Source organism: Lampetra planeri, chromosome 5, assembly GCF_965212315.1.
Source record: "Lampetra planeri chromosome 5, kcLamPlan1.2.h2, whole genome shotgun sequence".
NCBI lineage: Eukaryota > Metazoa > Chordata > Hyperoartia > Petromyzontiformes > Petromyzontidae > Lampetra > Lampetra planeri.
In genome coordinates, this window is record NC_136111.1 from 1 (window position 1) to 72,089 (window position 72,089).

A 72,089-nucleotide genomic window follows, 5' to 3' on the forward strand; every position below is an offset into this window, starting at 1 on the left:
ACCACGTGATACAACTGCAGCGCCCCCGTGTGGCCACCACGTGATACAACTGCAGTGCCACCACACGGGGGCAGTGCCACCGCGTGGTGGCCACCATGCGTGTGGCTGTTGGAGAGTACCCACAACATTGACAGCAACACACCGGTGTGCTGCACTCGTAACGAATTGCCATGTTTTGTTTAAGTGAGAAACCTTTATAATTGGCTGTGTCGGGTGGTGGCGGGTTTAACATTCATCTTTATGCGATATAACCCAAACATTTCTCTATTTACTGTAGTTGTGCATTTGTCCACAAGAGGGCAACACGTGACTTGTATAGCCCTGACCCTAATCTGTAATGCTCATATAACCACCTCAGCCTTATAGCTTTGATTTAATTGAATATCTGGCTTGCATGCCACAATGATTGTTATAAATCAGTTGCTATACTTTATTGAAGGGATTTTGAAATATAAATAAATCCCCCCTCGTGCTATCCTATGCTTACCTATGTTTTTAGTACAATTCTTGGATGTAGAAATTGAAAATGCTTTTGGCCACTAACTTCCCGGTGGAAATATTTTTTTATCAAACCCTCCGGACAATTTGTAGCCTACAAATGGTGCAGTCAGGAAATGTAAAAACTGACGCTGTCTTTTGGTTGCAGTGTTATTGACAAGCAAAATAAAGGCTTTTTAGTAATATTTTGCTTCAGGTTTGACTTTTCCTAAGGGAAATTGTATTGACAAATTGTCAACAATGAACCTTAACAACATTTATTCTGAAATACATTTCGGGAATTTTTTTTTGGAGGGGGGGGGTTAAGATTGACAATCACTGTCAGATTACACAAAATGAACAAAACGATCGTAGGGAAGTATATTTTTTAAAACCCTCGCAAAAAAAAATATTCAACGAGTTTAACATCGTGTTGATGCACGATGTTAAACTTCATCCCTGTTGGGGATGTGTTACAGCCTCCTCCTCGCCTCATTACAATGAAAAACAATCTGAGGATTTTGCGCTTAAAATAGCTTAAATGTTTCGCTTAAAAAAGCAAAGGTCTACGAGTCTAGCTATTACTAACTATAAACACAAGACAGGCCTCGTAACTTTGTGTTGACAAAACATTCCACCGAATGAGCGCTCGTAACTCACCTTGAGGAGCTGGGAATCCACCTTGACGAGCTGGTAATCCACATGGTCGAGCTGGTAATCCACAACACGAGCTGGTAATCCACAACACGAGCTGGTAATCCACATGAACGAGCTGGAAATCCACATGAACGAGCTGGTAATCCACATGGTCGAGCTGGTAATCCACAACACGAGCTGGTAATCCACATGGTCAAGCTGGTAATCCACATGAACGAGCTGGTAATCCACATGAACGAGCTGGTAATCCACAACACGAGCTGGTTATCCACATGGTCGAGCTGGTAATCCACATGAACGAGCTGGTAATCCACAACACGAGCTGGTAATCATCATGAACGAGCTGGTAATCCACATGGTCGAGCTGGTAATCCACACTGTCGAGCTGGTAATCCACATTGTCGAGCTGGTAATCCACAACACAAGCTGGTAATCCTCATGAACGAGCTGGTAATCCACATGGTCGAGCTGGTAATACACATTGTCGAGCTGGTAATCCACAACACAAGCTGGTAATCCTCATGAACGAGCTGGTAATGCACATGAACCAGCTGGTAATGCACATGAACGAGCTGGTAATCCACATGAACGAGCTGGTAATCCACATGGTCGAGCTGGTAATCCACATGAACGAGCTGGTAATCCACATGGTCGAGCTGGTAATCCACAACACAAGCTGGTAATCCTCATGAACGAGCTGGTAATGCACATGAACCAGCTGGTAATGCACATGAACGAGCTGGTAATCCAAATGAACGAGCTGGTAATCCACATGGTCGAGCTGGTAATTCACATGAACGAGCTGGTAATCCACATGGTCGAGCTGGTAATCCACATGAACGAGCTGGTAATGGAGCGTCTATTTAAGCTGGGATGGAGGGGGGAAGAGCGCCTTGACAAACTAATTTGCATATCAAGAGGAATTTAGCATATTTATGGGGAATGCAGATATGTGATTAGTACTACTTTTGAAAAGCGTATGGGGTTTGGCGGGGGGTTTAAAGTCATATTATGCCCGTGCATTATGCAGGATTAGCAGCATCAAAGGGAGGGGATAGGGGTAGCATTAATAAAGGCCTGGGGTGTGTCATTCAGACTCTGTCTTTTCGACAGACCTGTTCTCCACCTGAGGACGGCTGCTTGCGTTGTGGCCAAAACGTCGTGAGAATTATTTTATTATGTTATATATTTTTTATTTTTTTATTTCCATTCTACATGACTTTACCGAAAGAACCAAGAAGATGATTCCCTGTAGTTACGAAAGCTTTAAATCGAAATCTTAACACCAGTTTTGTTACTCTTTGTTTCTTTCGGTAAAGTCACGTATAAAGATCAAATAATAAATTAAATAATAGCATACGACGTTTCGATTGCAACACAAGCAATCATCATCAGGTATAAATGAAATAGCAACAAAAATCGAATCAGAAAACTATAGACAGACATATAAGCAGACAGATATCACCAAGATACAAATTTAAGATCGAACCACTTCTACGGGGAAGTTTCAAGTTTATCTTTTTCTCTCTCTCTGGGTTTTTTGTTTTCTCTCTCTGCCTGTGTATTTAGTGTACTTTTCCTGTCTCCACTCGTTTTTTGTCGTTCTTATGTTCTGCTCTGTCTGTGTGTCTCCGTTCCTCTTGTTTTATGTTTTGTCTCTCTTTGGAATTTTCACACTTAAATTCTAACTTAGCAATCTTTGAAATATTTAATCGACCAGGCTATGCATTAATTGTGTGTTGACCGACTCTCTGTGTTGTATTACATAACATTTCGATATTTTGCTAGGTTATTTAATTTAGTGTGTTCTTTCTCCCTCTTTCCTGATGTTCAAGCTTGCGTAATTGACCACGCGTCGCCGTACTCATTGACATGTTAATTTTTTCTCTAACCCCTCCCTCTCTCCGCCCCCCCCTCTTTCTATTTAAGGCCTCGCCACAGAGACGATCTCCCTCTCTGTGCCTATGTGTTACTCTCTCTATGTATCTTGGTGATATCTGTTTGCTTGTGTTGCAATCGAAACGTCGTATGCTATTATTTAATTTATTAATTTATCTTTATACGTGACTATACCGAAAGAACCAAAGAGTAATTCCTGTAGTCACGAAAGCTCCAAATTTAAGATCGAACCAGTTTTGTTGCCAGAAAAAAAGGGGAAACCCCTATTATCATATTTTGGTACTGGCAAAGGAGATCCCATGATGAATTGTGTTATGTTTTGAATTAGATCATTTTATTTCTTCATTAAAAGCTTATATCTTTTACATCTGGAAGACTTCATTGAAAAGGACATTTTACGTGAATTTTGTCTCGTCGTTAAGTAGAAGGCCTTGCTGGGAGTTCGGTTCGATGTGATCGAGATAAGGCGACATGGAGCTGGCCGTGCGACAAGACCGCCATCTGCATTTCATTCATCTCCATAAATATAAAAGGCAAAGTTGTGATTATGTGTCTGTTCAAAATGTTTAGCGTACTTCCGGACATGCAACAAACTTGAAATTTGCCATGTGGGTACTTTCCAGACTGTACACCGCGTAAATCTATTTAAAAAATACATGTGGAAGCGTCACGCAGTGTGCCTGCTCATGTCACGCACCCTCCCTCCAACCCTCCGCGGGTACAGTGCCATACAAATGTGTTGCAGGTCTAAGGCGTTCTTCGCGCAGCATTGCTGCTTTGTTATTTCAGTCGTTTACTGCCGGACGCACCCTGAACGTTGTGTCTGCAGCAAGCGCGTGTCTGTGTACCTATGGACGTGTGTGTGGGGGAACGGTAGTGTAGTGGTTAATGCGCTGCGCTACGAACCCGGCGAACCGAGTTCGATTCCCGCTCACGGCCACCACCGGTGACGATTTGAACCGGTCCTGGGCCTCCCCTAGGTAGACTGGTGTGGTGTGTAGTAAACATCGCCACTGGGGAGACAAAGGCGGTCGGGCGTGGTGAATCCAAGTCCCGGGTAGTAAAGCTAGTCTAACCTATATAACATTGTTTTTAAACCCAAAGTGTTACACGTGAATGCAGCTGCGCTTATACAATACATCACTAGAAATAACAAAAATGCCGATACATGCAAATCGTGTAACGAATAACATGACTCGGTTTCTTAAAGGTATTTTTCCGCACCGTTTGTTTAAAAAAAATGTTAAACTACATTAAATACAAAGATGTCAGATCTTGTCATCATCATAACAATCGCACGGATAATCAATGCAGCATATTAAGGTGCAGCAATGCATTATGTCAATTAATATTTATGTTTTGGTCTCGTCACTTATTTTCGTTAAAGTACGCATCTTTGTTTTTCTCAAAAGGCAAGGCACATACATGATGTGGGTGCCTTTCGTTTTTTCCTTTAAATTCATTTCCCGACTACTTCGTGCAAATAAAAAAAAATAGCTTTTGTTAATCCATCATATAATAGTGCCATTCGCAATTAGAGCCCCAACATCTATATATCGTACATATATTATGCATATATAAAATAAACTCCTTTAAAAAAATGTTTTTTAAACAACGCTTTTATTCACAACTTAGTTCAACTCACGGTCGAAAAGTACGCCAATGATGCGGCGCCTGCTCCCACATCAACGCTGACTTGAATTGTTTGATGACTTTATAACTGCATCTTGAATGTCCAACTTCTGTGCTTGTGTGGAGCGATGGCGGCCGTAACTCGACCACGCGGCGCGTGCGCGCCTGAGGCACGCGGCGCCGGCTTCTTGTGCGAGCCGATTCCACAGTTTAGGGACCGCGGCGGTTTTTGATATAATTAATAAGCCGTCCATGCAAACATTGCTTGAAAGCAGGCATGCATTGTCTCCGGATCTGAGTACTTGTGCAACATTTGGAATTGATTGGAAAACAGGAAGTATACTAACTTTTGATTACAAGATTTGATCACGACAAACACAAGTGAAGTTAAATAAACTCCTTAAAAAAAGTAAAAAAAAACGGTTTTATTCACAACTTCGTTTAACTCACGCTCGAGAAGTATGTCAACGATGCGGCGCCTGCTCCCACATCAACGCTTACTTGAATAAATTGATCTTCTTGGTTCTTTCGGTAAAGCAATGTAGAAGAGAAATAATAAAATAACAAAAATAAAACACAATAAAATTAAAATTCTCACGACGAAATGTTATAAATTAATCTTCAATGTAAAACGTTTGTTTGCGTGCAGCGAGGGTGCCCGTAACTCGTTGACACGGAGCGTGCGCGCCTGAGGCACGTGGCGCCTGCTTCTTGGGCGACGCGATTCGAAAGTTTAGGGACCGCGGAGTTTTTGACCTACACAAATATATATAAATAATAAGGCGTCCATACAAAATGTAAATTGCTTTAAAGTAGCGAATTAATTTATGAATTGATGCCGATTTTGATACAGGCATGCATTGTCACCGGATCTGAGTCCGTGTGCAACATTTGGAATTGATTGGACAAAACAGGAAGTAGACTAAATGTTGATTACAAGATGTGACCACGACACAGGAATAAAGTTAAGTAAAACCGTTGAAAACCCTCGACTTTGTACTGTAGTTGTGCATTTGTCCACACGAGAGAGATACGTGACTTGTGTAGAACCTATAGCCCTGACCATAATCTGTAATGCTCATATAGCCACCTCAAACCCTATGGCCTTGATTGAATTGAATATCTGGCTTGCATGCCACAATGATTGTTATAATTTCAGTTGCTATACTTCAGTTATTTGAGAAAAGGGATTTTGAAAAAAAAATTTGTCCCCCCCCCTATGCTATCCGATGTTTGCCTGTGTTTTTAGTACAATTCGGGGATGTATAAATTGCAAATGCTTTTTGGGGGCTCATTTCACGCAGGAAGTGTTTTTTAAATCCCTCGGGACAATTTGTAGCCGACATATTTTGAAATCAGGAAATGTTAAAACTGACTCTATGGACCTTTAGATTGTTCAGTAGTCAGTGCCCAAAAATCTTTGATCTGTCAATGAAAGCCTGTGAAAGAGAATGTCATTTTGAGCACAGAGCCCCCCTTTTTGGAAAACCATTCAACTCAGTGGCTCAAATGCAACTGTTTTTGACTCGGGGGGCTTCATTGAGACAAGGGGTGACTCGGTTAACATCAGTTGCAGTATATACAGATCTTCCAGACCATGTGTAAGTATGTTTTTCGTACAATTTTGGGACGCAGAAATTGCAAATGCTTTCGAAATGTTTTTCGTCAAACCCCTGGACAATTTGTAGCCTCCATATTCTGCAAGCAGGAAATGCAACAACTGGCTCTCCATGTCTATTGGTTGCAGTGTTATTAACAAGCAAAATTAAGGGCTTTTTAGCAATGTTTTGCAACAATTAGACTTTTTCCAATGGAAAATTGCATTGAAAAATGGTCAACTTTGCACCTTCATAACCCCTAAAGCTAAACCTACCCCTAATTCAATTGGGTTAGTGCGTTGATTTCTTTCTCGAGAAAAAATATATTTGTATAATCACCCAATTGTATTTTATATATAGCATATCATTCCTCAAGGCATTGGAGGAATGAGCTTTTAATTGTAAAATGACATGTGAAAAATGTGGCAATTTTTTTGCAAAAAAAACGTAGTACGTTTAATTTAACAGTTTTTGTTTCATACATCACGTAGTAAGACTAACGTCAACGGAATAATTCACAGTGGCAAGAATGTAACGACCTTGCCTGGTATACAGGAGGTCGTAGGTTCAGCCCCGTCCTTCACACCTGCTGCATTTTTGTAGTTTGAATGTTCTCCCCACGGTCGTGTGGCTTTTCCCCTCCACATGCGTTTAGTGTATTTGACTGCTATGTCGATTTTTCACGCAGAAAAAATATACATGTTAAATTCCCCAGTTTGTATACAGCATTGTAAATTCAATGGAGGAATTCACTTCTCATTGACCCCTCACCCTAACCGTTTACCATAACCCTGACTAGGCTAACAGGGTATATGGATTATTTTGAGAGTCCCTATTCCATTTCCGTGAGCCCCATAACCACTTTCTTGGTATTCACATTCCCGGATGAGGAATCGGAACTCCGAGATTTAGAATTGAGACTCCTACTTTGGGAATTATGACTTCTTAGGGTTGCAAGTGAGATGCCTCAAATATGCCTTTAAACGCGTCTCAGCGAGATTAGTTGAATCATATATGGCTCGACTCTGTCAAGTAGAGTCTCAGGGCATATACCACTTGCCTGTGTGACTTGTTGGACCAGGGCGGCATTTTGCTTTGAAGTCAATGATTTGAAGCGCACTGTTTGGGAATGCAGTGCATTTCACTATTTAAGCACCGATGTTCACCAAATATTCAACGGTGTAAACGTATGGAACAGCTTGGGATGTCAATGCAGTAGTTTGTTACTTGAAAATCCGTGAAGAAATACAGAATTGCAGTGCGAATCGGCCGCAGAGTTTCGTTTATTTTACCGGCGCCGGACGTGTTACGTGTGCCTTCTGGTGGACAAGTGCAGTACCACAAGCATTCAATTCGTGGTTTCGTCCGCTATGTGGTGGACATGTGCAGTGTAGGCCAACAGTTCGCCAGCAGTTGCCGCTGTCAGGCGTCACCCCGCGCGTTCCCCGCAGTTGTGAGTCGCTGCTGCTGCTGCGGCGTCCTGGCGTTAGTCCCAAGCGGGTTGGCGGCGATGAAGCCGTGAAGACGCCGCACAGTGCCACTGCTAGTCACCGCGCCAGGCACTGCAGTGGTACCACGTGACCACACGGTGGCGCTACAGCACCATGTTGGTTAAGTTATTTAAGCGAGTTTCCATGTTGGTTAGGTTATTTAGCGAGTGTCCATGTTGGTTATTTAGCGAGTGTAGATGTTGGTTAAGTTATTTAGCGCGTGTCCAGGATGGATAGGTTATTTAGCGAGTGTCCATGATGGTGTGTATGTTGAACTTCGTTCACACCGTACATAGCGATCCATGCTCATCGGAGGTGCGGGGGAAGGACAACAAACTAAACACAAAAAGCAATTCTAAAGAAAATGTATTTTCAATCTAGATTTTAAAAATGCGTAGCTCCAGTGACTTCCTAATATCGGAAGGACTGCTGCAGAAGTGCATCTGAAAGCGTGCAATGCAGAGACCGTCTTTATTCGATGACTAGCCAAAAGCTGCTGCGAAGACGACCAGAGTTTGTGTGATGGTTTATGGTCTTTGATAATATCAGCAACCCTAACCCTAATAACCCTGACCCTGACTCTAACCCCTAGCCCTAACCCCTAACCCCAAACCCTAACCTAACCCCAACCCATAACCCTACAACCCTATAACCCTAACCCTATAACCCTAACCATATAACCCTAAACCCTAACCCTATACCCTAACCCTAATAACCCTAACCCTAATAACCCTAACCCTAAACCCTGACCCTAACCCCTGACCCTAGCTCAAACCCTAACCCCTAACCCTATCCCTAACCTAACCTTAACCCCTAACCCTATAATCCTAACCCTATAACCCTAACCCTTAACCCCTAACCCTAACCCCTAACCCCAATAACCCTAACCCTAATAACCCTAAACTCCTGACCCTGACCCATAACCCTAACCCCTAGCCCTAACCCCTAACCCTATCCCTAACCCCTAACCCTAAACTAACCCCAACCCCTAACCCTATAACCCTAACCCTATAACCCTAACCTAACTCCTAACCCTTAACCCTAATAACCCTAACCCTAATAACCCTAACCCCAAACCCTAACCTAACCCCTAACCCTATAACCCCTAACCCTAAACCATAACCCCTAAACCCTAAACCATAACCCTAAACCTTAACCCTAATAACCCTAATAACCCTAACCCTTATCCCTAACCCCTAACCCTAATAGTAGTAGTGTACAATAGTGTAGTGTGTAATAGTGTAGTGTGTAGTAGTGTATAGTAGTGTAGTGTATAGTAGTGTAAGGTATAGTTTGTTATCGTAGGTTAGGGTATAGTCGTGTATAGTGTAGTATATAGCAGTGTAGGGTAAAGTAGTGTAAAGGCGACATGTCATGCGCACACTCGTCGCCAGGTGGCGATGCTTTGCTCTTCTACCGTATGCGTATGTACAGGACACCTTGACAGTCTGTAGCTGTGCCGAGAGTGAACGCAGCGTCTCTATCGCAACACTCTTCACTTTTTTGTACATTTTCTTAAAATTTTGAAAAATGTTCGCCTTCCCCTATGTCTAAGAGGAAATGTGATGCACGTGCAGATAAGTACTTAAGGTTTTTCCAATATGTTGTTTTCACTTCATAAATGTTTGTCAAAGTAATGTTAAGTTACAATAAATGTTTGGGTTATTTTATTTTTGTGGTCAATTTTGGTATTTTTACGGTAACGGGTTTCCAGGAACGGAACGCCAATTTAAAACATTGCGCCTATAGGAAATAATGATTCGACTTACGAAGCCTCGACTTGCGACCATTGTCCAGGAACCAATTCGGTCCTAGGTGCGGGGTTCTCCTGAATAGCCTTAAAAGACTCGGGGCAAGTGCTGTTACCGAGCAACTATGAAGACATGCCCTTTGGATTGCACCCTTTGGGTTGCACTCTCATGCCTTTGGATTGCACCACTCTTCGATTTCACATTGACATGCTAATCTCTCACATTAACATAGCCACTTCCGTGCCCTCGTCCAGGAGGCCCCTCTCCGATCTTACATTTACATGCTAATTTCTCACATTAACATCACTAGCCCCATCCACTTCTTTATGACGCTTGGGCTACACCCATTTCAAACTTTTTAAAAGTCTGCCTCAGCAGCAAATCATGCTTTCCCACCTAATGACGGACGCTTGTGTTGCGCCCGAAACATCGTGATTTATTTTATACCTACGTGACTTACCGAAAGAACCAAAGAGTAAGGATGACTATCACAAGGGGCCACTTTAGCTAGCACCTGTGACAGGTCATAAAAGGCATCGGACTCATCGGCCTTGCCTGCATCCCTCCACTGATGTTCATCTTCGGTGGGGGCAAAAGTAACCACGACCACCACTACTCACCCCTGGTTAATGGTATGGTGAGGCCACAGTAGCCTGAGGCTTTACAGCTTCCAACACATTACTGCCACCCTCCCACGCCCCCTTCATTCTTTTGTTCAGAAGAGCCACTCCCTGTTGTTTGGTAGTCTCCTGCCCCGAGATGATGACAGTCCACCCCTCATGGTGGCAGGAGCCAGAGCCAGTCCACCGGACCTCCTGAATACCAGAGATTCAGGCAGTACCGGTCCAGCTTCCGACAGGGTGGCAGCAGCCTCTCCTCCACAGCGAACATTCGAATATTCCACATAGCCACCCGTAATGGCTTTTGTTGTTTCTGGAGGAACCCCGAGGGTAAGGGTTCAGTCTCCTCACTCCGCCAAATGGGGTTTGGCCAGAAGACATCATAGACGCCTGTCCCCCAGGGCCTCCAGCACAAGCTTAGATTTTTTTATGTGTTTTCATGGTACTTGTGTAGTGGCATAGAATAAGTAATGTAGCAGCATAGCGCTGGCTGCTGGCGGGGAAGGTGATCTGTGGCTTACAGCAGCCCTGACATCAGCAGGCCACGTGACACACCAGAGGGGGATCTCAGGGAAAGGTCACAGAAGGGGCACACCAAAAACCCATTGGTAGGTTCTAGAAAGGAGGCATGGCCGGGGGCAGAGCCACACCACACTGACAGTATAAGGGCCCCTGTTGCGGACCTCAGGGCTGTTGATCGTTAAGTAGGATCCCCGTTGTGCCGCTCAAGTCCATCATCGTCGTCACCATTCTTCTTAGTCGCCGCAGTCGTCGCTTGATATTGCGCCATTATACAGTTGTTGTCTGTATCAGTCAGCGCCATCGGTGTTAGGCGGCTAGTGTTGTGTATCGGCTAGGGTGTGCGTAGCCTAGGCGACTGTAGGATGTGAAGGGAGATTGTGAGTATAATAAAAGTGCCTCCAAGAATTACTGCCTCCGGGTTGAACCACTTGTATTGAAGGTGGAGGGGTTACCAGCCAGAGACCCCATTGGCTGCTATGGTGGCTACAAGCACCAAGAGGGGAAAAGCCAAATGGAATTGGCCATTCCATCCATGGCAATGCTTGCATCCACCACAGCGTTACCGTGCGGCACACCGAGGAGGTAGGGAGTTGTTTTTTGCTACCCACACAAAGATAAAGATCCCCCGTGTAGCCTTAACAGACTGTAGGGGCAAGTGCTGTTAGCGAGCACCTATGAAGGCCGGAACGGTACACAAGGGGGTGTGGCCAGCACCACGCCCGACCGCCTTTGTTTCCCTAGTGGCAATGTTTACACACTGCACCAGGTACTCATTTGAGGCCGAGTCGACCTAGGGGAGGCCCAGGACCAGTTCAGATAATCGTCACTGGTGTTGAACTCGGGTCTCCAGGTTCGTAGTGCGGCGTGCTAACCGCTACACTACCGCTCCCACACACCCATCACTAACTAAAGTGGCCCCTCGGAATAGTTATCTTGTTTGGTGACTGAGTGGGTCATGACATGGGCAATTGGACTCGAGTGATTGAAAGGCATGGGCCACATCAGCTCAATATAATGGTAGGAGACTGTTAGAGATGTCAGCAGCCCATGGACTTGTAATCACCGACACACATCAAACTGCTCAAAAAAACTCAGAACGAAATAGTCTTCAAAAACGTTTATTCCTTGTTTCAATTTTAACAATTCAATGGAGATGGTAGTCACATATGCACCTGTACATGTTATCGCAGATAGTTACTTCAAATAAACCTGTTGCAAATAATAACAATCAAGTGCACACCAAGTATGTTAGCTATGATTTGGGCATTTAGATACAACTCATGTAAGCAATGTATCCTGTTCGGTAATATAGTGAGTGAAGACTGGCCTTTCCCCCCTTGAGATACTGGACGCTCAGTTGTTGCTGTTGAGAGCTTCTGCCATGAACAGCTTTCCCAGGTTCTGCGATGTAAACTCATTGATTTGTTGGCAGTAGGTGTTGATTTGTCCTGAAAGTCAGATCACAATGTGGCATTGAAAGTTATAGCCAAGTAACCACATGGAACAAAACACTGTTTTATAAATATCTTGTCTAATATATTATAAACATTGACTTCAAGCTTTCGTGACTGCAGGAATTCATATTCTTTGGGTCTTTCGGTAAAGCCACGTAGAAAGAAAAAATAATAAAATCATGACGTTTCAATCGCAACACAAGCAAACCATAGAGCTCGTATTTCCGACCATAACCACCTAGCCAGTGAACTGGAGCACGTTCACCAAGCCCTCAAGAAGAATGGATATTCAGACTACACAATCCGTAAAGCTGTCGCCCCAACCGTTGGGAAAGAACCACCCGAGGACCCAATCAAAACCATCACCTTGCCATACATAGCAGGCGTCACCAAAAATATTTCCAAAATCATGAGCATACACAAGATCCAAGTACGGTTCAACACAGTACATAAAATTCGTGATTTGATCCCATTTGTTAAGGATGTGATCCTTGACATGCAATAATATTATTATTATTATGACATGCAATACCCCAGTGTCTACAAACTAAGTTGTGTCTAATCTTAATTTAGGAGCTTTCGTGACTGCAGGAATTATTCTTTGGTTCTTTTCGGTTAAGTCACGTCTAAAAATAAAATAATATAATTTATTATTTTCTTTTTAGACGTCACGTCTAAAAATAAAATAATATAATTTATTATTTTCTTTTTAGACGTGACTTAACCGAAAAGAACCAAAGAATAAGTTGTGTCTACTGGCTATCAGCAAATATTCGTTCATGAAGCCATCCAGATATATAAACACATACACAATTTTAACCAAGAAGATGGGTACAAACTGAGCAATCACTGGAAGGACGTTATTAACCAGTTTAGGTCATAACTGGCTGTGATGTTCCTATCCTACCTACCTATTAGCAGTTATTTTCGACTCTTGAGTTACATTCACGAACACAGCCAACCTTTAGGTGTGTTAGTAAATGGCGGCTTGCCACTACGTCGTCCGGGCCCTTGCCGAGCTTACATTTACAAGCAAATTTCTCTCTTCTACTCGCTCCAACATTGGCATTAGCTGCCCTGCCCAGCTGTCTCTCTCCTACTCGCTCCTCAAATGTATCTCTCCTACTCGCTCCTACATTGGCATTAGCTCCCCCACCCATCTCTAAACCTTTATAAACAGCCTGCCGCAGCAATTTCTCCCTCTCTTTTTCACCTGAAGACGATTGCTGGTGTGTGAATGAAGTGCATTATGTGGGTTTTCAACATGTGTAAATAATTCATTTAGACATATTCCATCTGACAAATTAAAGTGTTGTGCTTGAGAAAAGCAAGGGTACCTACAAGAAACAGATAAATTACCTATTGGAATAACAGGCAATCTCAGGAATTCTATCATGTGGTTTTATTCGAGAAGTTGGGGCTTCCTATGAATTACTATAGCATTAATGTGTGGCAGTTGCCGTTATTACAAGCAGAATTAAATTGTAACAAAAACATCCTTTAGGCCATGCTCAGCAGTGGCGAACTGAGAAACTGGGGTTGAATGGTAATTTCACAAAAATAAAAAAGGATTTGGTTATCGGCTTTAGCTCGTTTAATTTCTCCCCCATTTCCATTTAGCACTTTGCAGCTGGGATTTTTTAAAGTTGAAATAGCCTTCGATTCTTCAACCAAGTTTACTATTATTATTAAACTAGAGAGAACATTTGTTGTGGTCCGTTTGTGTCTCGGACACAAGCACGGATTTTGGCAAAAGTCTAAAAGGTCAGATGGCAACACTGAAACAGGCAGGCACAAAGACACAAAGACACAGCCAAGCAGACAAATACAGAGTGAGAGACACAGATGGACAAAGATAAACACACAGTATGAGCCAATATTAATACGATTTTCCTAATTTTGCTGAATAGGAATCAAATATTTTCCCGCAAATTTCACAGTAAGGTTAAAACTAAAACTAGTTTTATTTTACCAGGTAAGACCCACTGAGCTATATAGAGTGCTTTTTCAAAAGCAACCTGGCCATAAATGATGTGCAAATTTCTAGCAGCCAAATACTCTAAACGCATGTTTCTAAATATGGAGGGGAAAACCAAAGGTCCAGGTTAAAAATCCACATGACCATGGGGAGAACATGCAAACTCCAAATATACAGGCGTCAGGGTCGGGATCGAACTCAGGTGAGGGAGTTAACATAGCCACCGCGGTGCGCCAAGTTAAATGTAGCATTACATAGAAAAGAGCAAGGGTTACAGTAAATCTTGATACTGCAAAATGTTTCATCTTTGTTTTTATAGTTTAGAAAATATGCAAATGTAAACTGATTTCGAATGTTTTTTTGCTAAATGGTTAACCAGAACCAAACCTTCCCAAACCGTTTTCACCTGATTGAACTGTAACTGGTTCAATCGGATTTCAGATGATAGAAACTGTACCCGAAAACCATTCAGTTAAATTTCCTGATGTTCAGGTCACCCCATAAGTTAATTTAACGATTCTAATGCAAAGTGACTAACCAGCGATAAGCAGGGTATCAAGACGGGAAGGAGGTCCTGGCGGCTTGAAGAGCTTGCTGATGTCCTCCTCTGCCAATGGCTGGTCACCACGCGCCTCACGTTGAACGTTTTCCTGCTGGCGCTTCTGTAGATACTTTATTACCAACAGTGCCAAATGCACACCCACACAATAGCACACAAATGTTAACTTGTTGGCAGAATGCTCAATCCATCATGAAATGTCAGAATCAAAATCTTTATTTACACTGTATTTTAATGTCATGGGCCATGGTTTTGTGCGGCTTGACGGGCACCTGCGTCTTCTGCTGCTGTAGCTTTCCAAGAGTGCGCAGGTGCGTGTTGTACTTGACGATGTCAGAGGCCATGTCGTCTATGCGGTCCATTAGCAACTGCAGGTTCTTTTCTAGGTGATTGCTGTATGAACATCAACGATCAAGTTGTCATTGTTGCCAAAGCCATTGAAGCCACCACAATGCTTTCTTTCCTTTCCACCAAATCCCACAGCTGCTGCACAGTAGACCCACGACCTTCAAGATCGGCCCTGACAAGTGTCCCCCTCCATCTGGTCTTAGGTCTTCCTTTTCATTGCCAAACTCGTGGAGACTTGTCTAAAACCTAAGTAACCAACCCTCAGTGGTACTTATTCGATCAATATTAGAGGGGTGATTTGCCAAGTCAACTCACAACCAAAATGTAAACTCACAACCTTCCAATTATGACCCGCTCGCTCTAACACTGAGAAACCACATCGGGTTGTTGTTTAACGACTGTCAATGCACCTTTTCATTTGTATACCTCTAACTTGGGCCACTACCAGTGTGTGAGCAGTGAACAGTGCTCAGGGTACCTGCTCGCCAAGCTGAGGAGCTCCTGTTTATCGGCCACTTTGGACTTTCCCTCCAGCTCCCCCTCCAGCACGTTGGTGAGGTAGGAGTTCTTGATGATGATGGGAACTTCCTCAAACATCTGCTCATACGTCACGCCAGCTTTTTTTATTCTGTGAATGAAACATTCTACGAATCAGCTTGTTCAACATGGAACTTGATCGCAAAATGTTTACAAAAGAGGTTTTCGCCATAAAGTAGACAGCATTACATCCTTCAACTGTTTAATCACAATAAAAAACTATTTCATTTGCTTTCAATCCAGCGACAATATCTAAACTCCACATCAACATGAAAATATATGAAGGAAATGGCTGTTTAAGTCCAGAATACCCTTCCGAGCTGAATTCCTTTTCCTTGTACAGTTCCATGAGCTTGGGTGTCAAGCGATACGCTTTGAGAGACAGACTACCCAGTGCTGTCTTCACAGGATCTGTCGGACAAAAATGGTGCCTATTATGTGCTTTTTCTTATCAATGTTGAGAGCTCTATTTAATAAAGAGTTGCACTTTTTGCGTATTGTTTTATCCTATGTTCTCAATATATCAAGAGCTGCAATGCATGTGTATAACGTCATGAAGCAGCAGTCCTTAAAGAGCCACCCATACACTAGGGCAAGGCAAGATACATTTTAGAACTTAGAAGCAGATTTAAAATGAAAAAAGCCAATGAGCAGGGATCAAATCTTGACTTAAAGCTTTCGTGACTGCAGGAATTCATATTCTTTGGGTCTTTCGGTAAAGTCACGTAAATAGGTTGAAAGAAAATAACAAAAAACTACGATGTTTCCATCACAACACAAGCGATTGTCATCAGGAGGAAAAAAGAGTAAAGCTGCCGAGGCGGACTGTTTAAAAGGTTTAGAATGCGTGTAGCCCAAGGGTTATAAACAAAGTGGGCGGGGCTAGTGATGTTAATGCAATAAATTAGCATGTTAATGTAAGATAGCAGAGTCTCTGCCATGTCGGCACGCGAGGTGGCGGTGTTAGTGTGAGAAATGTAACTTGTTAATGTAAAATCAGAGCCGAAAATACTAACATCGTTGTAACAGCACTCTCGCTGTGTTCTTTCTAGTTCAGCAGTTCCACTGCTGGATTATTCTTTCCGCCTGAGGACGACCGCTTGTGTTGCGATCGAAACGTCATGATATATTATTTTTTATTTTATTTTTCTACCTACGTGACTTTACCGAAAGAACCAAAGAATATAGTTGATTATTTATTGAATAATTTTAAATGTTTGCATGTCATTTAGTGTTTTCTATGTATATAAGCCATTTGACACCATGGACACAATTGAATACAAGATGTTCCATCTCAAATAATAATCCAGGTTAAATATTTCATTTAAACATATTTGAAGAACTCCTTACCAAATATGAGCACAACAGACTCCTCGATGGCATGTTGGTAGCTGAATTGCGAGTCGAGCAGTGCCCGGCTGATAAAGGAACCATAGAAAGTCGATTGGTACCAACCGACGTGCAGATGGTCAATATTGACATGCCGGAGACTGCGCATCATCTCCATCTGATACTGAACTGCAAGGACCAAGGAAAGACACTGGTTATTACTCATCTTGTTGTTCATGTTATGTTCCTGCTACGAGCAAGCAGAGAATCAAGGTGTACAAAATGCATCAACACTCACATTAACAATTTCGATAGGGTTATGAACTGCAGACTACAACGCGCAATAATTATGCATGGGATATTAAAATTCTTAACACCATTTTAGGTCCTAAAAATTGGCCTCGTTTCATACCTAGCCTGGATATTCTCCTACCCCAAAATATAAGCAAAATGTTAATGTTGGTTGAATTGATGTGGAATGGCCCCTATAACTTTATATAAATCATTATAAGGCAATGTTTCAAGAAAACCGATGTGACTTTTGTCAGTATGACAAGTCAATATTTGCAGTTGTTGCCAGTCTTGACATGTTTAAAGGCCCCATTTCCTTCCCTTCATCCAAAAATGTATGGGCTTTATTCTTTTAGACGTGTCCTTCACGAGACCACTTATATTCATAACAGTTTGGTTGATGTAATACATACATCGATATGTTCCTCTTACTGTCTCTCAATGAAATTACAATCATACAACTCGTCGTGCTTTTAAGTTTCTTCTACATTTTTTCTAAAAAATAATGTTTTTTTGTAATCACACGTTTTACCCTCATCAAAATCGGACTCATCCTCTGTGTGCTGCGGGAACGGGAAACAGTTGGTGATCTCCAGGCGGTCATCCACCACCAGGCCGAGCAACACCCCCTGCGCCACGTCCTGTACCGTGCCCTCCTCCTGGCAGTGCTTAATGATCTTCAGCACCACCTGAGGGCCAAGCACACTCCAATGTCTACTCCCACAAATACACAACCACTTATTCCATAACTTCAAAGAAATATGCCATATTTGAGGTGTTTGAAAATACAATTTACATATTTCCACACTATAAAAATTAAAAACATGACTTATTGCAATGTCCTTAAGAATAATACATCGGATTCCCTGCCTTTGGCCAAATTACCACTCCAAGACATCTTACAGTACTTACGCTGTCAGTGTAAAAATGCAAATCCAGGTAATAAAATTCAAAATTATAATAATATACTTATATAAAGTGTTCAGCTTCAAAAAATCTGCATCACATAGAGTCTGCAAATAAGCTATCGGGTTTCCAATAAGCGGAGTGAAAACAGCGTGTTTGAATTAAAATATATTTTTGATAACGTATCGTCTTACAAGTCCACCACTTTTGGCACTATGATGGCGATTTATAGTTTTACAGCATGTTTACGAATGTTTAATTAAGACAGAATTGATCATGTAGCTTATTTCGAATGAATACTTTTTTTATACATAAAAAAACTATACATATTCTGATTACAATGAAGATAAGTTACGTGGAATGACAAATGTTTTGTGTCCCATAGATTTTCCAAAATGTATTCGAATAAAGCCAAGGGCAAAATGTCGTCGCCATCATCCATGCAGTCTCGTGTCTTGTCACTTTGCAAATTAGATGATATCCTGGTCGAATTCTGACCTGGTGAAACACAATCGCCTTTAAACTTGTAAAGACAATCCATATCGTTTCATCACTACATATGTTTTCCTTGGTGAGCTTTCTCTCGGACGAATTCGTTTTTGGCTGCCATCCCGTTAAGTCTGGTCCATCGGCCACAATTGTTCACAGCGATGTTTGTGTTTAAGTAGAACGTGGGATACGTACATGAAGCGACATGTTAATTGGCTCATGGCAATGTATCACATGGCGTGCGTACATTCATCCCTTCAGAAAAATTGAAGTGGAGGCAGCGGCCGCTTGGGGAAGCATTTACATCTGGTTAGGAGCGACCATGGCTGAATACGATGAATGGGATTGACCTCGCTGAGGGCGACGGCTCATTCACCACAATCAACGAGTTTCCACAACGCACGCAGTCGCCGGGCTCGGGCGAAGAAAAATGTAGGAGGATCGGCTGTGGCGGTCGCAGACTCCAGGATTCAGTTTTTTACTCCTCTAAAAAGCCTCGGCACCATACTCGACCAGAATGTCGTTTGATCGCCATGCGTAAAATATCAGGGCTCTGCGACACATTCGACCACTATTGAGTTGTGACATCGCTAACACGGTATCGTGCAGCACAGTATCGACAAGGCTCGATCATTGGGGTGACGTCTGCCAAAAAAAAAAATCACCCAACTGCAGCGTGTACACAATTCTTTGTCACGTGTCGTGGCGGGTACTGGAAGATTTGACCATGTCCGTCCGGCGCTCGCCGAGCTGCATTGGCTTCCGGTAGCGGAACGAATGCATTACAAGGTCGCCCTCATTACACACCCAATGCTTGCACAAATGAACAACGATACCTGGCAAGGTACATAAACCATCACGCCGGTCATCCTCGCAGTGGCTTTTGGATAGCCATCGAACAAAGACGGTCACTTGAATCCCGCGACTTCGGATACACTTTTGAGACCGCCAGGAACGCTCTTCCTTCTGATATTAGGAAGCCACTGAAGCTACGCACTTTTACATACAGATTGAAAACTAATTTCTTTAAAACAGTTTTTTGTGTTTAAGTTTGTTGTCCTTCCCCCGAACCTCCGATGAGCGCTGTAGGCTACGGACGGGGAGAAAGAAGTTTAAACATACATACACCCCCATAGAGAACGGGAGTGGACAAGAGTACACGGGGAGACAGAGGGGAGAGCGGAGAGGCCGCTCGCCTCACCAGGCCGTCGATCTGCACCAACTTCACGGGCGAGCCGAGCGCCGCCGCCGCCGCCGCCACCACCGCTACCTCCTTCCTCGCCGCCATCTTCCGTGGTGAGAGCGTGTTGCCGTAAAGTTGCTAGTAAGGTGTCGTCACTTCCGTGTCGTGAAATACCAGCCGACAGTTTGCGACACTTGTCACGCAGTTGTGTCGCCACGTGCGGTGGGCGGGGCTCCGTTCGTCACGAAAGCTCCAAATTAACGGAGCTGGTCTTTGTCTCTCCACAGCAACGATGAAATACAACCTGGAGTTCAAATCCTCATTGGGAATTACTTGATCAGGAAATAACCAACTCATTGTCATTCTGTGGGCTGTTTATCAAACATTTCAAGCAAACTAAACACGGTCGTCAATAAGTCTAAAAAGGAAATGTATATAATAGACAGATTTTCGGGCAATGGTCCTCAGCACATAGAGCAGAGGTAGGCGTCCAGAGATGTAGGTAACATTTCAAGGAACGTTCCTGAGATCGGCCATGCAATGAAGGCATCTTTGTTACCAAATAGCTGCAATGTAAGTGCTGAGGAGTTTCACGACCAACTTCCCAGATAAAACAATACAGTACGAGAAATCAATGTGACGCTACTGGAATACGTATACTTACAATACCATCATTGTGGAATGTTTGACAAGATTTACTCACTAAATTGATGCTAGTGCGATTTTTGTGTGAGCGTGGGAATGTATGTGTGATGAGTGCGCTGTTTCCTGTGTATAGTATGTATGTTTAACTTCTTTCGCACCGTACATAGTCAACCATTATTGGATGTGCGGGGAAAGGACAGCACAAAAATAAGTTCTAAATAAATTCGTTGTCAATCTAGATTTCACGAATGTATAAACATTCATGAACTGGCTGAAAACATCCTCAAATAAAAAAAACGATGCAGGACCCTCATGAATACGAATTCTACTACTCAATGTGTCTTTCCTGGACAAATAAGTAAATTATTATCAACTCTTGTATAAATACAATCATATAGTAAACTATGGTTTTATGTGCCATATTTTACTTTCTTTCCTGAAAATGAGGTATTTTTAGCATTAGGCTGGAAAAAAAGTGTCACAGAAGCCCAGTATGTTTGGCCAGGACTGTTTGGTGTCTAGGTAACAGGATAGTTCTGTAGTGGTAGCCCACCACAACGGGATAACAACACGTCCAATATTTGCATAACGTGTGCTTTTTCCATGTCAACTTAAAGTTTATATGGATTCATAATGTTCCACCAATCATTCTGCAATGTAGATGAGATTTCTTAAAAGTAGTGTCATATAAAATATCAGCAGAGCATTTGTATATATTTGCTGAAATAAAAACCCAACTTGTATGTTCTCATTCAGACAGAGCTGCTTTAACATGGAGCAGCCTCCCAGACACTAACATATGCCACCGGTCTCAACATATATATTATACATCTTTAATTAAAACACAATTGCACAATGTGCAACCTTTACAGCTAAACTACATTATTTATGAACTAGTGGTGTGCACAATTTTGTGGCGTGTTGATGTTTGAATTTGTAGATACAGTATGTTACTGTTTTACGTATCTTACGCGTTGGCAGTGTACGCATCCCGTTTTAATTAGGTTGCCCTACTGGATGCACATTGATGAACGAATGGAATTAAGTAAAGTATGTGCATTTCTAATACTTTAGTCTTTTTAAGGAAAGAGGATTTCATGTTATGCATACTACAACGTTTACACAATGTGTAGTTTAGGTGCCAAATACATACAGTATCTATATCTTTGGTGTTTCCCCAACTGCTTTGACATAACCCATCACCCACACCAAGCATTGATTCACAAATCCAATGCATTTTCAACCTGAACGTAACGAATACAGTTGTGTTAACGTATCAAAGGATAACTATGCAGCCTCGCCATTTGATTGTAGCTTGCTATGTGACTTAAAGCTGAACATCGAGATAAAAGTAAAACCGATTGACGCAACATCTTTAATCCTCCTGCCTTTCTGCTGCAGCTTTTGTGCCACGGCACGTGCTTTTTTCCCCCAACAGCATTTTCTTTTGAAGCCAAAGCGACACCCCTTGGAAGCAGTTCCAGCGTTGCTAAGACGTTGACGACAGTGTTTGTGTCTTGGAGATGTCCGCGTGCACACGACAAAGCGCAAAGGGGTGCTTGGGGGGCAGGCTTCTTCACAGCGCCGTGATTTCCCGTCACACCACGGCGAGACCACGCATTTGATGCCCTCCCTTCTCCCCCCCAGCCCTACCCCACGCTACCCCAGCACCCTCGCCTATAAATGCTCTGCTCAAACGCGCTCCACAGAAGATCATACGCGACACAGGCTGCAAAGCCGCAGTACGGACAACACAACAACCAAGCAGTCGGCTTTGCTGAAACACGTAGTTACATAAACAATTACTAATTGCTAGATGGAGGCTCTGTCGGCAGAACTCGTGCAGGATCGGTGCGGGCAGCACGGGGGCTGCCCCCCCCCGTGCTCTCCGGCCACCTTTCCCCAGAGGCGAGTCGGCAGAATGGACATCGGCAAGGCTCTGACTCACCTGCGCAATGAGCTGGTGAGCGATGATGCCCTGTGCACGCACCACGCAGCCACATGCTTCGTCAAGCTCTGCACAGACACACACTCTCTAGCTTCATCGTGTATCAACATGTAACTACTGGGTGTTCGCATGTGCATTGGCAGAGGGACACTTGGCTACGCAGGTTAATGACAGACATCATCAAAACGGTTAAGAAAAAATGAATCTTGATTTGGCAGAACGCATGGCTTAGACGGGGCGATGAACTGTGGTCGAGATTAGCGACGGAGTGGCAGCCAATGAACGTAACGCGTCCAAAAGTTGGACAACCGAGGAGACGGAGCGATAAAATCAGTTAATGTGCCGCTACTGTCATTGAATGCATTTCAAGATCGTGAGAGGTGCCGGTGGATTAGGAGGCCTTTACCGGGCAGTGGTTTGACCACGGCTATGATTATATTATTGACCCTTCTATTAGTTATTAGAAGGTAAATACTGTATGTTATCTTGAATTGTTAATGGAATTCAAAGTACAATGTACAGTTTATTTTGTGGAGATCAACGAAAATTAAAATTCAGAATGTTAATTAGGTGTTTTTATTTTCTTTGACTTTAATTTTTGTATTCTTCTTCGATGCGTTTGTCCCACTTGTGTGGGGCGTTCCGCTGTCCTTGCCAACCTTTTCCATGCTGCCCTGTCCTGCGCCATCTCTTTCCACTGCTCGGGCTACCGTGTCCGATCGCACTACATCACCCCCCCCCCACCTCTGCCTTCCTCTTGATCTCTTTTCTTGCACTTGCATAACTTGCACCTTCTGACCCACGTAATTTTCCTGTTCTCTCTCCACATGACCGAACCACACCCACAGCCTTTTCTCTCTCATCATCTCTGTGATTTCGACCACCTTGAGTCTTCCTCTCACTTCATTTCTCACCCTGTCCTTGCTTGTTAAACCGAACATCCACCGCAACATCCTCATCTCTGTGACTGCCATAGCTTGGTCCTTTCTCTTTCTTGTGCCCCAGCACTCGGCCCCATACAACAGCACTGGCCTCACCACCGTCTTGTACACTTTTCTATTCAACCAAACTGGGGGACCCTTTTATCGCACACCAACCACACCAGTCATGTCTCCTTCTAGTGATCCATCAGCACACATCGTTGCACCCAGGTACTTAACTGGTCACTTCCAATATGCAATCATCCTCCTGCATTGTCCACTGAAATTTGCCACCATGTCCTCCGTCTTTTTTGTTATTAGTTCATTAACTTCCCTTGTTTGAAATGCATTTTGTAAAACCTATGTAAAATACGGTACTATAATACAGGAATGTGTCACATGACAGTGTTCAAAAAGCGGCGGTAAGTCTGCACCCTGCACCTCTGCTTAGCACAGTGCGAAACCAGTTCAACAAACATATTGTACATACTTATCAATTTGCTACAACTACTACGACGATTACTCTGAACTTCACTCATTGATTCCTCCACCCATTTTGAGGACTCGGTCTCTACCACACTACGGTAATCATTTAGTCCCAGCCATATTGTGTTCAACCAGCACACTGCAAGTCACAAACACCCACAATATCGCAGGTTACAATACTTATATTTATGCTTCTTCCCTCAAATTGCTCCACTTAGGAATCCCCTCCTGGTGTCTATTTTCCCAAGTTCTTGTATTCTCACTCAATTAAAAAACATGTCGACTCATTGAACAACTTTGATATTGCTGTTTGTTGCTGGCCCCTTGACGTTTTAGGCGTGTACTCAGCAAATTGGGTAAAGAAAATCTCACGTGGTGTGTTTGGAAGCTCATTTTCCTGAAAACCACTGCGGGTGTTTGCGTGGTGACCTCTCTGGCGTGCCCTGTGGCCATGGCGATGAAGCTGTTATGTGTGTTTTGTGGCACTGAACTCACTGACGCAACCCTTTTCAACAAAAAGGATTGGGGCAAAAGTAATGAAAGCATTTATCACAAGCACAATCCAGTGCTTTTGTTGCTAAATGCTAATGAATAGCCACACGTGGATAACGTTTTATGACCTTGTTTGTGTTATCCTTTATAGCCATTTAATCAATCGACAACGTTTTGAATGTAACATTACTTGTATCTTGAACTTCTTTCGCACCGTACGTATCCAATCGTGATAATCGGATGTTATTGAAGCACCAAACCCAAATACTTGCCATTGGTTACAGTTGCGCTGGTGGTGTGGTTTCTAAGCAACAATGACTCGCACATCTATCAATGATAACTGGCAGCACTGGAATCCAAGTTTAGGTCATTGCGACTGGAAACATTTGTCTGGCGAATTCAGCACGTCACCCATAATATAGGTTTTTTTTGGGGGTTAGATAAAAAAAATATATAAATATGTCGTTAAACCCACCACCACCCGACGCAGCCAATTAGTAAGGGTTGTCACGTAAACAGAACATGCCAATTCGTTACTCGTACAGCACACCGGTGTGTTGGAGAGCAAATCCACAACATTTACAATCTGAGTACGTTTCGCCTTTTATATTTATAAAATACATTTATATTTAAGCGATTTATATCTTTATATTTACACGATCTAACCAAACAAAAACCTATATTATGGATATTGGTAAACTCAGCACGTAATTTTTCACAAAATATAAAAGCAGCTATTAATACAAGTTGGCTTAGGCAGGACATGTCGCTAGAAAGGATAATGGGTCAAGAATAATAACACGATGTGACACGAGTTTTGTTCCTGTGTACTAAGTGTTATTTTCTAATTGCGTCTGCCTCAAAAGTATAGAAAATGGCTATTATTCCCCACAAACTTTGCTTTTGTGACCAAGACTTTACGTGAAGGAATGACACAAATGCACACGTTTTATCATTGAAAATGGGTACATTTCAAAATATCACTGTCCAGGTCACAAAAGCAAAGTTTGTGGGGAATAATAGCCATTTTGTGTACTTTTGAGGCATAAGCAATTAGGAAATAACACTTACTACCCAGGAACAATTTTTTTTGTTACACAGTGTAATGGAGTGACAGTCAAGGAGTGTAACGTGTCCAAGATGACGAAGGAAATGGAGCAACAAATGCAGTTCAAGTGTTAGATGGATTGTTGCATCGCAGGCTTGTGAGAGGTGGCAGTGGCTTTGGGAGACCTCCATCCAGCAGTAGACTGACCATGGGTGATGATGAATGTTTAAAAAAAACATTATGTTGTTGCACAAGTTCAGTCTTCCAGAAAAAAACTAAATCTTTACCAGGGATCAAATTAAATAATTGTACCATTGTGCTTCCCATACTCTACTACTGTACTTAAATCCTGCTCACTGTAGTTATAAAAAAAATCCATTCTCAATGTAAAAAAACAGCTTACGTAGAGAAATCTTAATTCACATGTTGTAACACGGAGGCTTTCGCGATGAATATCTATAATAGAGGCTTTTTTTTGGGGAATAGATCGCATAAATGTGTAGTTCAACCCGCCATCACCCGACACAGCCAACTAGTAAGGATTGTCACGTAAACAGAACATGCCAATTCGTCACTGGTACAGTACAACGGTGTGTTGATGACGCTAGTTGTAATTACTGGCGAAACGTCGTACTCAGTTTGTAAATGTTGTGGCTTGGCTCTCCAACACACCGGTGTGCTGTACTAGTGACGAATTGGCATGTTCTGTTTAGTGACAATCCTTACTAGTTGTCTGTGTCGGGTGGTGGAGAGTTTAAGGACACATTTATATATTTACGCGATCTAACCCAAAAAAAAACCTCTTATGGATCACGTTGTACTCATCAGGAATACATTTTCAATTTAAGATTAATAAAAATATAAAAAGCAAGGAATACACAGTCAAACGGCATTGCAAGCATTTGGATACACACTACTATGTAACAAGTGACCACCCATATTTATTGCAACAATCTCTTTGTACATATGTAGTGACATAGAATTGGTCACTAAGTAGCATAGCGCTAGCTGCTGGCAGCGAAGGGGATCTGCAGCTTGAAGCGGCCCTGACAGCAGGCCACGTGATAGACCCGAGAGGGATCTCGAGGAAAGGTTACGGAAGGGACATGTCGGGAACCCACTAGTAGGTTCTAGAATGGGGCGTGGCCAGGGCGGAGCGAGGCCACGCTGACAGTACAATGGCCCCTGTAGGGGACCTCAGGGCTGTTGATCGTAAGTGGGACCCCAAGCAGGAGCTCGGGGCTGTCGTTTGAAGTGGAATCCCTATCGTCGTTGCTGCTGAAGATTGCCGCCATCGCCGCTGTCTCGTGCCTTCGTCGCTGTCGTCTCCACTTGATAATTGCGCTGCTAGACGTAGTTGGCTGTCTCGGTTCAGCGTCGTCAGTGTCAGACGGCTAGCGTTGTGTGGAGGCTAGTAACCAGTGTAGAGTTGCGTATAAGCGAGCGAAAGAGAGAGTGTAACAGTGTAGGGTATGTATTGTATAAAGTGTACAAAGCGTGCTCAGTGTTTAATTAAATAATTGTCTCCAAGTCAGTCACTACACATATTTAGCATGCTATATTGAAATTGTATAAGATCTTCAGCATACCAATAGCTGACACCATCTCTGGCCACAGCTGCATCACTACCCAGTGACCATGCTCCTGCTGCTTGCTTGTGTAATGAGCGACTTCCGCGACACGTCGTGTAGAGGGTACTTCTTTTATTTCTCACACGGGCACAACACAGGCAGCGACGCAGTCCGGACCCAAGAATCCACACCCGAACCCCGAGCCCCGATCCGCCCGCGCTTATCTCCCCAGGTCCGGAGCATCTCGGCCAACCCCGCCTTTTACCTTTGCGCCAGATACCTCTCCCTTTCCGATTGGATGTTATCTTAGCGGTGCCCGTACCTGTGCTTCCCTTTCCCAGCCAGCAGGTATCATCATGTCATTATACCTGTAAAATAATGTTTACCTAACATGCAATGGCCATCACAACAAGCAGCCCTTGTGGGCATGGGGATAGTTGTTGGATGCTTGTGTAAATCCACGCATGATTTTGTGATTTTTAGTTATTCTTGTCCTCTGTGGGGATACCATCATTTTAAAAGGCCAAAATAAACTTCAAATTTAATTATGAAACATTGCTGCAACTTTGCAACTATATATCAAATTAATAAAGCACTTCAACAGGCTCTTACTAAAGTCGCAACCAAACCCAATTGGTTTTAATAATTTAAGACAGTTCAGGGCAACCAAACACATGCAGCTTAGGTGTATATTTTATTTATTATATTTATTTACTTAAGAAATTTTCTAATTTTGTGATCTGGTGTGTAATTTTTCAAATTTGTCACGGGATCTTTAACATCGACTGTGAGGCATCCGGTGCATCGTATTGAATGGTCATTATGCCCACAGCATTACCGAGGACAGCCTGCATTTAGAATCATGAAATAATGGGCACTTTTAGATACCGTCATTCATCTAAACTGCACCTCATAACACTGCGCAATCCGCAAACATGTAGATGCCGATATAGTAAGATGTCTGCAGCCAATTAATGAGTGGAAGGACACAGGAGCACCCGGATAAAACTTACGTGCATAGGGGCAACTCATATGAGCTAGGGCACCAGCACACGACACTCATGGGAAAGGGAGTTTCAAATCATTTGTGATCCACCAACCCTCCCCTCCACTGCTGGAGTACAGGCGTGCACCGCCACCACCACCTGGCGAAACATAACAAGCAGCAAATGTGCAACCACCGAGCCACCACTGAGCCACGTCACTCCACCACGTATCTAAACGAGTTGTCTTTTGGAATGCATTTTCCTGTAAACAGAGGTCCATGCGATCCAACGTGGTGCATTTACTCGCATTGTAGGTGGAGTTGCGTCTGCAGGACAAGGCGCTTCTGCAACAGCTGCGGGAGCTGCACCTGGGCCTACAGGAGCTGCGTCTTGGTGAGGACAACGGCAGCGAAAGTGGTGGCAGCCAGAGCGACATCTCCTACGCCTCATCTTTTGGGGACGGCGAACCCATCCCATGGCCTGGCTTCCCACGTGCACGCAGCCGCCGCAACTCCATGCCCTGATTTTAATGCCAAGCCCTGTACAAAACGCACTCTCGCGTGGCAAACTCGTGACAAATCACTGAGGTCAAGCTAGCTGCTAAATAGTAATTAAGCATGTGACAAAACCCAATAAAATTGATCATGACATTTACACCATTAGTGTAATTTTTAAACATGTTAACATCAGTCATGATAACGAGACATTTCATAGAGATGTTATCAGTTGTATCTCTTAACATGCAAAAAGTAGCCTATCTGAAGGAAATACTTTGAAGAGCAAATACCTTTGGCATGACAGAATATATCCACATGGTCCAAAGTGGGGAAAAATGCAAATATTAAGATGTTTCCGCAACTGCTATGTGAAAGTGAAGACGGCTAATTTAATTTCACAAATGTATGGATAATTGTTCTTTGGTTTCTGCTCCATAATCAACTTGACTTTGGCTTTGCCAAACTCCAACTTTTTATACTTTTGTAAGCACAAATGCATTTCCCAATATATTTGTTAAATTGGATTTTAACATGTTATGTTCCATTGACCAGTATGGACAGAATAGGCTAAACATGAACATTCCTGAACGATTCAATTGCAGATTTGGTTCAATCAGAAGCACTGATGTTTGGAAGTTTCTTATATGGCAATGGAGTTGTCTCACGATGACCTGACCTGCAATTTGCGCATTGGCTGACATGACCATTTATGAAACATAAGACAATGTGTGGTAATATTTTGACACAAATACCAAACACGCTTGGGTTAAGTTTAGGACTTACAAATTGGATGCTGTACAGTGAATACACCTAAAATATAAACATCCACAATGAGACAACCCTATCCAATGACATGGCCAGGCTATGATTATCACTTGAAAAAACATACCGATAAACATATTTCTTTTAGAAAAGGGAAATGTAAACCACAGCTCATTTGGCAAATATTTGACTTTTTTTTTTATCTACCAACAGATTGCCACTGTCAAAAGTTTTACTCCAAAATTAGTAAAAAGAGAAGAAAATTATACACTGGAGCATGTTATGCATATGTTAACTTAGAGGCCACGTTTTTGTCTCTGTGTTGAAAAGTCTCATGATAAATGAAGTGATTTACTTGAAAATTAAGTGAACTTATTCCAGCACGCTTTCATCAATTTGAAAATAATTTATGGAAATGGCATAAAGGAAACCAGAACTGGAGTAAAATATTTAATGAATGAATAATTTCTCACATATACCAGTTGGAGAAAAAAAAAAGGAAAGTTTAATGATCCAGTAATGGCAAAATGTGACAATGGGTCTGTTGACCTGTTTATACCATGACAACATACATTAATGTATAGCACTTTAAGATTTAACACTTTGTTTTTGTAATTTGTATAGTATTGTACTGGCTATATGACTTTATATTAAGTTATTGATATTGAATCTTGAATCATATACAGAGTATGACTACAAGTTATAGAACTACCAACACTAACTTTTAAGGTGCTTAGTTTAGTTCTATGAAACGTCAGTGAAGTCGTTCCTTGTTGAGTGTCAAATGCATTTACATGTACTGTATTTAAATGTTGTAATGTAACGCAATACAAAGGTAGGCATATGGAACAAGTGTGACTGCAAAGAACATGGACTGGACAGAAATAGCATGAGACCATATATCTTTACTATTTTACGTTGGGATAAGTACTTACACCAATAGCAAAGAAATATCAAGCAATGAAAAATATGAACAAAAGTACAATTTGATTTAACAAATTCCACATTTAAACAAGACTGCACATCTTTTTCTAGCATTAAGTGCTTTTCAGTTGCATGAAGTTTGTAAGATCAGATTGATCTAAAAGAGCACTGCAGTGTATTGCGTTTGCAGGTAATTCCAGATGTACAAGTTGTGCTACATAAACATATCATCATAGTTGGGGGGAGGCAGGTGGTCTGGATCCGGCCTGAAAATAAAAATACAAAATATTACACATTTATTATATGTTTCCCCATTCACAGCTACAACGGCTGTTATCATGTAATTTGTAAACACGAAAGTTCCTATTTAAAAAGATAATATATATCCAGAGGTGAAATGGGGGCAGCCATGGACCAAATGTAGTTAATTACAAACAGTAAGTTCGTAAAAGCTACGTGCCCCTGCTGTTCAAATGTTTACTTTAGTCCATCTGCTAGCACTTAGCAGTGACCTAAGGCTGGGGACATTGTGTTTTTTTAGAAACAGACCACTGCATTTTCCACATCACACGTGCAGATCGTGGTTTAGAAATATCGCCTCGCAAAACACCACCCATTTGGATGACAATTATACACACTGTACATATTATTAGGGTAAGGTTGACAAAGATTGAGCAAAATACATAGCTGCACTTAAGAGCCACACTTACAGTTGCCCCATGCTCGCTACACATATAAAAGCAGCCAATGTGTTATTAGAACAAATAACATAGTGACCAAACTGGAGAAATACTATATTGGTCTGCAATTAATATAACTAAATACGATCGTAACAAGGAAGAGACTAGGGGGTGTTTACAATAAAATATACTAAATTAGATTTAGCTGATGTCACTGTTTTAACCTGATCCTAGCATCCTTCGGTAAAATGTTTACTCAAGCAGTTATGGACACAAATGTCGACACACATGCACTGTGCAAGATTAAAGTAACATATGCAAAATAACATGAGTCTTTATTTGTTCTGTTTTGGATGTACACATATAAATGTTAATTAGTTTCACATGAATTGCATATTAAATACATGACTACTTCACAAACTTGATATGCCTCTGATCAAATCACCTGTTATGTACCCAATCTTGTTAGGGCTTAAAAGTTAAACAGGGTTGACCCTGGATCGTGCTTGAATGGGCAACCAGTATGTATAAACATGTGCTGTAGGCTGCCGTGGGTTAGCATAATTTACAGTGGACAGTGCAGAAAAATCTATTGTTGTACTGTGCTATGCTCCAAAATCTATGTTCACCGTCTTCACCAACCTTCAGATCAGCAGTGAAGTATAGACAAATAACTCCTACAACCTGCACAGCATGCGGAGGCCCTCATGCAGCAGTGGATTGACTATATGTACAAATCCTTCTGTACATTAATGAACAATCCCATAACATGATGTAAGAATGGGCATTCTCATGCAGCCTATGTCATGTCATCTATAAAACAATTAACATTGTTTTTACATTTACTATTTATTACGCACCTCACATTGGAATATTGGGAAATGTCAAGTGGCTGCTTGCATGAGTACTTGATGGATGATTTGATGAGACGTGAGCCAGCTAAAGTATGTATTGGCATGTGACATGATAACAATCTAAGTCTACGAAACCATGATTCTGCCGATACTATGATGTGGATTAGAATATTTGAGTCTGAGGAAGCAGACGAGCAAAAGATGCAGACTGCAAGTAGAAGTAGGTAGAGGGAAATCTTTGGATGCTCGAGGAGTCCCAAAATAAGAAAAGAAGACAATAAAATGATAGGCACAAGGAAACACAACAGATGCAAGAAATGAGACAAATGGTTTGGACATGTCTCGAGAATGCATCCTGACAGAATACCAAACATGGTGATGTATATCAGAATATACAGAGATTGAACAATATAAACAGACAGAATGTCTTGGTTTGATAAAGGGAAAGGAAATATAGAACAGAGGGCATTGTCAAGAATAAAGTTGTGAAATTGGCAGACAATAGAGTGCAATAGAGTTACTTCGTACAGAACAATGTCACAATTGAGCAGATGGACAGGACCTGAAGAAAACTCACCCGCCGTGGGTGCCATAGGGCCCGATGGGGTCAAACCGAGCGCCGGGAGGCACAGAGCCCAGGGGTAGCTGACCAGGAAACCGAGGTCTGGGACCACGGTGCCTGGGGTCCATCAACATTCCACCTTGGCCACGTCTGCATTAAAAAGCACAGGGCAAGTTTACAATAAAGTGCAAGCAAAAATGTTCCACCACTTATGTTCCGACAAAACAAAAACATAATACAGTAGAACCTCTGGTCACGAACGCTTCTGACCACGACCAAATCGGGTTCCGACCAAAAAATCCACAACATTTTTTTAATCTGGTCACGAACACAAACTCGGGTGGCGATCAAACACGGCCGCGGCCGATTTCCCCTTCCGCGCCATTTTTTTTTGTAAGCGCCAAATTTCCTGTTGTTTACAAACAACAGGAACCCACGTGTGGCCGCTTGCTCAGTCTGTCTCGCTTAGTAATCGGTCTCGGTCAGACGTGCACTCATTCGCTGTGAACTCTGTGCAGTATTTAGAGCGAAAGCGCTGAGTACGTAAATCGCTAACATAAGAACCCGTTAATCTCTTCTCGCATCATTCATACGATGATGCGGTGAAGTAAACATTCATTCGATATTATGGTGAATGTTTCCAAAAACAATACTGTACCCAAATATTACCGTTAACTTACTTTCAATAGAAACACGAATTGCTCATACGAATATTCTCTCTCTCTCTCTCTCAGAATCGACCCACTGATGTAGCAGACGAAGCAATCATCTTGTTGAACGATTCTAAACCTTGAGGCGGCAATGTTAGTTTTATCTGTTGTTCAAGGTTCTCAGTGTTATTGAATGTTTTTACATTTAGTTTACTATTACACTGCGAATTCCATGGCATAATTAACTATTTTTGTGCTAAAAAATCTTTATAAAACAATATTTATATACAGTTCGTAGGAGTTTGGAATGGATTAATCGTATTTACATACAATCCAATGGGGAAATTAGGTTCGAGTCACGACCAAATCGGGTTGCGACCAAAGTTATGGAACGAATTATGGTCGTGACCAGAGGTTCTACTGTAATGTGTCACCCAATGACATTTTCTAATTTGTTTATAATTCATTTAGTTTTTGCTCTTAGTTGTTCTCCACCTTTAAACATTTTTTTTTATGTTCAACGCGTAAGCTTTCACAACCAATATCCATAATACAGGGTTTTTTTTGGGTTAGATCACGTACATTTTTTTGTATATATAAAGCCAAGCATGTCTTCTGTTACCTACTGGAATAGTGTACGTATGTTGAACTTCTTTTGCACCATATGTAGCCAACCGTGCTAATCAGAGGTGCGAATGAACTAGTCATCGAATCAGAAAATCAGTAATCAAAACAAAACACACTTTCTGGCTAAGGATCTTACCCAAATGGATCCAGGTCAGCTCCACCTACTGAAAATGGGTTCACAGGATCTGACCTGCAAAAAGCACACAATTAGTAGATAGCTATTTTTTCATGGGAAAAGATTACCATTGGTCAACAAGCTATGTGTTACACATAGACATGACATTAACTTGCTAATCTCCCTGCCTAATCTCTCCCATCAACAGAGTGCTAATCTCCCATTAACACTGCTGTGGTTCACATATGCGACGATTCTCTTATGCGGCGACGGAAGTTCATTTCATGCTAATCTCTCTCCCTAATCTAACCCATTAACACAACTGACGTGCTTGCGTCCAAGGATGAAATTCCTTTCCAGCTCAGACTCCGCTTGCTTGCCCATCGCCATATAAATAACCTCTTGTTGTAACGGCTCTCTCGCTGGTTCAGCAGTTCCACTGCTGGATTATTTTTTCCGCCTGAGGACGACCGCTTGTGTTGCGATCGAAACGTTGTGATGTTATTTTTTTTCCATTTTATTTTTCTACCTACGTGACTTTACCGAAAGAACCAAAGAGTATTGTGTCACGGTAATAAGCACTGACCAGTCAGGTTGTTTTGGTGGCCGGAAGCCATGTGGAAGGTTCTTTGGAGGTCCGTAATCTCTGAGGGGGTCAATGCGACTGCCCTCCTGCTGTGAACCTGAGGCTTTGGCCTGTTGCGGCCTCTGCTCCCTTCCTCCCAGTGGCTCCACAAGTTCTCTGGCCACCAAGTTGCGGAGACCATCTTGATTTTTGAAAACTCTGAATGGTATAAAAAAAAACAGCAAGTTTTTTAAGTTTCAAGCACATTGTTTAACCAAGTAAGAACCCAAGAGACAATGGATAGTCTCATTTGCAAGTGACTTGGGTCACCAAAATAACAAAAGCAATAACATAAAACAAAGGTACAACAATTTTTTTAAGGAATTCAGAGAAAAACCCACCAAATAGAAATTAGAGCAAAACTACCCAATTACAAAAGAGAAACTGCACAAACATGAATCAATTTAAGTTGCATATATTTCCTGTGATGAAAGTTGGTTCAGACAAATTACTTTAAAACTGTCCATGGAAAATGAAGTTACACATATAAACATGGATTTAGGGAGTTTGCATACACATGTAAACAGGCAAGGACAGGTGTCAATACAATGCAAAGGGGTAACTGCCCCTTTACCAGATTTCAGTTTCATTTATTAGGTATAGCTCTGTGAGCCATTCGGCTCTTGAATCGGGTGCAACCGCAACAAACAAAAAACAAAAACATGAACAAAAAAACATCTTAAAGTGACTATGTGACTATGTGCAAACAGAAAAGACAACAAAATATTGCAGAAAAAGCACCATACACCAACGCTGTGTGCAAAAATCCCAGCAGGATGCAAGTCAAACAACAACAACCACAAGACAACTTAGATAAAGGCCATCAGTCTAACTCCGTACTACAACATGGCCAAAAAAATTATTTTTTTCTAAATCACCAAAATAAAGCCATAAAAGCAATGAAACAGTGATCATAAGAACTGTGACCAAATTTTCACAATAAACGACGTGAACAACATGTACCACCAAACCCTGCAGCCATAGCTGGCTGCATGAGTCACTCCACAACAGCAGGAACATAAGTTGGAGTATCAACATTTTTCAATGCACCTTTAAGATCAGTGCACTAAATCAAAACACAGATCATACTTTGCAGCGATCATCCGGAGTGAAACATTTTATTTTAGGCCACTGAATCGCAGTGGCAGCTATGGTGGTGGACCACCAGGCTAACTACACTAATCACACTGGGAGTAGCTACCCCGGCTTGGGTCCAGGTCCACATGTTGGTTACTCTTCTCGGACGTAGAACGTAGATCTTCAGGATAACAACAGCACCGCTGAACCCCGGTCCCACTGGGGACCCGGTTTATATTCTCACTGGTCGTGGCTGGCCCCACCCTTGGCCACGACCACCTTCTCGAATCCTTTAGCAGGATCTCGCCCGACAAGTGACCACCCCTAGCCCCCGCTTGGGGCCCCTGTGGAGACTTTACCCGCCACGTGCCTTCTGGGGTCAAACAGAGTGTCATGGCACCCTCACACCCCCTCCTATAGGGGACAGCACTGCACGCCGAGTGTGGTGCCACTCAGCGCTCTCTATCAGCACGCACCGAGCCCCTCTAGGGCTGGTACTACACCCACATGTACGGGGTGTCCGCGATGGCAATGCATCGCACGCCGTGCCTCTCTAGGGCCGGCACCACACAGTGACATTCGCGATGTCACTACACATGTACCAATCCAGTAAAAACACTGAGTAATTTTGTAAAAAAAATCAAGGAAAACAAATCCATCGAAGAAACTGCTTCAAATTGGACGATGTTTAAACATTACATATCGGTCATTATACAACTCTTTTTAACTCTTATTTCAGGCACGAAATGCAGAACCGTTTGTTACCTTTCAAAATCTTGGAGATTGTCCTCATCAATGTACTCAGTCAGCTTCAATGTTAAATCAACTACCTGTTCAGTTTTTGTATCCTGCAAAAAGACAACAAAATCTAAATCTACTCCATACAGAGAAGACCAATTGTATTGTAAAGAACTTTAAAAACATGTCAGGCTTGACAAAGACCACGCAATCCTTTAAAATGACTGTTTACTTGTTGCCAATTACCGCTTGCTAAAAATGTCTAGAGTATTGCAGAATGTCAGGATACGTTTAGACAATAATTTTTTTGGTTTTTCGCTGAAACAGATACATTGCTTACATTTTAGTTTTTAGTAAAAACATTGCATTATAAATTACTCGATGAATAGAGCTGTACAAATGGGATGAGAAGTACTTGCCATTAAATTGATAATAGCTTCGCTCTCAATGGGGATGACCTTTAAAAGTAATGAGCGGTCTTTGGACGCATATCTCAGTGTGTAAACGTCTTTGACGTCATTCCATCCTTGTGGAAGCAATTCACTGTTCTTGTCACTTTCACCAGCCTGCAAAATGAAATCATGGAAATGTACTCGCCACAAGCCGGAACATTTATCATCTTGTTGTGCAACCAGAATATTCAACGCGGTATTATGAAGAACATATCAACCAGCCTCAGGAGCACTGTGATATGTGCATATATCCTATAATTCAGTCTGTCAAAACTGCTGAATCAGAAAAGAAAAACATTCAAGCGACACAAATGAGTAATGAGCATTGCAAATGATAACAGAGAATAGTGTTTTTGAATCAAGACCAATACGTCATCATGGCCAAAGCCGTCGATTGCCACTGCACCTTGCCAATGCCTTTTTATCCTTGGCCCTCATAGCATCCCACTATCTGCTTTTAGGTCTTCCCTTGGTCACCACTCGTTGAATAGCAGTGAAATAGTCTTAAGTAAAAAAACACATGAGTGTGGCTATTGCCACCCAACATTGGTCTCAAACTGTATGTCATTGCATCCAGGTGCACTGGTGCAAAGTTACATACTTACAGGCTGTCACTACTTAAGAGTACCAGAAGAGGGAGCCCTGAGCACTGTGTTTTACCTAAAACAAACGAGGAATACATATTCTTGGTTCTTTCGGTAAAGTCGCAGTCACCGCCATACACATACCAGTGGATGACATTATTGCTCAGGTCGATGTAGCTCTTAAGGGTTTGGGACACATCACTGCAGACGTGACAAGATCTGAAATCACTGCAACATCAGTAAGTCAGCAACATCAGTAAGGAGGAGCGTTTTGAGTTGTCTCAATTAAAAAAAGAGGGAAGATATCGTCATCCTCTCTGCCGTAAAGGGCAATGCCATGGTCATCATTGTTTAAAAAAACGTGTACAATAACAAAATTCAGGACCTACTTAATGATGGTAGCTATACACTAAAATTAAAAGAGATCCCACCAACTGTCTCGTTACACAAACGAACAGTATCATCACTGATTCAGCTTCATTAATTGAACAGACCAAACTGTTTTCCTTAAAACCCTCTGCTGCTAGACCACCCAGACTATATGGCCGACCAAAAATCAACAAAGAAGGTACACCCCTTCATCCTATCGTCTACACCATTGGCTCACCCACCTACAAACTCGCCTGATATCTGAGACCTTGCAGCCATTCACTGGTAAGACCACCTCTTCTGTTCTTAACTTAGCTCATCTGGTATCGTCAATTAAAGACATCTCACTGAGTTTTGATGTAGTTTCTTTGTTCACCAAAGTTCCTGTGCCCGAAACCATTGCAATAATTGGAGATTTGGTCCAACAAGGATTGAATGCTAATGTACCAGCCCTGGTGAGACACTGCCTCACCAATACATACTTCACCTGGGGTGGAACATTCTACAAACAAACTGAAGGTACCCCAAATGGATCCTCCCTTATCTCCAGTTGTGGCCAACATTTTCATGGAAAAATTTGAGACAGACGCCATCCAGGCATCCACTCTACGCCCGTCCTTGTGGAAGAGGTACGTAGATGACACGTTTGTCATATGGCCACATGGCCGACCGGCTTTGAAACAATTGCTCAACCACATCAATTCCATACACCCAGCAATCAAATTCACCATGGAGGTAGAAAAGGATGGCATGCTACCTTTCTTGGATGTCTTAATCAAAAAGAGACCAGATGGCTCAATGAGCCATTCTGCCTACAGGAAAGTAAACCCATGCTGGCGCCTACCTAAAACCTGATTCCCACCACCATCCATCCCAGAAGAATTCCCTCATCAAAACGTTACACCCAACAGCTCAATGTATCTCCGACCATGAACACCTAACCAGTGAACTCAAACACGTACACCAAGCTCTCAAGGCGAATGAATATTGACTACACAATCCGCAAAGCCATCACCCCACCCATGAGGAAGGAGCCACCTGAAGATCCAATCAAAACCATCACCTTGCCTTACATAGCAGGGATAACCAAAAATATTTCCAAAATCTTGATCTGATCCCATCTGTGAAGGACAAGATCCCTGACATGCAATATTCCGGCGTCTACAAACTAAGCTGTGTCTGTGGCAGCAGTCACATTGGGGAAACTAAACGACATGTATCAGACCGTGTTCGTGAACATAAGGCAGATCTGAAAAACGGCAGGACCAACACTTCTGCCGTGGCTGATTATTACTTTACTTTAATGCAGCTGGCTCACATGAAATTTATTTATATAAGATGACGGCACTTTGCAAGCCGACTGGCTATCAACAAAGATTCGTTCACGAAGCCATCCATATACAGACACAATTTAAACCGAGACGAGGGTTTTAAACTCAGCAATCATTGGAAATATATCATCAACCACTTTGGGTCATGACTTGATTTGTGTTTTCTTGTCAACCTATACCGTCAGCAGTGTGGTTGTGTGTAGCGAGGTGCAATGCCCCCCCCCCCCCTATCTCTACCCCATCTCTCCCCCCAATGTCTAACACTCTTGGACTGCGCCCTCGCCTTCACCGCCCCCTCCTCCCCCCCATTGTCTAACTCACTCGCTTTGCTTGTACTTCTGGTGCTTTGCTCCGACATTGGCGCTGGCTGCCCCGCCCATGCTGTTTACGCCGCACAGCTTTGCTCACCCTGAAAGCCCTTGGCAGCAGTTGCCTTTGGAGGCGTGCCCCCTCTTTTCTCTCCGCGTGATGAAGACCGCTTGTGTTGCGTTAGAAACGTCGTGGGGTTTTGGCTTGTATTATTTTTTCATTTAAATTTTACTTTTGTTTTTATTTTCTATCTACGTGACTTTACCGAAAGAACCAAGAATATTAATTCCTGCAGTCACGCAAGTTTTAAGTCAAAAAGAGGAATACACAACTTCCGGTCCCCAAAAGACATCACTGGAGCTGTTGTTAATTGCGATTACGCTGGTCATGAGTGCGGAGCTGTTACTGATGGGGGTGATAATGACAAGAGGAAAGGGGTTGGTGGGGAGGCGGTTTTCACCTGTTCGCCGAGCCCCCTGCACTTGTACCCAGCTGTGACCAGCTCCCAGTGCAGCAAGCAAAGCAGCGCGTCCGAGGGAGACGCCACGCCTCTTGCCGCGCCCTCGAACAGCAGCTCGAGCCCCGCCATCGAGGAATCCTGCGCCTCAAGTTGTCTTCGCAAGGCCACAGAAGAGTTTACAGGTCATTCAAACACGTCAGCCTGCTCAAATGAGCAACGGGCGGTGCTCAACTTGAACCCGAGTCAGGTGCTCTCACAGTTCCACCGAAGAACGCCGCTGTTGTATACAAGTAGATATGTTGGTGTCGCAGGCCATCCAATACGATATAACAACAGGTTTTACCTTTTCTGGCAATAAAACAGGTGTTAAGATGTTGAAACACCAAACAGAATCCTTTTTCAAGGAATTCTGTTTGCATTAACCACGCGTGCTTGTGGTGAACATGCAAAAAAACATGCTCTGCATATATTATCAGAGCTTGTTTTTATTTGCTTTGTGCGTTTCAGATTTAAAATATATAAATCACATTCCTAATACGTAGTCCATGAGCTCAAGCAGAATTCGCTACCACTAGAGGCGGACATATTGAGTAATACGAGCTTGTGTGTGGATAGTAAAAGTGGAGTATGCGGTAAAATACTTGATAAATAAGGTTTTTTCATAATTCCATTTTATGGTTAAAGGGGGCCCCAACAAGTGCATTTTTTTGGTCAGGGGCCAATGGATTATGGTTGGGGCCCATGGTTTATGATTTTGAAATAATTGCATCGCTCCAAAAATATGCAAGGCCCAAACTGTAGGCGACATGAGATCTCTTCCGCAATGCATCATCACTCCCCAGCGCGACTGCACATCCGTGACAGCGGTCAGACGCCCCAACGCATATACAATCCCCACATCGTATCACCACAGCACGGGCCAAGTCGCCTCGAGTCGGCAACGACGCCGCCACATTCACATGACGGTGGCAAGGACTTAGAAAACGGCCACTTCTGTGTTGACCGACTTCCCGAAAATCGGTACTCATATTTGCCCCGTTTCCAACAAAGTCGTGCCCTAATAACATAAAGACGATAGCGCGCTTAGCAATAACCAGAACGTAGCGGTAGCGATAGTTTAGTTTGAGTTAATTACAACCCGGAGCCGAACCTCGTTGCGACTGCGTGAAGCCGCCGGGCAGACGAGTCGTGATGACGTCACTAAGTCGCTTGCTGGTGACGACATCCGCCAAATTTTGAAGACGTCATAGCGCCATGATCGGGGCGTTTCCACGGCAACGGGCGCGCGACAGTCGCTGGAGCGCCGCGCTCGCTGATGACGTCATCGCTTTACAGCAAATGTATGCGATGGCGTCACTCGTCAACATGGCGGCTTCCACGACGAGCACGTGTGGCCGGTTCCTGCTGTTGCTGGCGCAGGAGCACGTGGAGTTCAGGCTGCCCGTGAGCCCCGCTCGCCCCAGTGACACCTCACGCTCCCGCGGTCTCTCCCAGCACGCACCTCAGCCCATGGAGGCTCTGTTACTAGACTGAACCATAGTGGACACATGTGCTTGGCCGTGCAGGTGAAAGGTTGACTCAAATTTCAATAAAGTTAAAGACATTTTCTGGTCAAATGAGGATTTAGGCGATATTAATCTGTTTGCAGCCCTGGGTCAGTGGTTTAAACTCCACATTTCTATGCCGGGTGCAAGTATTTCAAGAGGACAGTCACTGCTGACTTGCCGATAAATTGGTACCCGTTGTATCGGAGGGATGAAGGGCTGAGTCAATCCTCAAACCAGGATTTGAACTCGCAACCTTTACGCTTGCGAGCCGCTTGCGCTATCGCTGAGCCACCTGACTGGTTAATATTGAGTATGGACAGGTGTATTGGTTCAACAGCAGCGACAGCACCCACGCATTATATGCCTATCCTGATAGACATGCCAGGTCCCGTGTTAGAAAGTCATGTTTCTCGTACCGAGCCTTGAGGGAGGCCACTTCATAACATCTTGCGGCTGTGTATATCAACAAGGTGTACTCGGAAAGTACGATTACTGAGCATCGTGTCGATTCGGTGTACTGTACAATAGAACACCATCTGATGATTTTGGCCATCTTCCGCAGCAGGCCATGATGCCAAAACGGTGACGTAGGCAGCAGAAAGGTAAAAAAATCATTGCTGTACCAGTTTTCTGTTGACATTGAAAACCAGCTTCTGTGAGGGTTGTGAACGCAACGATCCGTTTGCAGCAGCTACGGTCAGTTCGAAATCTGGATTGTTCGGGAGGTAGTTGGGGGCCGACTGTCAATTATGGCAGGCATTGCTTGGCACGTTCCATAAGATTGGAGGTGGAGGGCCAGAGGGATATTGGCCTGTAGCTGGAGGGCGAATCTTGTGGCTTTTCGGGTTTCAGAATGGCGGTGACTATGTCTTGCTTACATTTTTGTGTGTCAAGCTGAATGTATCATCATGGCCAAAGCCATTGATGCCACCACGCGACACCAACGCTTCTTTTCTCTGTAATATTCCGCAACTGCTGCACAGAAGGCATGCGACCTCCCAGATATGCCAACACTTTGTTTGGAATTTGTTTTGAAAATATATTTTTTACATTTTGTGTGTGCTTTACACAAATTAATGTCTGTAGATTGCAGCAACAGCATATGACATTAATATATTGCAAGGATCAGAACTCGTAGTCCGTTTGCTTAAAACAAGTGCGATTTTCATTGTTTACATAAACAAATAAGTCGCTAAATGCCGAGCGTTTCTGTATGAACACAACATCGTGACAGCAGTGCGTGGTCATTCCCACAGGAGCTGAGGGCGCTGTTCTCAGTGTGCGGAAAGCACTTGGAATGCAACACAGGTGGAAGTTCTGACAAAGTAAGAACTTTAAGATAAAATATTCATGTTTGTGTGCATGGACAACTTCTTGTCGGGGTATGCAAAATGAGAACTCAATTTCTGTGAACCGATCAGTTGTCTGTAAACTCTGAGATGTCCATTAGCTGGTTTAAACTGTCCTCAACGTTGGCACAGTGCATGCAAACCTCAAAAAGTCAATGGGATTTCCTGCTCAAATGAGAATTCAGGCGGTGCTCATCTCCAGTTGACAGCCCTGAACCAGTGGTGGAAATTCCTCATCCCTATGGTAAGGGTGAACATATCCAGAGGAAAACAACCATTAACTTTCCACACAATGATACTATTTTGTCAACCCCAGGTGGATGATGGGCTGAGCTACCCCCCAACCAATATTTGATGAGATTTTAGGTTTTATGATTTTTAAAAATAGTAATATATGTTATTGGTTCTTTCGGTAAAGTCACGTAGAAGGGAAATAATAAAATAATATACATGTATTTATATTATTTTATTTATAAAACATTGTTTTATATTTATATTATTTTATTATTTCCCTCCTACGTGACTTTACCGAAAGAACCAAGAATATGAATCCCTGCAGTCACGAAAGCTTTTAATCAAAAGTAATGTATGTTGTTTGTGATTAATAAGTATGCTATTGTTTTAATGTTAGGTTAGAAACACTTAGTGCTCTAAAATTGCCTGGGTGAAGAGTGGGCTAAGTTTTGCCGAATCTTGGCCAACTGGCTGAAATACTTAATACAGTGGAACCTCGGTATACGTCTTCTTGGTTCTTTCGGTAAAGTCATGTAGAAGGGAAATAATAAAATAATAAAAATAAAACATAATAAAATAATTCTCACGACGTTTCGGCCACAACGCAAGCAGCCATCCTCAGGTGAAGAACCGGTCTGTCGGTAAGACAGCGTCTGAATGACTCGGTATACGTTGTTAATTCGTTCCAGAAGGTAGGACTTATACCGAAAATGACGTATACCAAACGAATTTTTCCCATAAGAAATAAAGGGAAAGGAAATAATCCGTTCCAGAGTATAAGAAATTATATTTTATATGGCATATTATACATTAATGGGGTTGTATAAAATAATTTAGACACTACTTATGACTAAAATGCATACATAAATTTAAATAAATGCATACATAAATTGAAATGAATTGAAAAAAATGTTTACATCACAAAAAACACGTGAAAATTCACCGAGAGTTATATCAAGGGTTGTGCACTGAACGAGATCTACTGTACAGGCAGACTGAGGAGCCGTGCTTTGTTTCAGTCGTGAACGGGGTATACGCGGGTATGCGGTGACTCATCCATTCAAGTTCTAGCATGCGCGTCGTATCCTAAGCAAGATGTCGTATCCCAAGACATTTTTTTCTCGTTAAAACATGACATACCAAATTCGACGTATTCCAAAGCGGTCGTATACCGAGGTATGACTGTATATTAAATATTTAAACTTGCTCGCACGACCGCTGTCACGCTCCCACAGAGCCACCTATCTGTGAGGTGGACATGTATAATCCTGGTGTGAACAGTCGTCGTGTCGCATATTGCACACACATCGACTTATCAAATAAAAATGTTACATTTCTGATTTTACTCTTATGCTCTGAATGCTTTTACTAGGGCCCATTTTTGGTTGTTTTGGGAACATCGGAGGAAACAATTCGAAAAGTCATGGAAAGGACCGTATGCGCCAAGTAAGCACTGCAACATGAATAACTGTCTTTCCCTTTCGGCGTAAAGTTCTCACCAGCAATATGGTAATATACTGGTTTGTATTTCCCTATAGGTCTGCTATAGAGCTGTGGGGAATGGGGAAGACCCATCAGGAGCTGCTGGCTTCCCTCAAACCACAATCTGAGCACATCGTGAGAACATTTATTATTTACTTTTTACTTTCAATGTTCACTTGTAAAGCATTCTCAATCACAGCCTTCATCTTCAACTAGGTGAGAGCTCATTGAGATGATAAATCTCTCTTCCAAGGGAGACCAGGATTGAAAGAGCAGGCCACCCTGGTGGATTATGTGCATGTTTTAAACATACAACACTACGCACCGTCTGCTTTACAGAGGACGTTAAAAATCTTGGTGCATCCTTCGAATAAGAGTAGGCCATTGTTTGCTGGCGTCATAATTCCCATTTGAAATGCACTCTCAAATTACTTAATTGGGAAACATAGAGCACAGCACATGTTGCTCTCTCCTGTGAAAACTTAGCAGAACCCTCCTCAAATAGTCCTTGACACTCGGTGAGGCTCTTCTAGGTAAACAAGTGTAAAATATGAAACTGTTGGGTGAAGGAATAAGGACATGTTCATAAGTTTAGTGTTAACCCCCCTCACATAACGATTTTCTTTTTGCATCTCAGGTTGCAGAGGATTACATCTGTTACGAACAAGTCAAATTTACCGATTGGCCGGTCCTTAGCAAAGGTGGTGAATAAAAACTTAAACAAATGCAAGTTCCTTTGTATTGATTTATAAAGGAGAGCACAATGATGATCAATGTGACTTATTTAGAACAAAGCACAAGGGTGAATGGAAGATTTGGTGTAGAAAATTGACAGAACCCTAATCATGGTTCTGTCAATGTTTCGCAAAAAGGAAAATGGTGGCTGTTATTATTTGTAATACATAATATTACTACTATAAAAGTCATTATCTTTCTCTAGTTTCACATTAATACTTTGTTAGAATTGCCTATTTTATACATTTGTCTACTAACCTATATTTATAAAAGGGAAATTTGTGATTGTGTGTCTGTTCAAAATGTTTAGCGTACTTCCCGACATGCAACAAACTTGAAATTTGCCATGTGGGTACTTTCCAGACTGTACACCATGCACACATTATAAAAATAGACTTTTGTGTTTTTGGGGGGGCGGGGCGCAATAATGCATATATTTTTAACAGCAAGTGAGCTGTGACGTCACATCTGTCATGTGACCCGCGCGTGCGGAAGCGTAACGGAGTGTGCCTACTGATCGCGGGTAAAGTGAAATACAAATGTGTTGCAGGTCTAAGGCGTTCTTCGTGCCGGCCTTCATAGGTGCTCGCTAACAGCACTTGCCCCCTACAGTCTCACAGGCTGCACGGGGGATCTTTGTCTTTATCCTGTGTGTGTGGGGGGGGGCAGCGACTGCGTAGCGATTCGCGCGCTGCGCTACGAACCCGATGACCCGAGTTTGATTCCTGCTCATGGCCACCACCGGTGACGATTATTTTAACCGCTCCTGGGCCTCCCCTAGGTCGACTCAGCCTCAAACGAATAACTGCTGTGGTGTGTGAACATCGCCACTGGGGAGACAAAGGTGGCCGGGCATAGTTAATCCAAGCCCCAGGCGAAGCCAGGTAGTAAAGCTAGTTATTGTATATAATGAAAACACATTTCTCCAGGGTAGCAAAGGCATGCACCGAGATGATTTTTTGCCATTTGTAATCCTTGATTTCACTGCTCAAAGTGCAATATCATTATCAGTCTGTACCAGGCTATGAATATGGGATGACCCGGCTTTTCTAACAGAGGCAGCTGTGCCACCCAGAATCTTCATTCAAGATCACAATACACACTTTTAACAAGACTCTCCAGTACAACGAGCGTCTGCAGAGGATTGAGGTAAGGATTTGACTGTGGTGTGCTCATACAAGAGGGTGCTGGTTGCATTGTTAATCGAGTGGTCTTGGGTATGGTGACAGCTTGTCTTTATGAGACTTTGCCAACATCCACTTTTGCCACCAATGCTTTCAATGTTAAAAAACATTTGCATGGTTGTGTGTTTGTGGCAGGCATAGCAATGTGTCCATACTTTTACAGCCAAATTAAAGGTTGTGTGTACAGTGGCCTTTAACAAAGCATATTTTTTGTTATTTTGTCTGTTTCAGTCATTGGATGTCCTTCCGTTTAATGGGCGAGTGGACTTAAAAAACCCAGATCACAATTTTTTCCTCCTGGAAGATTATGGGCTGGACCCTAACAACGTTCCCACAGACCCTCTCTGCCTCTACTTCGGCAGATGGGTAGGTGTTGGCTGACCAACTTACACTGTGTATATTTATAGTATGCATTGTATTTGATCAAATGTACACAATTCTGTGAATTTAGGCTCCAATGATTAAAAAAACGTTTTATCTTGCTATACATCAATTAAAGCAAACAGTAATGATTCAGTGTAGTGCCTTATATAGTTATATCTTTAGCAATAATGTGTCAAGTGACACTTATATGGGCATCACATATAACCAAAACATATGCTGTGCACATTTAGTCCATGGGTCAGACAGGTTAATAGGTGAATTGGTACCATTATGAGGTAACAGATGGAATTGACACTTGTGTTTTTGTGTCCCCAAGACATGAATAAAAATGCATGACGGACTTTTCGAAGGGTAGTTGTAACCTGTTATAGACTATACAGAAGAACTCCTCTTAGCCGTGACCCTATTATCCACAACTCCTAATATCCACAAAAAACTCACAATTTCCCGCAGCCCTATTCTAACAATTGCCACCATCCACACATTTCTCCGAGCGCTAACTGCGGAACCTCAAAGTACAGACTGGTTAGATAATACAAACAAACAAATAAAGAGGTAGATTAATATACAAAAGCGAAAACAGACACAACAGACTCTACACAATTACATTTTATAATAAAAAAACACATGTAAGTGGTAGTCAAGAATAATTAGCACTGTAAAGCTACTGGTCATAAAGTACACGATATGTAAACATCTACAAGCATGTAGTAAGTCACTACACTCAATAAAGTGTGCTATATTGCTTTATAAATCCTGGTACCAATCCCATATCTAAGCACTGCTTCATGGACTCAATATCTGAGAGATGTGCGGAATATATGTATGTTAAACTTCTTTCGCACCATACGTAGCCAACCGTGCTCATCGAATGTGCGGGGAAGGACAATACACTAAACACAAAAAGCCACATTAAAATTCAAACAAATGAATGTGGCACTGAAAAATATAGGCTTATTATTCAGTGGTGGTTAATATGATATGGTGCCATCTTTTAAACAGCTGGTGGATGGACAGCGTGACTTACTGCGGAGCTACAGTGTGAAGACGCGTCACTTCATTGGCAACACCAGCATGGACGCCGGCCTGGCCTTCATCATGGCTAACCACGCAAGAGTGCAACCAGGGCACCTTGTGTGCGACCCATTCGTTGGCACTGGTACGATATTAGTAGTCTACCCATAGGGAGCAGATGTATTCAGCTTACATTTGCCCAGTATGTATGTTGAACTCCTTCCGCACTATAGGTAGCCAACCATGCTCATTGGAGGTGCGGGGGAAGGACAACAAACTAAACACATAAACCATTTCTCAACAAATTAGTTTTCAATTTAGATTTAAAGGTGCATAGTTCCAGTGGCTCCCAAATGTCAGAAGGAAGAGCGTTCCAGACGGCCGCAGAAGCGCACCTGAAAGTGTGTGATGCAGTGACCGTCTTTGTTCAATGACTAGTCAAAAGCCACTGTGAGGATGACTGTAGTTCGCTTGATTGTTTATGCTCCAGTGTTCTTATGATACAGTGAGTGGAAGTAACCAGATATTGGAACGTTAATGTTGCTAAAATATATAATTGGCCTTAAATAGATTTGTGAGAGTTTGGGTGACTGCATCGATTTCTATTGAATGGGAAGTTTTTTATAAACTAAAGACGAGGCACAATTTCAAGTGAAATGCATTTGTGGTGGGCTCAAACTGAGTCACAGACGTACTCTTTGGAGGCAATACACTTATTTAATACCAACACTGGTTAAACACTATACAACCTATGGTGGTGACCACCAGGCTAACTACACTAATCACACAGTAACTGGCTACCACGGACAGGACCACAGCTTGGGTCCAGGCTCACGTGTTGGAGACTCTTCTTGGACGTAGAACGTAGGTTTCGTCAGGATAACAACAGCAGCCGGTCCCTCTGGGGGCCCGGCTTATATCTTGTGTGGCGGGGCTCGCTCCGCCCTTCGCCCTGACCACTTTCTCGAATCGTCGAGCAGCATCTTTACCCAGACACGTGATCACCCCTAGCCCCCTTTTGGGGGCTCCCGTGTAGACACCACCGGTCTACACCGGTCACGTGTCCTCCAGGGTCAAGCAGAGTGTCATGGCCCCTTGTAACCCTATTCCATGGCCGGCACTCACGCACTCTATCCTGTAGGGGCTAGCACTGCACGCCGAGTGTGGTGCCATCCATCACTGTCAGTGCTCACCGAGCCTCACTAGGGCCGGTACTGCATCCACATTCAAGTGGTGGCCGCGATGTATTGATCAAATATGCAGGTTTTCTGAGAATTATACTTATGGTTCACCAAATTTTCCAAGTACATAAAACTTTTCAAGAAAGAAACTAAGCCTACATTGTAACCATGATTTAAGAATCAATACTTTTACAGAGGTACTCGCCAATCAGTTGTAGAGCATTCTAAGTTGATTGTGGAGAAGCAGTGGAGCCGTTTAGAGTACAATACACAGTAGTACAGTCCTGTATGTATAGACTTCTGCGACCACCACCGCTTGGCAGTATCCTGAAGCTCCCATTAACAACAGATCTATGGTAAGCACATGCATGGCAAGATGCCAGTTGGCTCTCAGATGTTTTCCAGATACGTGAAGGAAGATTCGTATTGCCATCTGATAGATGCCAGTTAATAGAGCATTCCGTATGGTGAAGTGCCGGATAACAGAGCTTTTGCTTTATGTATGTAGTCAATAGTAGAGAAACCTTTAATAAACCCTGCCCATGCTCACGGTTGATTGGCCTCTAAGTTTGTCATGATTTGTTTCCAATGATCTTTGCCAACTATTTATATAAGAGAACGAGTGTGTAGTTTTCAATTCAGTCACTGGTACATGTGGAAAGTTATATAGTTGTACCTTACTCAGCGTTTCACAATGCTGAGTATGGCACTGCTATATAACTTGACCAGGTTACTATTGTTTTTATGATTGTTGCTCGGTATTTTACAATACACGTGCATAAAGTATGTTTTTATAAAAGGTTTGCAAAGAAGTAGGGAACAGGTGCATGCTTGAAATTACAGAGACAAACAGTAACACGTATTAGAGAACACATAAGTTAGAGACATTGCCTTAAGACAAGTAATAGGACATGTCGAAAGAAGGGTTGATCGTCGGTGGTTGAGTCTTCTGATGGAGTGGCAACCAAAGGAAAGAACATCCCCAAGAGTCCCATCAAATGCAGAGATGGAGTGATGAAATCAGATCTTGCGCAGGTTTGTTGTTGCATTGCAGATCAATAGCTGCATTGTAGGAACATGAGAGATGGAAATGGCTTGGGGGAGCCTCTTGACCAATGGATTTATCATGGCTGATGATGAATGTAAAATTTTTATTCCAGCTCCATGCAAATATGCATTAAAATAGAAGAGTGATTTCCTAAGCCCTGTAAGCTTATTTCCACGTGTAAATAACTGTCAGAATGATGTCGAGTGCATAACATAGCAGATGTTTTGTCCTGTGTGAGTTCTATTAGCCCTGATGGAAACATAGGCATTGTGCATAATTGAAAAAGAGTATTTTCTATTTTGCAACCACATGCTGTGCTGGCTTTTTACTCCAAAATAATTTACAGCATTGTTTTTTGCCATGTGTCTTAAATCTTGCCTGTGTGCAGGGAGCCTGCTGGTAGCTTGTGCTCGGTTTGGCGCATTTGTCATGGGCAGCGACATTGACTACAACACAATCCATGGACTGGGTATGACCTTCACATCAAACCTCACTTAAGCAGATAGCACACAGTACAGGATTCAATGGATGCTTTACAATGTAAGATGTATAAATAATGTTCAAGTGGAATGTTCCGATTTCACCAGGAACATGTTAACCTGGGCAGAACCTCCATTTCCTGATCAAACACAGCGGGATGAAACTATTCGTTTGGCAGAGAGCTGGTGAAGAAAGAGGGGGCTACGTAGCTGCTGCACCAGCTACGTACATTCACAGCAGCCAAGCATCGTCCACCTTCAAGCGACAGCTCAGGACTCAACTGTTCAGGCTAGCTTATGAGGAACGTTGAGTTCCATTGTCTTATTTTCGAAATATGCACAAATGAATTGTGTATTACTGGTAGTGCATTCTGCACTGACATCTCTAAATTCTGCAACCTAGTATCTAAGTTTGCCCTGCCCATATTTGTTGGCAATTCACCAGCACACATTAATTCATATTAGAAGGGAAAGTGGCCAGGAAAAAAAACAGTATAGGGTTACCAACCAACCTAAAGTATAGGCTCCACTACATTACAACTCATTTACCTAGGAAAGCCTCACCAAGTCTCAAGACTTTTTTATGAGGGTTCTGCCAAGTGTTTTTTTGCAGTCGGTAGCGATGATTGCTATGCATTTCCCAAATAAGTAATTTACAAGTGAGTTTTTAATTTGGACCAAGATGCCGGCATACAAGGGCCCACTTTTCTTCTATTGGCGTCTCGGGATGTTAACGCCCACTATGAAGCAGATGGCGCTTAGTATTGTATGGTTAATACGCCTGCAGTTTTACCCACTGATACTGCGGGTGTGTCAGCCGTATAAATATACACCATCTTCACAGTGGACATTTAAGATCCTGTGATGTAAATTGCAAGTGTAGGCCATGGTGTGCCAGTGTCATGGTCCAAATTTTGAAATATTACCCACCAATTACTCAATTGAGATTACACGTAGCATTCATCGCATCGACTGCAAAAACACGTCAAGATCCTCCTGAAAGAGTCATGAGACTCGGTGAGGCTTTCCCGGGTAAAGAAGTGTCATGATAACTACTCCCTACTCCAATTCGAACCATTACTTTTTGCAACAAGTGTCAAACGTGCTACTGCTCGGCCACACTGCGACATATTGTCTTAATGGAAACAGGAGATGCCTTAATATCCAACAAATTTCTAGCACAGAGCAGCTCAAACAAGAAGTGGCTTGTTTTAATTATGCATTTTGCAAACTCTAATCTGCCTAAGAAGTATAATTTTAATATGATAATGTAGGAATCTGTGCAGCAAAAGCCATGTGTGCATGTTATTGCTTTAGACTATGCCCGATGCTTTCCTTTATAGGAAAGGCAAGCCGAAAAAACCAGAAGTGGCGTGGGCCTGACGAGAACATCCGTGCAAACCTGCGACAGTATGGCCTGGAGCAGCTGTACGCAGACGTGCTGGTGTCAGACGCTTCGCGTCCCATCTGGAGGCCACACCAACTCTTTGATGCCATCCTCACTGACCGTATAAGCAGTTTCCATGACATCTCTTACAACAGATTGCTTTAGTACTCATGTTTTATATAGGGGCAATACACTGTCATGTTTTGTGCCTAGTTCCATGAATGCGTTACTCACGTGTAGTGTCCGGCCAGGTGTATTGAGTGCCTCCGTGGTAGAGTGAGTAGCTCGCAATCAGAAAGTTGCAGCTTAAAATACTGGTTGGGAGTTGACTTGGCCCATCTTCCATACAGTGTCAATACAATAAGTTCCACTTGCAATTATAAAGACTTTATATAATTACACACAGTATGTGAGCAAAAAATAGGCAAATAATTGCGTTACATTTTTTGTATGTATATGTATGTTGAACGTTTTTCGGACCATATGTAGCTTGTAAGTAAATTAACATTTATTTTTACCAACAGCGCCATATGGAATCCGAGAGTCCACGAGAAAAATTGGATCGTATGGTGAAAATGGCAAAGTCCCTGATGACGTGTAAGTAATTTAATATTGGATTATTTGCCTAAAATGAAATAACTTCAAATTGGTAATGGCAATGGTTGTTCTGAAGAAATTATTGCAATATATTTTTAATAAAGCCACTGCCAAAGTGGAGAAATAGCTGCTGGTTTTGCTTTGTTTTTGTTTCAGCGCAGATAACCACATGCCCGAGAGCAGGGAATACCATCTGAGTGATATCTTTGTGGATCTGCTCAACTTTGCAGCGGAGTACCTGGTGAATGGGGGGCGGCTTGTTTACTGGTTGCCCGTCTTCAGACCTGAGTGAGTTGAACTATGCAGCCGAGTACACTGCCCTTTTAACCGGTTAATTAACATGAAATGCTTCAACATTGAAGTTCAAGAGTTACTCATATTTCAAGAGTGATAGCCCCACCAGATCATGTGGAACTGTCTCGTCATCCCAGCTACACGGAGGAGATTGTGCCCCGGCATCCGTGCTTGAAGCTCGTGAGCAACTGTGAGCAGATGCTCAACAGCCAGAGTGGCCGCCGCCTCCTCACCATGCAGAAGATCAAGGACTTTGAGGTGAGCATTGCCAACATCAGCACATTTGCAGTCAGGATGGCCAAGTGGTGCTGTGGCTTGGTGCTCGACTCGCAATCAATGAGTAAAAAAAACAGATGGAGGTCGACTCGGCTATTTATATTAGAAATCAGCCATCGATGCCTGATCGAGTGACTGACATATTAGAATAATGTGAATATTCATTCACAGTATGAACATTAAAGTGCATTTATAGTATTGTGTAAACATGTTTTCATTACATTGTCGGGGCTAACTTTTGTCACCGGAAATTTGTTTTATTGAAGATTCACTTATATTTGTACAGTTTTCAATTTCTGCTGTAATGTGGTTGGTTTTTTCCTGCTTTCTAATTATTTAAGCACTGTACTTTGTTTTTATGTTACTGATTTTTTCACTTTTGAGTTTCAATAACACTGTTCTTATGAGTTTGTATGCAATTTTAATATATGTTGAGTAATTTTTCCTATAATATTGGCATTCGTAAAAGACACCACGAGTCACATTGAGACACCAGTGAGGGCGTTCCAAAAAGCCAGCGTGGTTGAGAATGACAACATTTTTTTCCCCCCAGGAGGTTGATCGTTATGCACATATGCAAGATGTGCGACAAAACCCTTATAAGGGGCACAACGCGTTCCGCGACAAGTACTTCAGCGGGCTCACAAAGGAGAGGGCCCGGGAGTGTGAGTGAGGACAGCACAGAATACTACATCGACACTCAAAATGATTTACATAATGTATTGCTGATGTTACAATGTACTTTGTGGTGCTTTGAAAAGACAGGGTAAAGGTAATCATTTGTTGAAAGCCACAAAAGGTAGGGCAGATGTAAAATATTGTCAGGAGTAGATATTACTATTGCTATATTGTATAAAAATATACATAATGAAGCCATTAAAATGCTGGTGAGTCTGCTTTTAAAATGTCTTCTCAAATTGAATAAATTAATAGACTAAAGTTTAATAGTATAAATATTGTGTTGTGTATCATTTTCAATAGATTTTTACTAAAGAAATCGGAAAATAAAAATAGATATATTTCAGTTGTAAAGTCTGATTTTAAATATCGACACTGTGTAGATACCATGTTGTATTTCTCAGTCAGTTATTTTATGGAAGTGACAAAAAGTATTTGATTTAATAGGTGTGGCAGTTGTGGAAAAGGGATCAAGGGAAGTATGCTTTTTCCATGAGGGCATTTTGCATGCCACAATATTGCAACTGTAGCTGGGACATACAATATTCAGTCTAGACTCTCGGCAATTTCTCCACATGTAAACATTTTAATGTTAGGCAGGATGACAATGATGTTCCCCTAGCCACTCCGGCCAGCAGAAAGAGTAATACATTTGTGTTACAATGTATGAGATTTCCTTGAAGCTTTGTTTTTGTGACCTTGTACTTTAACGGTATGTAGCTAGTGATAAGATTCGTTTTATATGTATGAAGCCTTAGCCAGGAGCCTTAAACATTTTGTAATTTACCATTGTGGCCCACTACTTGGCATTTCTATTATTTTTGAAAGACTGCTACTGTCTACTAGCTTATCCAGTTTTAGACTGCAGGGCATATTCTAGATTTTATCATAGATTTCAACATAGGGTATTCACTTAAATACTCTTTTCCAAGGACACGTGTAGCATGAACTTATTACGTCTTATACAGATGTATCTGGCTTCATACAGTGACGGGCTAATGGGAAGTATCTCTGCAATTCTAACATTAATTCCATGGCAGTTTCTGGCAACGTTATAATATTTAGTTTGTAATCGCCCAAGATTGATGGTGTGTTTAGGGAATTTGTTAAGTGATTTGAAAACGATGTAGGTATGTGTTAAAGTCTGAAAATATTTAATTGGTAACTATGATGCATACATTAAACACGTACGTGGGCTATGGAAACAAATGTTTTCAATAATTTAGATTGAGCCAAGGCAGACCGCAAAGTTCCTGCAATTGTAATTTGTCTGTTTTTTAAATGCTCTCGATTTTCTAAACGGCTGTGTAATCTATTAAACACAGATGCATGCAATTCCCACCAAATATGGTGATCCTCCACTTATGTGTTTTTGTTGTAATTTTTTTACTTCCAAAACAATTTACTGTACACAGTTGCACCTTTGTTTTATTTTCAAGATGTTAGTTTGTGTAAGTTTGATTAGAGACACTGCACAATATTTTGATGAATAAAAATGTGTTTGAAATGGTGGTACATTATTGAGTGTGCATTCCTGTTATATGAAAAAGAAGCCATGAGGAATGTGAACAATGCTTAGGTCCAGTAAGTGCCCACTCGTTTGAGAGTAAAGAAACGGAGCAGAAGGGCCCCATTGGCCTGAGGAAAATACACTCCCGTGATCGCCTTGCACCCATGTTTTCCAGCAAGGTGATAATTATGGGAATATCAGAATGAGGGACGGGGTTCTAAAAAAATATGTTCTTTGTGACAGATTATAACATGGTGCATGTGTAGTGGTGATATGTGCTGGCAGGGAGGATCGTGAGACAGCGCGTGGTGGGTGGCTACATCACGGTCCGCAGGCGGGTGCCCACATCGCGGTCCGCATAGGGCCCCGCCCCCTGGAGTGCAGGGCTATGTAAGGCGATGCGCGGAGGCACTCGGGGAGTTGGTAACCGGCGAAGACAGAAAACGGAGGAAGAGATAGGCCCTGGGACCCCTAGCCCCGCTGCCCTTGTAAGGGCCGGGGCTCTGTGAGGCTCGGAGGCGAGGCCTTGGGATTCACGGCCCGACGCCCTTGTAAGGGCCGGGCTGTGTAACTCAGTGGTCGAGACCCGTGGCCTGGCAAGGCGGGTCTGATAGCTCCCCGTGGGGAGAGCGTAGCCGGAGAGCCTGAGTGCAAGGCAGAGTTAGGCACGCGTACCCTACGGGAGAGACTGAGTGCGTGGCCGAGCCGGGTGCGCGTAGGGGTCTGATAGCTCCCCGTGGGGAGAGCGTAGCCGGAAAGCCTGAGTGCAAGGCAGAGTTAGGCACGCGTACCCTACGGGAGAGACTGAGTGCGTGGCCGAGCCAGGCACGCGTAGCATAGGCGTTATCTCGGTTGTGCCTGTCACTGTGCAACCATTGTGAATAAATAAATGCTGCCCCGTCAACTCGTCTCCCGCCATTATTGAAGATATTACACATGTATTAATGCAACCTTCAGCTGTTTATATTTTCCAGTAAATGATACCAATGGGTCTTGGCATGTTTATTGCAGCAAGAGAGCCGAGATGCATATATCGAGTTCAGATATATTTGTTGATTCCCATCATGTTTTATTTTTTTAATTCATTTTGTTCTGGTTCACAATATTGGGGATGCTCAAAAGGCATAATAAGCGATCTCTCGTATTCGCACACGACTATAACATGGGATTTGAGGGATGTTTTCTAAGTCTGATCTTTGGTCAAGGTATAAAACCTTGCTCAGTCACGTCTTAAAGCATGTTTTAGTGGAAAGGAATTGGTCCAATATTAGCACAATTACAATGAACTCTGAAGTAAAAGAAAATGAACTATAATAAAACCCCAACATCTATATTCAAGGTCTGAAAAACATTTCTCTGAGCTATCAAAAAACCACGGTGAATGAGGTTGGGATTTCAGGTTACAGAGATCTGGTAATATTAAAATAGGAACCCCAAGGTCACTCATTAATAATTCAGTTTTGCATTACAGTCTGTGTTTCTTCCAGATGACGTGTGTCGAATTGAGTCGTCATTCCAGTGTTTAGCGCAAACCAGGTTTCACAATAATTTAAGTAATTTCATGAAAAATATGTGCACATATATATGGTGATGAGAATATAACTGCAAGTTCGTTGTTTTAAAGGCTTGCATCTTACATTTCCATGACTGCATGAATTGCCGTAACATTGTTCTGTGTTGACAGGAATATTCTTTGCGGGCATTGTACATTTTTGACAACTCCACTCTACCTGTGAGTTGCATCCATTGTTATGTCCAGTAGGGGGAGGTATAGACAAGTTCCCTCCATCCCTAAATCGGGAAATGATGTCAAAGGGAATGCTCCCATCATTGAATTTGCAACTTTAAGCATAAGATGACAACGTGGCATTTATGATTTCACTTGTTTGAATTGGAAATACTGTATATTGAATCAGGCAGGCACTTGTGAGAAATTGCAATTAACATGCATTATATGCTCTTTCGGAGGCTTTTAGCAGCACACCAATGTGCCTGGAAAATAACGTCGATCAGTGCACATTACCATGATAACATACGGATCAAAAATATGGGCACTGACAAGTAAAATGGAACACCAGCTGAAAATTTCACAAATGGGCATGGGGAGATGCAAGCTTGGAATTACCCGCAGATAAAATGGAACACATGGATCAGGATACAGAATACACTTAGAGGCATTACTTGTTCAAGAAAGTAAGTTGGCTGGGACAGGACACATCGCTAGGAGGGCTGATGAGAGCGGTGAAGTAATGGCAGCCAAAGGAGCGAATGTACCCAATAGGATAACCACCTCGGAAGCGGAGCAAACAGAGCAGCATCTGTAGAGGAGTGAGATGGATTGTGGCATTGTAGGACCATGAGTGATGACGATCGGGTGGGGAGGTCTTCCTTCATGCAGCAGTGGATAGACAATGGCTAATAATTCCATGAAGGCATCACAAACATACAACAATCAGCTTTCCTTGAATTCTATATAAGGTATATTACATTCAGACCAGTGAAATAAATACACATATCTTTTGATTTATAGCTTTTGTGACTGCAGGAATTCATACTCTTTGGGTCTTTCGGTAAAGCCACGTAGATAGAAAACATAATAAAAATAATAACAATATCACGTTTCCATGGCAACTCAAGCAATCGTCATCAGGTGAAAAAAGAGGGAGAAAGCTGCTGAGGCAGGCTGTTTATAAAGGTTTAGAGATGGGCGCGGCAGCTAATGTTAATGTAGGAGAGGTCTCCGTAATCATATGCATTGTCTTTGAAACTGATTGGTCCACACATTTACAAGCATCTCTAAACCTTTATAAACAGCTCTTTTATTGGGGTAGACCTACTGCAGGCTACGGAGACCTTTCCTACATTAACATTTGCTGCTCCACCCATCTCTAAACCTTTATAAACAGCTCTTTGATTGGTGTCGACCTACTACTGCAGGCTACGGAGACCTCTCCGCCATTAACATTAGCTGCCGCGCCCATCTCTAAACCTTTATAAACAGCCTGCCTCAGCAGCTTTACCCCTCTGTTTTCACCTGATGACGATTGCTTGTGTTGGGATCGAAACGTCATTATTATTTTTTCTATCTACATGGCTTTACCGAAAAACCCAAATAATACACAATATATCGTTATAACTAGCTTTACAAGTCTATTAACCTTCAGATGAATTCACAGATTAACATTAACTTTGAAACGTCATTTGAAATGCACTTGTACATTATTAACTTGTATTAAATGTGTTTAGGATATATTTAATTTAACAGTCTTAAACTCTTGTATATGTAGTGCTGAACTTTACGCGGACAACTTCTTATTTTTCTGTTGTCACTTTATTTGATCAAACTCAGCACATTTCGCCACCTCTCCAGCGCGTTCTCCGCTCGCTCGCCGCGCTCCACCGGCCTCACTCACTCCGTTCCTCCCTCTCTCTCTCCGTCTCTCTCTCTCTCCCGACTCTCCTCTCTGCTTCTCGGCTTTGAGCTTCGCCGTCTCCGTCTCTACTGCTACCCTATACTTCTTCTACTCTACTGCTACCCTACACTTCTTCTCATCTCTTCTTTCTCTGCTCCAACCGTCTCGGTCCAGCTCCCAGCACAACTCCCCGTCTCACTCTGACACTCCCGTATTTATCCCCGTCCCTATTAATTTCCAATTAATTAACCGGCGTCCCCCCAACGCCCCGCGCCCCCCCCCCCGCCGCCACCTGCTCCCATTCCCAGACTTAAGAGGCGCCACCTTGCCCCTGACAACAACAAACAGCCAATCACTGCCCTGCATCCTATAATTGCCTAACGAGCCGTCTCCGTCTGACCGTTGGCCCCCAGCAACACCAGCTTGTCCCGATACGACCCAACTGTCCACAACCCACTCGTGTTTACAATTACCCCACTTGGTGCGCGTTAAACCACTACATATATTTACCAGTGAATCCATACTTTTCACAAAGTTTATATATTTGTTATGTAGCTTTTCACGGGAATGCATAAATTGTTTGAAGACTTGACTTAAAGCTTTCGTGACTGCAGGGATTCATATTCTTTGGATCTTTCGGTAAAGTCATGTAGATAGGTATAAATAAATAATAAACTGCGACGTTTTGATCGCAACACAAGCGACTGTCACTTGATGACTGTCACCTGATGACGGGCGCTTGTGTTGTGATCGAAACGTCGTAGTTAAAAAAAAATGAACCTATCTACGTGACTTTACCGAAAGACCCAAAGAATATGTTTGAAGACGGTATAATTAGTGCTATAATTTCCTGCTGAGCAGCAAATGTGCACTTATTCATATATAACCACAACTATATATACTTATATATATCTTGCCCCCAAATACCCTCCCATCGCCGTTGCCACCCCTGCGCCTTTAACTGTCAAAAGGCTCAGAAATGGAACCTGTTGAAAGGAGGAAGGCAGCAATGTTCATCTTCACAAGTGTTGACATTGTTGTCATGCAGTGTATGAAGCTCTCTCTGGCCTCCAGACCAGGCCATCATCATATGAGTGGCAAGTGTCTGGGGTGGTCCCCTCACAACATTTGAGCATTAAAGAGGGACTTGCAGGTCCAGGTATTAAATACATCAAGTGGCTGCAAACATTGCTCAGTGAAGTCACCCAGCTATGACCGCCTGAGCTGTCATCAAACCCAGCTGAATGTACGATCAAGTCAGAAATACATTCTGGCTCCTGTGCTTTCGTTATTGAATGTACATGCACAATCAGACCTATATTGTCATTGATATATGTATTTAGCAGAATACTGCTCTTAATGTTATATTTGATGCTGCACAAAAATGCTTTTTTTTTTATCAGAAAGGGAATCTGCTGTAATGCCATTCACACATTGGCATAGGCACGCACATGCAACGACTTTGAGTCACGGTTCTTGTTTGACCATGCTTGTAATTACATGTTTTATAAAATCTCTTGATATTTTTTTTTCTAATTCTGGCCATAATCCACACAATTGCATCTGACAAAATCATTAGGAACACTTTGACTATCATCCTCCCAGCAAAATGAGCAATGATAGTGTGCCAGTCACAATTATTAATGTTGTGCTTGTTTACCCGGGAAAGTCTCACAATTGACCTTTGAAAAACCAACAAAGGCATAAGCCAATGCTTGATAGCTATTGGAAACCTAGTGCAAGGTAAGGAGCAACTTGAAATGTGTTTTGAATTTCATAAGCGTCCCCACTAATGCAGGGCACGAGCTATTTGCCAACAAAACTGGATAGCTCACTGGCACCTGTTCAGCCCTTCACACGCTATATAACTAATGTAGCAACAACTAGCATACTGTGGCGATCAGCTAGATTTTTTTAGGTGCTATCATTCACTAAATCACAACTTTAAAATGTGATGTCAACCAAATGACACGAAGGTCAAGAAGTAAAAACCGATATGAACCGTGATAAAAATAATAATGTGAGAAGTATCTACATTGGATTCCCTAAATGTGTTTATCAGACACAATACATGTGGTCAGAATGCAAACAATCAGTTTCAAAGACAATGCATATATTATCAGAGTATGTTTTTTGTTTGCATTCTGACCACAAGTGTTGTTAATGCAGACATAACTCCTTGTAAAAGGTTTCAGTTTGGTGTTTTAACATCTTAACACCTGTTATATTGCCAGAAAAAAGGGGAAAACCTATTCTCATATTTTGGTACTGGCAAAGGAGGTCCTATGATGTGTGTATGTATATTCAAAATTTAAGCAAATTACACAGACACAATTGCAAGAATATGGGAGTACATACAGGAATTGTACATGTAAATGCCACTTGATAATGCTAGGACCTCATATCATGGGAACTTTATTCAGTTAATACAATACTGTGCGATTTGATCTGTGGTTTACCATTACACAACTTTATGAAATTTCATCAGAAAAAATTACGGGTAATTATCATAGCCTTACGTAAATACTCAGTTTTGTGTAATGAAAGTATAACTTATTGTTTTTGTACAGCAGTCATGATTTTGATCCTTCACCATGCCATTTTGTAAAATGTTACGTTGTTAGAAATTTCTGAAATAATGATCGCACACCCATGCGTTGTGGACTGGCAGTCATATCCCAGCATATACCCAATGGTTTAGGGAAATGATCGAGAGTTGAGTTGGAATAGGTAAGGGTTAAGATCGTGGGCTGGAGGGTATAAGGCTTGTTTTGTTTTATATCAAACTGATTTTCTACACACCGACACCCCCTGGTCTATAAAACTAAAACAAATCCTAGCGAGAGTCCTACTGGAAGGAATAAACATGTTGGCAGGCTTTGTGGCACAGTGGCTCAGCCAACACTAGACACTCACGCAAGATGATGTCAACCAGTCGGTCTCCCTTAGAGGCTTACTATACATAGGTCTACCATAAAGAGTCAAACGACTTATTGTGAAAATGTTTTATTATACACTAGGCATTATTTGCATTAGCAAATATTACATTTAATTCATTTTAAAATCAACCTTTTTGTATCTGATGGCATCATTTGGCCACAACTGTAGTGCTTCACAATGCATCATGGTATGGTTCCGATCTGCAGCTTTGGTGTTACCTTTGGAGTTTGATGGGTTTGGTTGGGCATATAATGAATCACCGTGATGCCCAAAGCCAATGTAGCTCAAATGGAGGTGACAGTGCACTGCCTGAGAGACCAAGGTTTATGTAAAGCTCTTCTGGAATGTGGTGGCTGCCTTAATACAGCACTGTAGCCCTGGAGAAAGCAAAAGGCCAGCTGCCAATTTGATTACAATGACTGGTGGCAGCAGAAGATGTGGGTAAGGCTATAACTCTTAATAGAGACAACATAGGGTATTATGGTCGTGTCATTATACACGATGTTGCAGGCCAGCATGTTTACCCATGCCGACATTTTAAAGATGACTTTAAACTAAACATAGCATACCTGTGTTCGGAAGATAACACAGTAGGATGTTGTTGCAGGAGTTAGTGTAATAAACCAGAGAGTACTCCCCTAGCTACATACCTACCCAGCTAGCCTGTCAGCTACAAAGCCGGCCACCCAGCCAGCACTGCCACACAGGCACCTAACACTACCCGTATAACATGCCACTCTTTGTCCCAGCTACATACCCTATGTATGTAACACATCACCAGATCGCTACCATCACATCCAGCCAACCTGCCTGCCATTGGGCTACCTATCCAACCCCCACCCATCCACCCAACCGGTCGATCACCCACCTCGTTCCCCACCCAGCCATACACTATTGACCTGCTTTCCAGATTCAATGATAAGTTACGTTCGATTTTTACAAATTAAATGTAGTGCTCTTACACGAAATACTAACCTTTAATTTATGTAGAAATGGCCACAAATGTCCAATGCCATAAAACTTATATACATCTTATATACAATAACCAATTAAAAGATCGAATTATTTAACGTATTTTTTTTACTTTTACATGAATAAAATGACAACTTATTAATATTATTGGTAAAAGTAAATACATGTGCATATAATTTAGGAGCTTTCGTGACTGCAGGAATTATTCTTTGGTTCTTTTCGGTTAAGTCACGTCTAAAAATAAAATAAAATAATAAATTAAAATAACATATTACGACGTTTCGATTGCAACACAAGCAATCATCATCAGGTATAAAAGAAATAGCAACAAAAAATCTAACTAGAAAACTATAGACAGACATACAAGCAGACATCACAACGGCACACAGCGAGATGACACACATCGTGTGCCTGTCTCCAATTTTCAATTTTGCGTGCCCGTTCCACATTGTCATCTTACTTGCAACAGGAGTACGTGGCCGTACACTCATTGATATGCTAATTCTCTCTGCCCCCTCCCTCTCTCCGTCCCCGCCCCCCTCTCTATATTTAAGGGACCGTCACAGAAACGACCCCTCTCTTTGTGCCGATGTGTGTCATCTCGCTGTGTGCCGTTGTGATGTCTGTCTGCTTGTATGTCTGTCTATAGTTTTCTAGTTAGATTTTTTGTTGCTATTTCTTTTATACCTGATGATGATTGCTTGTGTTGCAATCGAAACGTCGTAATGTTATTTTAATTTATTATTTTATTTTATTTTTAGACGTGACTTAACCGAAAAGAACCAAAGAATACATGTGCATATAGTTTTAAATATGTTGATAAGAAATGTGTAACAACGCATACAAAAAAACTACAAACATTCTAACCAATGATATTACGATATTACCATCTTCCTAGGCTCATCTAATTCATACATGTTCATCACATTTTTACACAGAAATAATATACCACAATCATGAAATGATGCCTTAATCATGAGGACTTACTTATTATTCCTTAAAATATATGACGGCATAAAGGACATGTACACTTCAGGATATAAAGGGCATTACAATAAATGTTAAGAGTCCTAAAACTAAACCATCTTCCAGATTTTCCTATAATTTAAACGAATATCATCACACAATCCTTCATGGTGGCATAAAACCTGGAACATGTATGCAACGCCTCACATTTCCCAGAAGCACGTTTAATTGTACACAGCAGCACAGTTTTAACGCACCACAGCCACACCATGATTTAGGCAATGGAATAACACTACAAAGACACATTATATCCATTGCCAAGGTATTTATTTTAACAAGGCCAGACAGGCGAAAGGATAAGCCGACAAGTCAAAAATATGATACATACCATTATATATCTAAGACAATGCTAAGTTTATATTTGTGGAAGCCAACCAATCAGCAGTCAGACGATTGCATTTCTATTTATGATCATAATGCCATATAAAATACAACATTTTCCACAAGTATGGTTGGCACTTGCCTAATCTATCTACAGCGTGCAAAATAACACTCTGGAAGTGGTTAAGGAAATGACTTCGTCAGCGGCAAACATGTTAATAATTCATGTTAACAATGTTAACATGTTAATAATTCCTTCAGTATTTATTCCTGTACAGCCACAAGGGAGGACGAATAACGCGATTAGCTTTCGTGCTATACACCACGGTAGAATCTTAAAAATATATATGTTATACAGTGAGGGAAAAAAGTATTTGATCCCCTGCTGATTTTGTACGTTTGCCCACTGACAAAGAAATGATTAGTCTATAATTTAATGGTAGGTTTATTTGAACAGTGAAAGACAGAATAAAAACAAAAAAATCCAAAAAAATGCATGTCAAAATTTTTATTAATTGATTTGCATTTTAATGAGGGAAATAAGTATTTGACCCCTCTACTAAACATGACTTAGTACTTGGTGGCAAAACCCTTGTTGGCAATCACAGAGGTCAGACGTTTCTTGTAGTTGGCCACCAGGTTTGCACACATCTCAGGAGGGATTTTGTCCCACTCTTTGCAGATCTTCTCCAAGTCATTAAGGTTTTGAGGTTGACGTTTGGCAACTCGAACCTTTAGCTCCCTCCACAGATTTTCTATGGGATTAAGGTCTGGATACTGGCTAGGCCACTCCAGGACCTTAATGTGCTTCTTCTTGAGCCACTCCTTTGTTGCCTTGGCCGTGTGTTTTGGGTCATTGTCATGCTGGAATACTCATCCACGACCCATTTTCAATGCCCTGGCTGAGGGAAGGAGGTTCTCACCCAAGATTTGACGGTACATGGCCCCGTCCATCGTCCCTTTGATGCGGTGAAGTTGTCCTGTCCCCTTAGCAGAAAAACACCTCCAAAGCATAATGTTTCTACCTCCATGTTCGACGGTGGGGATGGGTTTCTTGGGGTCATAGGCAGCATTCCTCCTCCTCCAAACACGGCGAGTTGAGTTGATGCCAAAGAGCTCCATTTTGGTCTCATCTGACCACAACACTTTCACCCAGTTGTCCTCTGAATCATTTAGATGTTCATTGGCAAACTTCAGACGGGCATGTATATGTGCTTTCTTGAGCAGGGGGACCTTGCGGGTGCTGCAGGATTTCAGTCCTTCACGGCGTAGTGTGTTACCAACTGTTTTCTTGGTGACTATGGTCCCAGCTGCCTTGAGATCATTGACAAGATCCTCCCGTGTAGTTCTGGGCTGATTCCTCACCCTTCTCATGATCATTGCAACTCCACGAGGTGAGATCTTGCATGGAGCCTCAGGCCGAGGGAGATTGACAGTTCTTTTGTGTTTCTTTCATTTGCGAATAATCGCACCAACTGTTGTCACCTTCTCACCAAGCTGCTTGGCGATGGTCTTGTAGCCCATTCCAGCCTTGTGTAGGTCTACAATCTTGCCCCTGACATCCTTGGAGAGCTCTTTGGTCTTGGCCATGGTGGAGAGTTTGGAATCGGATTGATTCCTTCTGTGAACAGGTGTCTTTTATACAGGTAACAAGCTGAGATTAGGAGCACTCCCTTTAAGAGTGTGCTCCTAATCTCAGCTCGTTACCTGTATAAAAGACACCTGGGAGCTAGAAATCTTTCTGATTGAGAGGGGGTCAATACTTATTTTCCTCATTAAAATGCAAACAAATTTACAACATTTTTGACATGCGTTTTTCTGGATGTTTTTGTTGTTATTCTCTCACTGTTCAAATAAACCTACCATTAAAATTTTAGACTGATCATTTCTTTGTCAGTGGGCAAACGTACAAAATCAGTAGGGGATCAAATACTTTTTTTCCTCACTGTATCATTCCCTTTGATAAAACATGTTGTAGTTTATAGCTTACCAAGCACATGGCTGGACAAATTTAGTGATTGGAAGAGACGATTCGACACGTTATACCTTAGTCACTTTCCTTGTGAATCTAAGAGGCAAAAATTCCCTCATCAAAACTCTACACCATAGGGCTCGTTGCATTTCCGACCATCACCACCTAGCCAGTGAACTGGAGCACGTACACCAAGCCCTCAAGATGAATGGATATTCGGATCGCACAATCCGTAAAGCTGTCACTCCAACCGTTGGGAGAGAACCACCTGAGGACCCAATCAAAACCATCACCTTGCCATACATAGTAGGTGTCACCAAAAAGATTTCCAAAATCATGAGCAAACACAAGATCCAGGTCCGATTCAATATAGTACATAAAATTTGTGATCTGATCCCATCTGTGAAGGATGTGATCCCTGACATGCAATACCCCGGTGCCTACAAACTAAGCTGTGCCTGCGGCAGTAGTTACATTGGGAAAACTAAGCGACATGTCTCAGACCGTGTTCACGAACACAAGGCGGATCTGAAACACAGTAGGACCAACACCTCTGCCGTGGCTGATCATTGTTTTAACGCTGTGGGCACACATGAAATGTATTTATCCAAGACGAAGGTACTCTGCAAAACCACTGGCTACCAACAAAGATCTGTTCATGAAGCCATCCATGCAGTACCGGCCCTAGCGGGGTCCGGCTGACATGACTTGTCAGGGATGGATGCCACTGCACTCCACGTGCAGTGCTAGCCCCCAGAGGTTCGGGGGCGAGAGTGTCGGGCACGGTGCGGGGTTCACAAGGGGCCATGGCACTCTGAGTGAACCCGCGGCACACGTGACCAGAGGTATCGACTGGGGGGGGCCCCCAAAGAGGGGGCAGGGTCGCTGCAATCTACAAGCTGGAAGCTCTACAAGGCAGCCACGTGGTTGCGGACCTGAGTGAGGGCTCGATCCTTCGTAGCAGTAACTCCTCTATCTAGAGTAGTTAGCTGTGTGGTCACCACCCTAGGCTGTATCTAGTGAAGGGGCAGTTACACCTTTGTGTTACGTGTTACAAATAAATGTGTTGCTTCTAAAAGGAACAACGTCTGCGATTCAGTTGGACTCACTACACATGTGTAATGCGAGCGTAAGCGAGGTTTCGCCGCTCAGCTCTGGGCCAATCGGATGGCCCGGAGTATTGGGGGCGGGGCCCAGTAAGGTGGGCGTATGGGGAGGTCCGCCGCCCACCTCCGGTCCAATCGGATGCCCGGATGATCAGGGGCGGAGCCTAGGGGCGGAGCCGGGAGGGGCGCTAAGTGAAGGGCGTAATCTGGAAGGTTCGGAAAGGGCGTGGTGGAAGGTGGAGACGGGATGACGTGAGAGGGGAATATAAGGGGGATCCCGAAGAGGCTCGTGGCAGTTGGCATCGACTCGAAGTGGGACCACGTCGAGCCGTGGAAGGTCTCCAGCGCCAGCGGTGTGCGGGAGTGCAATTGACGGAAAGAGCGCGCGGGGCGCGCCAGTGGAACAGCCGGTCCACAGTCGGGACCGGCGGAGTGTGAGCTGCATAACAAGAATAAGACGGAGACCAAGCTGTGTGTCGTCAAAGTCTTTTATTACACATGTATAAGGAACACTTGAAACGTATGGTCCTTCCCATAATTTCCAAGTATCTATAATGGTGGCTTATTCTGGAGCTACCTGAAGTTGGCTCCGAAACATTTTAGTTAATTCCCTAATCACCCCTTCACCATAAGCCTAATGTACTTACACTGCTTTACATCATTTTGAGCTGCAATTACACTTTGATTCTTAAATAAATTGTAAAAAAAAGTTTTGTTTTTTAAAAAATCCACAGGCCATCTCTGATGTCTCATGTATAAACCTAAATTGTTACATTTCTGTTAAAAACATGTCGCTATATAAAAAATGGTGTCGTTCCCAGCTTTTTGCACCACATTATTTTCTTAACAGCCGCTATGAAGTAACTAACGTGTATGTCCTCTAAGCCGTGTTGCTTTCTCTGGGCTTTTGTTCCATTTTGTCAATGCCCATGGTTCTGATCCATATGGTATAGCAAGTAGTATTTTCTTCAGGCATGTTGGTATGTTGCCTTTAATTATGAAATTCACTTTTCCAGATGTAGGCCGTAAGGTGAACAAGGAAAAAGTGGCAAGAAAATGATTTTCGTTCCCACACCTGGGAACTACTTTATAAATTTATTTTTTCATAGACAAAACCATTTTCGACTTTATGTTAAAAGTTCTCCGCAAAATACCCTGCAGTTTTTTTTCAAAATCCATAAATGTATATAATTGTGAATTGGGAAAAACGAAAATCTTATGCTGCTGGTTTTGTTTGTAACTTTATTTATATACATTTTAGCAACACCAAATATCTCTCAAACTGACACTTATACATGTACCTAAACACTTGAGACAGGTTTTGGTGCATTATATACTCAAGTGTGAATGTAGCCCATGAAATATGGCAAATTTGTAGAAAATATGCTTCAACTTCACGGATTGGCACAAAGCAAAATTAAACATAAACATTTTAAATTGAGCAAAACTGTGATGTTTTGTACATCAAAATTTTCAGTAGGTACTGTGTAATCACAGAAAGATACAAATATAAGCACACTTTGGCCCAAGTTGGCTGAAATGACTCGAAATGCTACACTGTCCCCTTGTTTTGGAATGCTGCCAACAAAAATTACAATTCTACCACAGATTCTTTACAGCTCAAAATCACCCTAAATTATAACACAGCGCATATTTCCTCATCGGTATCATCCCTATCACTATCAGAGCCATCATCCCATGTAGGTCTTCTGTTTCCTGTGAAACATTTGCACAATTTTGGCACCGACATAAATCAGTACAAGACAGTCTTGCAGACATACAGGAACATCTTCCAGTCTCACATTTGCTATGCTTGCAACTGCAGTGGACTGCCTGCAACACACTTTCAGGGGCAGGATTTCTAGTCATCCAGGTCACTGTTAACTCACCATCCTCGAGGTGCCATCCATTGCCAACGGGTGAAGGGGCACACATTATACCTTTTCAGAGAATGTCTCATTATGGCTGCTTGGTAGTTTGCCCTTTTGAAGTGTTGGTACAGGGCGTCACTTGTAAGGGGCATGGATAGTTCTGGAAAAGCTGACGATGCCATACAGAATGCTTTGTATCTTGCATCGTTCACATTTTCGGCAGATGACTGGCCATACAGGTGGCACACATATGTGCAAAGTAGCTCAAAGGTAGACTGTTCTAGGTTAAAACTGCTACCCAGATTTGTAAAAGCAGTCAGATATTCCTCTTTCTCACAAGCAACAGAAAATGCCTTTCTTTTGCCTTTGCCATAAAAGGCACTTGTAGAGTCACAACCTGAGAAGGTATGGATCCCAATAAGTGCCAAACAGACACTTGTGCCAAGAGCTGACGACACCTTAGCTAAGTCAATGAGCCTTGTTTTGTTGCCAACCCCCGTGAAAAAATACAACCTACATGGTAAATCTTGCTGCAGACTTAAAGCAATCACTGCCACATCAGTATCAGGGCTCTTGATGACTACAGTTTGATGTTCCTGTGCAGCATGTTGTGCATGTAAAAACACCCTGGTGTCACATTCCTCATGATCACATGTCAGATCTTCAACAGCACTGAGAGTATGTAAATCCTCCATTACAGTCACGCAGTGACACAGGTCTCCATGTGCTATGTACAAGCTTAAGTCCTTTCCCACAGTGGTAAGATCAGCCTCTCGCCACACAACATAGAGGAATTCTGCCAGTGCTTCTTTGTTTGTTCCATCTCATATAAACTTTTTCCATTGTGTTGATGTCTTATGATCCCGTCCATACATTTTCACCAGTTGTGTACCACCACCAGCTCTACGTGACCGTTCTAGGTTTTTAATACTCATTTTTGGATACTGGTCAATCACAAAGTCTATCCGTGTACAGTTTGTTTCAGAGCAAGTTTGACTATGTACTGCAGTATGGTCTCTGCAAGCTCTCCAAAGGTACTTGGTATTGACCGAATGGCTTGAATGACTGCCATGCCATCAAAGAGAATAGCTCCACTGATCACTCCATTGATGGATCCTGGGGCAACAACTTTGGACTCAATGAGTATGTCTTGCAGTCCTGCATCTCCAAACCTTTTTCCTAGAATGCTCAGGTAGGACATGCATGTGTGAAATTCACCTAGTCTAATCACTTTACGCTGAGTAAAGTCATCATCTTTCCAGCAGATTTGCTCAGCTTTGGCATATATAGCTTTGTCAAAAACTAACACTATATGGTCCAGTTCTAGCTGATTATGAATTTGGACACTTCGCTTCAGAATTGTGTTTACTGTTGACATCTCTGTCGGTGAAGCCTCAATGACTGGTAGATAATACAGTGCTGACTTTTGCAGAGTGCCATCACCTTGAATTAATGTATGTAAAGCTGTCCAGCTTGGTATTGTGCATCTTTCAGCATCTATGGACTTTACAAAAACATATGCCAGTTCAGTTTGTACAGCAGACGCCGTGTTCAGTTTGTATGTGTCCGCCTGTAATGGAACACTTTCCTGATGAAACAAGTTATGTGGTCCTTGTCTATTAGACTGATGGTACTGTTCGACAGGGATGCTAGGGGGTACTTTCAATGAGGTTTTTCCCTTCTGTAGTGGTTGTCTGTTTGTTGTTGACACAGGTTCAACTACAGAACTTTGCAGCATAATCCCATTTGTGTGGTGGGTAGTTCTACGACCTGACAGTGTCTCCTCCCCAAAGTCAATATTGTCCCACACAAGTACTGTAGGAACCTTCTTTGAGAATCCCTTTGGTATTTTGTCTCTGCCCTCTACTAGTTGAAGTTGGCCAAGGCTAGTGTCTAGACTGACAACTGTGTCCCATGCTGCACAATGTCCTAGTCTATTTAGAAGTGACACAATTTGTGATGAACCTGTTAAATGGCGAACCGTTAGACCAATACACAATGATTTAGGGGTCTGCCTCCGACCCTTAGATGCAAGATACACAATGTCTTGACAGATACATATCACTTTTAGGTTCAAATCATCTGGAATATCAACATAATGGGCCAGTGTTGGTTCCTCAGTTGCACCAATAATCCAAAAAATCAGATTGTACAGTTCAATTGGAACGACAGATTTTGCCTCGCTCACATTTAGATCATCTGATGTGGGTGGCCACGGGCATTTCATACCGGGAGAGTCACACATAAGCATCTTTAATATTAATGCCACACTGTAAAGTGTCCTCGTGTCCTCTGCAGTATTGATGGAGGCCATTGAACTTGGTCTTTGTGGACCAGCTTTTGCACTAGCCCTGTTTTCACAGTCACTTTCGCTAGTTACATCAGTTGACTGTTGTTTCTGTACCTGATGGATGAGGTAGCTTATCTGCAGACAATGTCTCAACGAAAACCATCTCACTTATGTTGCGCTTCTTGGGGTAGTGAAACACCAGCTGGGGGAAATCACGGGCCAACCTCCTACTTTTGAAATGTGAAAATGTGAGGGAATTATTAATTAATATTTATTAATATAAAATATTGCTAACTCACTGTTCTTCTGAGGTCACAGTAACTGATGCACTAGACTTTGTCAAGAACCTGGTGTACTGTCTATAACAGGCCTTGTGGTATCGCACCTCCAGAGACACACAGTCTTTGTCTCGAATATGCACAAGAATGCTAGTATCTTCCTTCATCTCAGCAGCTTTCAGCAAATTGCCTGTAAATAAATAAATACTAATTAAACCAATAAAAAACTGTGTTAAGAGTTAAACAATATTGAGTGTTCTGGCTGTAGCTGTATGCAAAACAATGCAAATCTGTCTCTGACTGTAAAATAAACATTACATAAATTATGTAATTGTAATTGAAAGTTAGCCATGGTACCCAGCATAAGGGAATAAAAGTTCAAACGTGTGTTTGTGTGTTTTGTTTTTATCTACGTGCTGACGTTTCTGCCTGTGAAAGATGGTCCTTCTGGCGTTTGCCTCCCACAGTAATGTACTTGTCCGTTGTCTTACAAATTATGCACAAGGCAGAAAGCACAGTACCAGCACAAGCTACTGGCAGGCCGGTCCTGGACCTAAGTTTTTTTGCGGGACAATCAACTGCAGCGATACTAACGTTACTACCCGATGGCTCAGACTGGCCTTGATCTTGAGCTTCAAAACGCTGTGGCCCGTTTCTCGGCCGCATCCAATCGCTTTTTGTCAATGAAACGCCTGTAGCAAGTGGAGTGAAACCCAGCGTCGTCGGGAACATTGTCAAACTCGATTTCTAGACAATGTTTGTATGTTTCTGCTATTCTCCGATTCTCACCTTGCAAAAAAAGCCACCGTTTGACGCAGTTTCTGAATGTATCCCACCGTGTACGTGTAAAATCCTTTGTTTCTTCTTTCTTTATGGACGTGAGATGTATGTAGCATTGTTTAAAATACTTTTTACAGACTTTTGAAGGAGGTCTGGCCGTAATTTTCTCCTCTTCACTACTCGATATTGACAACAAGGGCGCAGACATCTTGGACTAATGTTTACCTTTCGATTTAAAGCTTTCGTGACTGCAGGGATTCATCTTCTTGGTTCTTTCGGTAAAGTCACGTAGAAGGGAAGTAAAAAAAT

At 42.4% G+C, this 72,089-nt stretch overlaps 4 protein-coding genes across 7 annotated transcripts; 2 read left to right on the forward strand and 2 right to left on the reverse strand.

The window, feature by feature from the left end:
• Window positions 1-11,748: 11,748 nt before the first annotated feature.
• EIF3H (eukaryotic translation initiation factor 3 subunit H) lies at window positions 11,749-19,930 on the reverse strand. The gene is made up of 8 exons (XM_078593972.1): window positions 19,739-19,930; window positions 17,675-17,831; window positions 16,873-17,040; window positions 15,834-15,933; window positions 15,464-15,613; window positions 14,910-15,030; window positions 14,617-14,749; window positions 11,749-12,094 (listed from the first exon to the last, which is right to left on the reverse strand). The coding sequence occupies exons 1-8, from the start codon at window positions 19,823-19,825 to the stop codon at window positions 12,000-12,002; spliced, it is 1,011 nt and encodes a 336-aa protein (XP_078450098.1). The 5' UTR covers window positions 19,826-19,930; the 3' UTR covers window positions 11,749-11,999.
• Window positions 19,931-22,077: 2,147 nt separating this feature from the next.
• C5H20orf202 (chromosome 5 C20orf202 homolog) lies at window positions 22,078-28,475 on the forward strand. Its single transcript, XM_078593975.1, has 2 exons — window positions 22,078-22,328; window positions 28,131-28,475. The coding sequence occupies exons 1-2, from the start codon at window positions 22,182-22,184 to the stop codon at window positions 28,338-28,340; spliced, it is 357 nt and encodes a 118-aa protein (XP_078450101.1). The 5' UTR covers window positions 22,078-22,181; the 3' UTR covers window positions 28,341-28,475.
• A 1,082-nt stretch (window positions 28,476-29,557) lies between these two features.
• PSMF1 (proteasome inhibitor subunit 1) lies at window positions 29,558-40,698 on the reverse strand. The gene is made up of 8 exons (XM_078593974.1): window positions 40,583-40,698; window positions 39,433-39,586; window positions 36,347-36,493; window positions 35,955-36,037; window positions 34,074-34,271; window positions 33,509-33,562; window positions 32,111-32,245; window positions 29,558-30,265 (listed from the first exon to the last, which is right to left on the reverse strand). Exons 2-8 carry the CDS (start codon window positions 39,559-39,561, stop codon window positions 30,214-30,216), a joined length of 798 nt encoding a protein of 265 aa, XP_078450100.1. The 5' UTR covers window positions 39,562-39,586; window positions 40,583-40,698; the 3' UTR covers window positions 29,558-30,213.
• LOC144718595 (tRNA (guanine(10)-N(2))-methyltransferase TRMT11-like) lies at window positions 39,525-54,813 on the forward strand. Of its 4 annotated transcripts, none has more exons than XM_078593971.1 (13): window positions 39,525-39,614; window positions 42,236-42,304; window positions 43,935-44,008; window positions 44,101-44,179; window positions 45,836-45,928; window positions 46,195-46,329; window positions 47,350-47,506; window positions 49,979-50,059; window positions 51,413-51,577; window positions 51,981-52,053; window positions 52,210-52,341; window positions 52,485-52,605; window positions 53,177-54,813. In XM_078593971.1, exons 3-13 carry the CDS (start codon window positions 43,986-43,988, stop codon window positions 53,294-53,296), a joined length of 1,179 nt encoding a protein of 392 aa, XP_078450097.1. In that variant the 5' UTR covers window positions 39,525-39,614; window positions 42,236-42,304; window positions 43,935-43,985; the 3' UTR covers window positions 53,297-54,813. The 4 variants fall into 4 exon arrangements, with proteins under 4 accessions (XP_078450097.1, XP_078450094.1, XP_078450095.1 ...); XM_078593968.1 differs by lacking the exon at window positions 39,525-39,614 and adding an exon at window positions 40,672-40,875; XM_078593970.1 differs by lacking the exon at window positions 39,525-39,614 and adding an exon at window positions 41,508-41,581.
• The last annotated feature ends 17,276 nt before the right edge of the window (window positions 54,814-72,089 follow it).

Excerpts from the sequence above, each read along its gene's own strand:
- EIF3H (XM_078593972.1), bottom strand. The coding sequence starts at position 19,825 with ATGGCGGCGAGGAAGGAGGTAGCGGTGGTGGCGGCGGCGGCGGCGGCG. Across the intron at positions 15,031-15,463 it reads CTCCTCAGCTTGGCGAGCAG|CAATCACCTAGAAAAGAACC; the intron begins GTACCCTGAGCA and ends ATGTTCATACAG. Across the intron at positions 12,095-14,616 it reads TGATACCCTGCTTATCGCTG|GACAAATCAACACCTACTGC; the intron begins GTTAGTCACTTT and ends TCTGACTTTCAG.
- C5H20orf202 (XM_078593975.1), top strand. The coding sequence starts at position 22,182 with ATGGAGGCTCTGTCGGCAGAACTCGTGCAGGATCGGTGCGGGCAGCAC. Across the intron at positions 22,329-28,130 it reads CTCACCTGCGCAATGAGCTG|GTGGAGTTGCGTCTGCAGGA; the intron begins GTGAGCGATGAT and ends CTCGCATTGTAG.
- PSMF1 (XM_078593974.1), bottom strand. The coding sequence starts at position 39,561 with ATGGCGGGGCTCGAGCTGCTGTTCGAGGGCGCGGCAAGAGGCGTGGCG. Across the intron at positions 36,038-36,346 it reads AAGCTATTATCAATTTAATG|GATACAAAAACTGAACAGGT; the intron begins GCAAGTACTTCT and ends GTCTTTTTGCAG. Across the intron at positions 33,563-34,073 it reads CCACCAAAACAACCTGACTG|GTCAGATCCTGTGAACCCAT; the intron begins GTCAGTGCTTAT and ends TGCTTTTTGCAG.
- LOC144718595 (XM_078593968.1), top strand. The coding sequence starts at position 40,687 with ATGATCGGGGCGTTTCCACGGCAACGGGCGCGCGACAGTCGCTGGAGC. Across the intron at positions 40,876-42,235 it reads ACGTGGAGTTCAGGCTGCCC|GAGCTGAGGGCGCTGTTCTC; the intron begins GTGAGCCCCGCT and ends TCATTCCCACAG. Across the intron at positions 42,305-43,934 it reads CAGGTGGAAGTTCTGACAAA|GGCCCATTTTTGGTTGTTTT; the intron begins GTAAGAACTTTA and ends TGCTTTTACTAG.